Here is a 68,887-nt window from a genome sequence, read left to right on the forward strand (position 1 = left end):
CAACCCCCCATTTTCAATTAACCCTATCATAACTTTTCGTTTAATCTTGTCAGGTTTTCCTGACCACAAGAAACTAAAAACAATTATTTTGGATTTCTTTTATTTTATCATCCGGCGGGTTTGGCAAAACTGTCAATGATTGAAATAGAATAGGAAGCGCAAGTGATTTAATGACAGTGATCTTTTCCATATATGTTAAATCCCTATTAACCCAGGAATTTAGCAGGCTTTGTATTTTTTTTTAATTTTTCTTCAAAATTTTCAAGCGTTTTATTTTCACTGAACAGATCAAATTTTATTCCTAAAAGTTTAAATTTTCCTGAATGATTCAAGTTTAAATTTCTTGTGGTTGTTAGTTTATCCCTTGAGTGAATCTTTGACCCAATCCATATGGCTTCAGTTTTATCAAAATTAGTCCTTAGTCCCGCACACTCAGAATTTTTTTCTAAAGTATATAAACATTTTTCTAAAGATTGCTCATCCTCGTCTAATAAGAGACATGAGTCATCTGCATACTGGCTTAGTAGATACTCAGAATCATTTATTTTCATATCATTTATATCTGGGTTATTTTTAAGTGCAGCACTCATAAGTTCTAAAGATAATATAAAGAGATATGGAGATAGAGTATCACCTTGTCAAACACCCCGCCCAATATTGAAAAAAATGAGAGCAATGTCCATTATTTATAATACAGCTCTGAGATTCTGAATATAAGGTCTTGACCCACCTACAAAAAATAGGACCAAACCCTAGAAAAGACAAAGCAAAGTTTATAAATGACCACTCAAGAGTATCAAAAGCTTTCTTAAAGTCTAATAAAAGTAAAAGACCTGGTAGATTATCATCTTCTGCCTTTTCCATAATGTCAAAAATAAGCCTTGTACATTCTTCAATATACCTACCCTTTATGAAACCTTGCTGTGTTTCACTAATTATATCCCCAAGAAAAGGTTTTATTCTATTTGCTAATGCAGCTGATGCAATTTTTGTATCAACATTTAATAAAGGTCTCATGGAGGTCTATTCATTTTTTTTTATAAAATTCTGTTGTAAATCCATCCATTCCTGGAGATTTACCATTTTTTCATATTTTTCAATGTTTTTGAGCATCCATTAGTATTCAAATTACCCTCTGCCTGTAACCTCTGTTCACCAGAACGTTTGCGGATGAACGGATTATTTTCATAAAAAAATAGATTTTTATGTTCTTGATTAAGAATAGGATTTGTAGAGGAGTACAGTTTTTCATAAAATGATTTTTGTTCTTCTAAAATTTCACTTTGATTGAAAATTTCCTCCCCATTATTCTTAATTAATTTTGGAATCATCTTTTCATTATAATTTCTTTTTTCAAGATAACAAAAATAGTTAGTACATTTTTCACCTTCTGCTACCCATCTTGCCTTTGGTCTTGCCATAATACCTGTTACTATTTTCTCTCTGTGTTGAACAAGTTCATTTTCTAAAATTTTAATTTCTGAATTTAATAATTCTGAGGGGTCTATTTCATATTTTCAAGTAATTTATTCAACTTGAGTTCCAAATCATTTTAAATTTTTGTGTTTTTCTTTTTTTATATAACTGGCATATGATATTGTTTTTCCTCTTATCATACATTGTAAGAGTTCCCAAAACATGTGTGGGTTTACTGATAGTTCTGTTTCCGGTCATTCCCAGGCAGAGAGTATTGATTTATAGTTTCCCTAATGCAATTTTTTATTTCAGTTACATATACTCTATCATGTAGTAAACTATTATTAAACTTCCATGTGCCTTTACCTTTAATTTGATTGTAAAACTGTAAGGTCATGTACACTGTAGAATGATCAGACCTGTAACTTACATCCATGTCTACATTTTTCACAAATGGTTCAAAATCAGATGAAATCAAAAAGTAGTCCAAACGGCTTTGCTTAAGCCCAGGACCACGCCATGTAAATCTTTTTGTATCTGGATTTAATGCTCGCCATATATCAACAAGGCCCAGGGACTCTATCATATCTAAAATTTTATCATGTGCTCTTACATTGTTTTTAGCACTATAATTTGAGGTGTCCTTATCAAAGTCTTGAACCACATTCCAGTCTCCAGCCATAATTATTGAGCTATTTTTGTTATACCAGATACTAGACCAATTGGGACCATAAATTGCAACAAAAGAAAGTCGATAATCTTGAATGGTCATATCTAGGATGATAAAATTGCATTCCTGATCCTTTTTTTTCTTGGTGAATAGTAAATGTAAAACTATTTTTTATTAGAATTTCTACCCCTCTTGAGCGGCTGGAACCAGAGCTAAAGAATGCCTTATACCCCCACGCATGTGCCCACTGCTTTTCTTTTTCGTTAGTACAATGTGTATCTGTTAATATAATTATATAAAATCTTTTCCTATATCTTAAAAAAAAATCTCTTCTCTTCACCTCCTCTGACAGACCCCTACAGTTAAGACATCCTATTTTCAAACTAGTCATTTATCAACCAGTTCAATAGGTGTAATATGTTACTCTTTCCAACAGTCAAATGTTTTAAGTATACTATGATGGTATCACATTCCTGATTTTCTTACATACTGACAAATACACCAAAAGCAGTCATCATGCTCAACTTTGGTCTAAGCTGCCATTCAATGTAGGAGTTGATTTTGAGAAAGTTCTAAATGTTACTAGTAACTATATATTATGGTTTTGCAGCTCACTCCAAAATTGGAAGCATAATTCGTAAATTAACGGAGACCGTACCTTGTTACCTAGATTAAGTTTTATCCGTAATCTGAGTGTATCTAAAAAAAAATCTGTTTATTATAGTATTGATCAAATCATATAAATATAATTTACACTTATTGCATGAATTCGGGATCTGAAATTTGAAAAAAAAAATAAAATCAAAAGATACAGGTGTAGGACTTATGTGGAGGGGTAAACCCTGTTCTTATTGTTTTACAAGTAAACAGCACTTATGTCACGAGACTTATGATTAAATAATAACATGTTTTATCCACGGAGGCTTCCATTGTGTTGTGTGTTTGTAGCAGAACAAGACTATAGAGAGATTCCGAGTATCCAAATGTTAACATTATGAATACACAATCCTCCGCCTACAGGAATGTAAAATGTACAACTAAGCCACACCCACTATTTACGTTAAGAAAAGATAACACTGAGAGGAGAACTCACGATTAACTACATAAAATTTTGTCTGGCGCAATACAAAACTAAATAAAGAGAAAAGGTACATTTAAAATGAAAATATAAACAAAACTAACAAAAAAATAACTAAAGGTAAAAAAAAAAAGAAAAAGTAGCATCATTTTTATTACAATGTTCCAACAAATAAGCGATAATTATTCGATTTTCAAAACGATCTCTATACTAGAAACGCTATACGCGTAATGTTTATGATCTTTCCTTTACGAGTTGGACGAAAGGTGGATCTTTCAAGTATACAAGTCTGAATTTTCTTTTTTCCTCATTGGGCATCTTGCTTCTCTCTGCCAAGAGTTCACCGCGACGAACTGCAAATGAGGGTGGGAGGTCCGGTATCACACTGTATCCGCACCCCCTAGGCAGTTTTGTGGCAGCACTAAGGATATCATCCCTATCTATTAAGTTTGATAATCTAAGTATTATATTGCGATTCTTTTCGGGACCATTCGGCAATCTATGTACTGCTGTAACTATCATACTTTTCACCTGCGGAGCAGTAAACCCAAGCCCCTTTTTATCATTGTGCAACCAAATTCGGACGATGTTTTCACTGACCTTAGGGGATTCACCGACTTTCCCCTCAATCCCACGGATAACCAAATTTCATTTTCTTCCCCACACCTCCCATTTCAGACGCTCATTAGCCTCCTCGGCAATTTGTGACTCCAAATTGGGGATATTAGAGTTTTGAATATCATTGAGCTCACCATTGGCAAACTCGGCCTGGTTTTCTTTAACCCTCTCGTCGATCTGTTCTTGTTTTTCTTTTAGTTTCTACACCTCAGTATTGATATAGACATGTAGTTTCTGGAAACATTTCCCAATGTCGGCAAAATCTTTGCACTCATAATCAGCCATTGTTATTATTCAAACAGGTAGAGGCGGGAATCGCCGATTAAAGTCTGGTTAGTTAAGAAGATAATTGAATGAAAGTCACCTCGTTCAGTGTAAAAAGGAAATCCTATATGAATATTACGCTCTGTGTATTACTCTGTTTTATTGACAACAGATGATAAAAATGCAAAACACTGGTATTTAACGTCATTTTTTCCACTATCGACTATATCGTAGATGTCAATGTTGTTGATGGCTGAAGCGTGATAACCTTGTTAAAATCACCGCCAATCGCAAGAAAAACTGACAATCATAGTCAATTAAAATAGGAATCGCCTGGGTTGAACTAGGGGTTTACACTCAACCCAAGTATTGACATGCTAGAGATATATGAAGTACGTAGCCCTTAGTGTTACGGATACACCTATTTTAAGGAAAGACAAAAGGGATGTTAGAAAAAGTCAGCCCTCTGAATATTTATTTTCTTTACACTATATCAATTTGAATATCAAAACTGTTTTCCCCATAACAACTTTTCCCTTCCTCATTCGTTTGCACCTTTTAAACGTTTTGTAAATGAGGGAGGCTTACAAAACCTAACGAAACAAGTAACATTTAAAAACTAGAGGCTCCAAAGAGCCTGTGTCGCTCACCTTGGTCTATGTGAATATTAAACAAAGGAAGCAGATGGATTCATGACAAAATTGTGTTTTGGTGATGGTGATGTGTTTGTAAATCTTACTTTACTAGTCTTGCTGCTTACATTTATCTCTATCTATAATGAACTTGGCCCAGTAGTTTCAGTGGAAAATGTTAATAAAAATTTACAAATTTTATGAAAATTGTTAAAAATTGACTATAAAGGACAATAACTCCTTAGGGGGTCAATTGACAATTTCGGTCATGTTGACTTATTTGTAAATCTTACTTTGCTGAACATAATTGCTGTTTACAGTTTATCTCTATCTATAATAAATTTAAGATAATAACCAAAAACAGCAAAATTTCCTTAAAATTACCGATTCAGGGGCAGCAACCCAACAATGGGTTGTCAGATTCATCTGAAAATTATAGGGCAGATAGATATTGATCTGATTAATAATTTTACCCCGTGTTAGATTTGCTCTAAATGCTTTGGTTTTTGAGTTATAAGCCAAAAACTGCATTTTACCCCTATGTTCTATTTTTAGCTGTGGCGGCCATCTTGATTTGAGTCGGGTCACCGGACACATTTTTAAAACTAGATACCCCAAAGATGATGATTGCGAAGTCTGGATTAATTTGGCCCAGTAGTTTCAGAGGAGAAGATTTTTGTAAAAGATAACTAAGATTTACGAAAAATGGTTAAAAAATGACTATAAAGGGCAATAACTCCTAAACGGGTCAACTGACCATTTCGGTCATGTTGACTTATTTGTAAATCCTACTTTACTAAACATTATTGCTGTTTACAGTTTATCTCTATCTATAATAATATTCAAGATAATAACCAAAAACTGCAAAATTTCCACAAAATTACCAATTCAGGGGCAGCAACCCAACAACGGGTTGACCGATTCATCTGAAAATTTCAGGGCAGATAGATCTTGACCTGATAAACATTTTTACCCCATGTCAGATTTCCTCTAAATGCTTTGGTTTTTGAGTTATAAGCAAAAAACTGCATTTTACCCCTATGTTCTATTTTTAGCCGTGGCGGCCATCTTGGTTGAATGACCGGGTCACGCCACACATTATTTAAACTAGATATCCCAATGATGATTGTGGCCAAGTTTGATTCAATTTGGCCCAGTAGTTTCAGAGGAGAAGATTTTTGTAAAAGATAACTAAGATTTACGAAAAATGGTTAAAAATTGACTATAAAGGGCAATAACTCCTAAACGGGTCAACTGACCATTTCGGTCATGTTGACCTTTTTGTAAATCCTACTTTACTAAACATTATTGCTGTTTACAGTTTATCTCTATCTATAATAATATTCAAGATAATAACCAAAAACTGCAAAATTTCCACAAAATTACCAATTCAGGGGCAGCAACCCAACAACGGGTTGACCGATTCATCTGAAAATTTCAGGGCAGATAGATCTTGACCTGATAAACATTTTTACCCCATGTCAGATTTGCTCTAAATGCTTTGGTTTTTGAGTTATAAGCCAAAAACTGCATTTTACCCCTATGTTCTATTTTTAGCCGTGGCGGCCATCTTGGTTGGTTGACCTGGTCACACCACACATTTTTTAAACTAGATACCCCAATGATGATTGTGGCCAAGTTTGGTTCAATTTGGCCCAGTAGTTTCAGAGGAGAAGATTTTTGTAAAAGTTAACAACGACGACGGACGACGGACGACGGACGACGGACGACGGACGCCGGACGCAAAGTGATGGGAAAAGCTCACTTGGCCCTTCGGGCCAGGTGAGCTAAAAATATGTCGATGGAACTATAAATGTTCAGAAAACTGAGAATAACATTAGAATGCAATGAAATGATTTTTTTTTCAATTACTAGAGGAATGCCCAAGAAATTTATATAATATGCATATACAACGGTTAAATTTCAAGCGAAATAAGAATGAACTTTGAAATATAACCAATAATTGAAAAAAACATTATTTTGCTTCAAGATCTTTAGAAATCACTTGTCATGATATGTTTTGTAACCTTCTAGTTTTTAAAATTCCACTATTTCATTTGAAGTTATTTGTGAACATCATACAATCAACACAAAAGGTCAGATACATCAGAATGCTACCATAATAATTACTTATTTTACCAAACAAATTGCCAACAGTTAACGAAGCACTACATGAACATTGTTTTCATAAAAAAATGCAATGTTCTCAAACCTTTGGAAAAAAATACAAAACAATTGTAAAAAAAGAAATACAAATGTATATTCAAAGAAATTTTTAAGATAAAACCAAACTAGGAAACATGATTTGACAAACAAAAAATACAATATCTGAATTACATTTACAATAGACACACTTTTTATTAAAGGAAAATGTGTAGCATCTACAAATCTATTGTGATAATTCAGATATTGGATAACAGCAAGAACGCAAATAATTGTTTATTATAAAAGTCGTCCGCCCTATACACATTAAAGATCAATAAAAATGAAAAATGCGCAAAAAAAATAATAATCTAAGTTATATAAATACCTACGTCTTACGATTTGGCAAAATAGTCAATTAAAGTGATGAGTTTATAAAAACTTATAACCCAAACAGTATTTAAAAAAGGATTAAAGAGGACCTTTATCTTAAATGTCCCCTATTTAAACAAATTTAAAACTAATATTTATCAAAAGTACCAGGCTTATAATTTAATACAATAGACGCGCGTTTTGTCCACATAAGACTCATCAGTGACGCTCAAATCGAAATATTAATAAAGTTGAAGAGCATTGAGGAAGATTCCTTAAAGTTGTGCCAATTACGGCTAAGGTAGTCTTAGTTTTTAGAAAAATTTAAAGTTTTGTTAACAAGAAATTTATAAAAATGACCACATGATTGATATTCATGTCAACACCAAAATGTTGACTACTGGACTGGTGATACTCCCGGGGACGAAACGTCAATCAGCAGTGGCATCGACCCAGTGGTTTAAACAGTTATCAAAAGTACCTGGATTATAATTTAGTACGCCAGACGCGCGTTTCGTCTGCATAAGACTAATCAGTGACGCTTTAATCGAAATATTTATAAAGCAAAAACTAATTAGTAACCCCATGTACAAATGTTTTACGAGAAGATGTGTATAATGCATTGAACAAAGAAATATCATGTTTTGTGATGGAAAATCTAGTGATCATTCAGATGAAAAAATCATGATTAAATTGTAAGTGTTTGCTCATCTACAAATTTGTACTGAACTCTATTAAAGTATTTAATTTACCATTATTACATGAAGGTTAAACGATCACACAGGATAATTCAAACTCATCAATCGAAAACAAACTCAAATGCCATGGCTAGAACGACAAACAGACACATTATAGTACAAAAGACACAACAAAGAACATTAAAGACTAATCAACACGAATCCGTCTAAAAACTGAATTTGATACCAAATGTATTGCACCAGATGTGTATTCCGACATAGATATCCCTTCATTGATGCTCGAGGCCAAACTATTTGAAAAAACAAACTTATTAAAACAAATAAGATGTTTAATTATAATTATAATTACCCGGCCACGTCTACTTATATTTTTGTCCATCTGATTAGTTAAGCCTTTTTCAACTGATTTTTATAGTTCGTTCTTACGTTGAACTGTTATACCACTGTCCCAGGTTAGGGGAGGGTTGGGATCCCGCTTACATGTTTAACCCCGCCACATTATTCATATATGTGCCTGTCCCAAGTCAGGAGCATGTTTATTCAGTGGTTGTCGTTTGTTTATGTGTTACATATTTGTTTTTCGTTCATTTTTTACATAAATAAGGCCGTTAGTTTTCTCGATTGAATTGTTTTACATTGTCTTATCGGGGCCTTTTATAGCTGACTATGCGGTGTGAACTTTGCTCATTGTTGAAGGCCGTACGGTGACATATTGTTGTTAATGTCTGTGTCATTTTGATCTTTTGTGGATAGTTGTCTCATTGGCAATCATGCCACATCTTCTTTTTTATAAGAGCTTATAAAAGACTAAAACGATATTCAAATACAGCTGATTACAATTCAGGAGAAAAACGTCATCTTTTAGTAGGAGAAGGCAGGTACTGTTCAAATACCACTTCGGAAAAAAAAGTCTTAAACATACGGCCTTTGTGTGTCGTTTTATATTTGTTGTTCGGTTGTTCTACCTTTGACGAATAACTCACATCTCATATTTCATAGATTAAAAGATGGATACTTAAATCATTTTACTTCAAATATTTATACATGAAAGAAGAGGGTAATGCTTCAACTAAAAACTGTTATAATTACTTTATTTTTCTGATCCATGATTGTGTAGTTAGAACGAAACACAAACTTCATTCATATCAGAACTATTCAAATCAGAGAAAATGAACATCAGATGGAAAAAAAACAGCTGGCTTTTATAAAGCTATGAAACATAAAAAAGAACGTGCTTGGCAAACTTACAAAAATATTTGAGAAGAAATATAAGATAAAGTAGATATTATCAATGATAACAATTCAGTTATATTTGCCGCATGCAACTTTACCAAGTAGAAATAATAATGTTTACAATTTGGATATATGGATTCTCATTTTTTGTGCTGGTATCAATGACTACATCAAACTCTACTAATGATGTAGAGGTTCGGTTACTTGACAATCAAAATGCTCCATTAGTTGCCACCCTTGATATGTCGAAAGCAGACCAACGTATTAAGCAATTTGTGAGTGATGCAATTTCAACAAAAATGAAAACTATAGAGGAAACCGTGAATTCGAAGCAGTTTGTTAATGATGCAATTGAAGCAAAAATGAAAAACATAGAAGAATCTAGACAGTTTTTAAGTGATGCACTGACAGCAATAAAGAGAGACCAGGAAGTAAATTTGAAATCACAAATTGCTAATATGGAAAGGAACTTGACTGACCAGTTAACTGGTTACATTGATGACAAAGTCGGCAAGAAAGACGATGAACACGGTAAGTTTTATACATTCAATGACCAGTTTAAAAATTTATCCCCCGGTATAAAGTCATATGAAATTTCAAATAAAAAAGAAATAATACATAGTTTTTTTATAACCTGTGACCATTTTGTGTTATAAAACTTTTTAACGTATACTTTTTTCTGATTAAATTTCCATGAATAACACCAAATTTAAAAGAAATTTATTTTTTTGTTTTTAAATTATTGGCTTCTCAGACAACACTGCTCTAAAATGTTTTCCGTGTTTAGTAACCTCAACATGACTTTTTTGTAAAAATTCTGTGATTGTAATACGCAAATACGAAGGGGAAACTAAAACTGGTAGAGAGTAGAGAGGGTTACAAACAAAACATAGTTCAATAATGAAAATGGACTATATTTGGTGTACGTGCTCACCTGAATATCCACTAACTGTTTACAAAGGTGACAATCGGTAAAGGTCAGCTTCAAAACACGACCATATTTTCACAACAAAACTGAACGAGAAAATTTTGTTTTGACGGTAATACGAATTTGATGCGTAAATAATGAGAAATTTGTGCATATCAGACTAAGTTTCCTATATACGCATACATTGGTTCAAGAATTGGATTAACATAATTTTTCACCAGTTACTCGTTTCATATGACTTTAAACATTCTACATTGTTTTGCGTCTATTTAAGTGCAAAATTCCTAACCCATTTCTTTGACGTCAGTCAATTGTTCTAACAGTAAATTATTTATTAAGAATCTACTGACCACCATGTTAAATTAAGATAACTTACAATGTATGTCATAACTTTAAGATTTTAACTTACGAAATGTGATCCTCTCAAAAACGAGTGACAGATGAAAGCTCGAATCCGCGCGTATTTTCGTCAGTAAAGTTTGTAGTCTATTCATGACACCACTAGACCACGAGCTCTTATATAAAAAAACCTTTTTTATATCACTCTTAAATAGTTATCAAAAGTACCAGGATTATAATTTTATACGCCAGACGCGCGTTTCGTCTACATAAGACTCATCAGTGACGCTCAGATCAAAATAGTTAAGTACAGCTATTTGTAAGAACCAGGCAGATCTTAAAAAAAGTGATTCATCCAATTTTCCAAATCTCAGTTTTTTGTGTATAAATATCTTCACTACAGTATTTAAGATAAGAATATACAAAAAAAATTCACAAAAAAATAGTGATACAAATAAAAATAATGATATTAAATCACTAGTTGTTCCTATCATTCCTTTGTAAATTGCACACTATTCAATGATGCTTATTTGAATGAACAACTAAGAACCCAGTATAATTATACACCAAATTGAAGTTTTATAACTCCTCTATGTTTATCATGTAAAAAAAGTTTGGGTTTTTTAAATATAAGTGTAAAAAAATAGATTTAAAAATTTGTCAGTTTGCCTGAAATTATCTCCCTTTTCCCGTAAAATTATGGAGCTCTCTTACTTGAAAACCATAAAAAGTCTATTGTTTACATTCCATATCAACAACTATGGCAGCAGACGTTGAGATGAGATGCAGTTTCTCATGCTTCAGTAATATAAAATGTGATACATCAATCTTCTATCCCACTGAAAACACTGTAATATTGATTAAGGAATGTATTAAGGACATAAGAAATCACCTGATTTGTAACAAACTGGGAAAATTTACAAATTTGAATGAGGGACATTTAATTTGCTTTCGGGCTGGGATATTTTCTGTGATGGAAGAATATTCGGTGTGTCCGAATCACAGGTATTCTCTCGGTATGAAGTGGAGGAGGAGCAGCATATTTTGTGGTCATCCTGACCACAAGGGTAAATCCAAGCCTGAATCTGACCGGGCAGTCACGCCTCAGATAAGCCATCACCTTTTGAGAACCAGAGGAGTTGTGCTTCCAATAGGATCAGGTAATCATCTCAAGTTTAAAGATAATTAAGCAGGCAGTTTGATAATTTAAAACACATCAGAACCCAAGCCCTTAATTTGCAGTGTATAAAAGGCATTTTTTTAAGAGTAATGTGGGACAATTTGGGTGGGGGGGGGGGGTAGAGTGAATAATTTTCATTTTGTTACATGTCTGTTTGCCCTCATAACATGTTTGCCCTGAGTCTGTTTACTAAAAATATTAATACTCAGGGCATTGAAGTTAAATAAACTTATTCAGATATTCAAGGGGGAAGCTACAGTACATGTATGTTTAACATGTATTTAAAAAAAATCTGATTAAGTTTGCTTTTTGTCTTGATAGTACTTTGCAATTTGTTTAAGTCTGAACATGGAAGTGTATTATATTGTCAATATAATACTTCCATGGTCTGAAGAACTATCTTTTTTGTCTGTATAATATATCATTTAAACCAACCAATTTTTGGAAAAAATATTTTTGGCCATTGCCTTTCAAACCATGTGTGTACAACATGTACATGTACACATTTTCTCCAAAAATGGTTGTTTTATAATGATATAATACAATGTAATACAGACAAACATATGGTACAGGGCTACTAAAATGTCTGCTTTTCTTGTATAGAACTAAATATACAGTTCGGACAAAATTTAAGATGTGGGCTCCTGTGACATGTCATACATGTACATGTATGAATGTGCCAAAATTTAAACTTCAATCCCTGCATACAAGTGTTACTGTAAAAATTTAAAAAAAACAATCAGGACTTGTTATGAATGCAACAATGATTTCCCTATATACATGTACATGTTCATCATTTATATCTTTCTTGACAAGCTGTGACATTGCATGATTTTGATTTTTATAGAAAAAGAACAATTGTAGTAATAAAATTATATTATCCCTAGGCCCATAGACATGATAGACTTATTAAATTTATTATTAATAACATAAAATGTACAAAATTTTTTAATTTATCCAACACATTTGTATTTTTTTTTTAAATTTAAGTTACAAAATTTACTTGAATGTGCAGGTATCATAATTATTTCTTTTGTTTTATCTAGGTTTGTGCAGAAATTGTCGACAGATTGTTACCAGAGAAATGGAAGAATCTATATGGCCAATTTTTGAGGTACTAACAATATGAATGTTTACATGTATTATACAATCAAATCAATACACCTTATCACTATTTGTCCACCATTACTACAAAAATTCCAGTAAAATTTTAACGTCTGACATGACAGATAATATCTGACACTACAATGGAAAAGTTCTTGTTGTATTATGCATGTCATAAGTTCAAGCAAAAGAGATTTTTGGTCAAGGGGAACAGATTTCAAAATACTGATATGGTGTATATATATATATACAATGTATACATGTAAATGCATACCAAAAAAAAACAAAAAACAATAAAAAAAATAATTTCATTTGTATTGACACAAAACATTTTTATAATATAAAACCACAGGCATGAAGGTTAAAAATTGTAGATATTCTGCAGAGAACTAAATGCAACCTTCAAAAATGAGCAAATCCCATACAGCAAAAACCCATATGAAAAGCTGTGAAATCACAAATGTAAAACCATTCATACTAGAAAAATAAGGGTCTATAATTAGGGTACAATTTCTTTTTAAAAAAAAAACCAATATGTTACACAGCAACATACATATGTATATATTATAAACCACTTAATTACAGGCTCCTGACTTGGGACAGGCACTAAAAACTTCAGAATGAGGCAGAATTAAAAATGTTAGCAGGATCCCAACCTTACTTCTAACCTGGGACCAGTTTTACATTACATGTTTATAAAATCATGCTTTTTCCATGACAATAAATATAATGTCAGGACTAGTATACATGTTAGTTACATGCACATATATTTAACTGAGTGCGCGAAAACTGTCAGTCCTCAGGATTTTACCACCAAAATTTTGCATAGGCCCACCAGGGGAATTTTTTTTTTGCGAACTAGTACATTTTATCAATGAACAAAAGTTATTCTGAGACCTGTCAAACATTATCAAAAGGAGTTGCACACTAGACGGATATATTGATTTTAGAGATCAGCTCTGATATTGATTTAATGTATACATTTCTTAAAATATTTTATATGATTGTAGGTTTTTCAAAGGGCATTATGTTTTTTATGTCAATCCATTCGTCTGTCTGTTCATCGGTCTGTTTGTTTGTCTTCAGGTTACAGTTTTAGGTCAAAGAAGTTTTTGATGAAGTACATCTAATCAACTTAAAACTTAATACACATCTTGCCTCTGATATGAAATTTCAATCTCAATGCTAAATTGTCAACTGAACATAGTAAAATTTGATAGTGCAAGTGGGGCTCATGTGGTCTATGGACCGATTCTTGTTTTTCTAGTTATTTTGAATGTTTGTAGGCCTTGAGGAATATTTTTTTCTATTTTATTTTTCAGATATTTGATGCACCAAATAGGGCAGATCCTGTAGAAGAAAACACAGACTTCAAGCCAGATAGCTTAGTAAAGGTATAAACCTTCATTATTGTACACACTATACTTTGTTGCCAAAATATGTAAAACTTTTCTGTTCTACAAACAAATATATTTCAACCTTTTTGTAGATGATACACTTAAAACTCTTTTTTATTATCATGATTACATGTATCTACATGTATCTTCATGTAGATATGAGAAGATGACTGATGTGGTATGAGTCCCAATGAGACAACTTTTCCTCCAAGTTATGATTCATTATGTGAAAAGGAAACAGTTAATATTTACATGATTTACAGGTCAAAGTCTTCGAAAATATTAAGCAATGATGTTATTTATCCTCCTTCCCATGCCTAAAGCCGTCTGCTCAGTTGCTCCAGAATTCTATTAATATCAATGTGTTGACATCATCAAGTGCAAACAAACATTCCTTATCACTTGCTATAAATACATTTCTTCAATAAATACTCATCAAATACTTTTTAAGGAAGATAAAGTAATACTTTAAAATGTCTGGTTACATGTATATACATATGAGTAAAAAATCATTAATATCTATGTAAATGCATGGGGAAGAGTATCTTAAGAACTATGTATCTTTGAAATCAAGGAACTATAACTCTGCATGGATGATTAATATTTTTTGCAGGAAAATACACATACCTACCCAAATCCATTCTATTAGAAAAATCGAAATTATATATAAACATTTGTTCACACAAATGGCTGTTCCCAAAGATGCCAGCATAAAGGGGCTTTTATTATCCACAAAGGTTTCCCAGAAAAATATTATATCTGTACATTAACCTCAATCTCAGGAATAGAGATGTGATTTTTTTCTGAGACAAGTGCTTGTCGGACAATCCACAAGAACTTGCAATCATCCAATGTTTAGTACTTCAGTACTTTGATTATTTATTTGTTGCTGCACTCAATCACTAAAAAGGTTCACATTGTGGCTAACGGCTGATATTTTACAATATCAATGTGTAAACCCAATAAACTGTACGTAATAGTACAGCAGCGTACATACATACCGTATATATATACAGCTTAGTAACTATCACAATATTTTGTATGATTAAACCAAAAGCAGTTTTGCAAACTGTTCTATTTTTTTAACAAAAAACAGACAGATTGCGTACAAAATTATAATGGCATTTAATTTTTTATACACTTCATCAGCTTGCTCCAGCAAGCTTGCTTAATATTCTAGCTGATTCAATCAATTTAAAAAAAATGCCTCTATTCAACATGTAATGATGTATGTCAAATGTTAAGAGTTTTTCTTAATTTCATGAAAGCAAACATTTAATTTTATCAGAATGAAGAGCCTGAATTGAAAAGACCACGCAGGGAAATTGTCAGTTGTTTTGATACACCAGGACTGTATGAAGTATCATCACAGGTAAATATACTGTTCCCATACCTAAGTTTGATGAAAATGTTATTTACATTTCAATATTGTAATGGGGAAAGTATGTCCACGAGACAAAAAACAAATAAAAACATTGAATATATAGAAAATATCATATGGCTTTTTCAATATTGCATCCGTATCGACCCGAAACACCAATATAATCCCACGAGCTCTGCTCGAGGGATTATATTGGTTGAGAGTTGATATGGTGTATGATATTGGAAAAGCCATATCATATACCTTTTATTATATACATTAACCTCAATTATAGGACAACAAAACAAAACACATCAAATATAGGGGGAATTCCTGGGGGTCATCCTCACCCCCTTCAAATTGAGAATATGCTTTTATCTTGTAAACGGTCCAGATTCCCAGCCCTAAACCATATATATTCTTGAACTGGACGATAAAACAAATCAAATAAAATTCAAGGAAGGTCCCGGGGTTATCCCCACCCCGTTTAATTTGAGAATGTGCTATTATCTTGTAAATGGTCCAGATCCCCATCCCTAAACCATATATATTCTTAAACGGGACGATAAAACAAATCAAAATAAATTAAAGGGAGGTCCTTGGGGGTTCATCCCCACCCCCTCTTGTTTGAAAACTTGTGAACAGTCAACATCCCCACCCATAAACCAGATATATTCTTGTATGGGACATTAAAACAAATCACATAAAATTAAATGAAAGTTCCTGGGGGTCACCCCCACCCTTTTCAATTTCAGAATGTACTATTATCTTGTAAACGGTCCAGATCCCCACCCCTAAACCATATATATTCTTGTAGGGGACAATAAAACAAATGAAATGAAATAAAAGGGAAGACCCTAGGAGGTCACCCCACCCCCTCTTGTTTAAAAACTTGTAAAGGGTCAACATCCCCCACCTATAAACCAGATATATTTTTGTATGGGACAATAAAACAAATCACATGAAATTAAATGGAACTTCCTGAGGGTCACCCCCACCCCGCTCAATTTCTGAATGTACTTATATCTTGTAAATGGTCCAGATCCCCACCCATAAACCATATATATTCTTGTAGGGGACAATAAAACTAATCAAATGAAAAAAATAAATTTAAGTCTGATAATGCTCTTAAAAATTTGATGAAATCCGATGAGAGATTCAGGGTTTTAGGGTTAACCCAAAATTACTCATCATACCAGCTTAAAAAAAAGTTTTCAAAATTAATTAAAAAATGAGGAACACTTAAAAAAATTAAAAATGTTTCTGGCCTACATGTACAGCAGGCACATAAATATTTCATGGAGTTTGAACTAAATTTGAATATTTTAAAACCTTTCCCCTCATATGTACCAACAACTATTATGTCCATTAAAATGTTCATTTCTTAGTATTTGAAATGGTTGAAGGTTGTCAACAGTTGATAGAAAGCAAAATTGTAAACATTTGTTTTTCAGTCTGAACCATCATTGTCACAAGAATCCAGTTGGAGCCTAACTTCAGATGGTCAAAATCATCTCAACAGCGGAATACATGTTTTGAATAAGCCACTGAAAAATCTAAGTAGTGGAAACATGAGTCCTATCAAATACATGCTTCAACAGCCATTGGAATGTGTACAAGATAGTACTAAGAGGTATTTTTTTAAGAGTTCTTAAACAATAGACAGGTCATAAAGAAACAATTTGTGGCATATAAATTATATAACCATTGACTGCATATATTATATTTAAATTTTCAAACAGAGCAATAGCCAGGGAATAAACAAATATAACAAGTCTTTTTAATGGAAAAAAAACTATACACACAGTCCTAAAATTATTTTTACTTGAACAGGACAAAGAAGATTTTTAATTTTCTCATCTATCCAAGGACGGTTCTTTTTATTTGTATATGCCTGTTAACTTGAATTATTATAGGGTTATTGCATGAATATTGGGGAACATTGTCCTGAGTAGAATTTTTATATTGCATGAGCTTGCGAGGGACAATATTCACCAATATTCATGCAATAACCCTTTTATTGTATAGCACTTAAATTTGCCTCAACCAAATGTTATGAATACACAATGCTAAGTACCACAAAATATAGATCACAATTGGATTTTGATGGTAATACTTTAACTGTTCCTGAGTTATGTATATGATATGCAAGCAGGGGGCATCTTCTGTGTCCCATAGACCCATTCCCATTTATTTTGTAATACTATCTCCTTTTCAATTTCAATTGCAGGTATGTAAAACGAAAAGCCTCAGAAGCAGTTTGTACAGTGCTTGACCATATTGCACCTGGACAGTCATCAAAACTTCTTGATTTACTTGTGGACGACATCTGTAATAACAATGCTGTTGACAAGCAAAATGAGAGCAAAGATGAATTGATGAATTTGATATTGAGATTGTATGATGAAGCTGACAGTAATGCATTAAAAATGCAATTACTTTCAATAATATCAACCACATCATTAAACAGCAAATCTCAGCTGCTAGAATTGATACCTGGAATATCAAAATGGAAAGTTGACCAGAGTAGAGCACATGCAACACGCTTTGGTGTTGGGACAATACAAACTGAAAAGACCCCAAACTACAGAAATAAGATGGATCAGGAAAAACTGGAGCATGCAATGGCATTTTTTCTGGATCCTAATTTTATACAAATTTGTTCCTTTGGAAGTAAGGACTTACATTTTGATAATGGAGATGTCATAAATATACCCCAAGTAGTACGAACAACTTGTCATTCTGCACTGATACATATGTATAAGACAGTATGTACAGAAGCTGATTTTACTCCTCTGTCAGACAGTACTCTATTCAAAATTTTAACAACTTGTTCAGCAGCAAAACGGTCTAATTTATGTGGACTAGATAATATTACTACTGATGGAACTTTTGCAATTGAAAATCTTATCAGAATGACAGAAACTCTAAGAGAGTTGGGATCCAATAACACAGTACTTTCATCCCTCAAAACAGCCTTGGCAAATTTCAAGTTGTATTTAAAAACAGAGTACAAGTTCCATGTAACTATGTCAAATTCATGTCAAACCCATTGCATCAAGTATGCATTGAGCAATCCAGGAAATGTTCTGCTTCAGGAAAAATGTGACCATCAACATCAGAATGACTGCTCCAAATGTTTACTGTTAACAAATGCAAGATCTCAGCTTGAAGATGAAATTCAGAAAATACAATGTAAGTATTTTTTTAAATGTAGAAGATTATAATTTATATATCTTTTGACTGGTCATTTCTTCCTGCAAATACAGACATTTTCAGAATCCAAATAAAATTTTACTGACAAAACAAAAATACAATGATCATATATTCTTGATTGTTTTCTTAATATTTAGTATTAAAGCTAATAAAGGATAAAAGATATTTTTCTAGACCTCACTGTATTACCTATGAATAGATCACAGTGAAGATACGAACATAGTTTCATTAACATTCAATTGCTTATGGAAGTAAAAATTTAACAAAAAATACTAATAGACTAATTTAATTTAAGTACTTGTAGATCTTTATGCAAATCATATAGAAATTATTAAAAAAAAATGCAAAATCTACTAAATATTTGTCTGTAAATGTCCATAGATATAGGAAGATGTGGTGTGAGTGCCAATGAGACAACTCTCCATCCAAATAACAATTTAAAAATTAAACCATTATAGGTTAAAGTACGGCCTTCAACACGGAGCCTTGGCTCACACCGAACAACAAGCTATAAAGGGCCCCAAAATTACTAGTGTAAAACCATTCAAACGGGAAAACCAACAGTCTAATCTATATAAACAAAACAAGAAACGAGAAGTACATTTCCAGAAAACTGGAATATATAGCAATACAAAAAATGTAATGTTTAATGATGAAATTGCTATATTTATTATGAATTTGGCAATTTCAAGAATTTGTCATGCTATTGGCAGTATTGCTATCAAAAATATCAGCATCAAATTTTAATTTAAAATATTATTAGAATATGATGATAACTATGCATTGAACACAAGATGTAGGGGTATTTTTTCTCAATAAAATGTTGGTTTTTTTTTAAAGACTGACTAAATATCTCTTTTTGATGTTTCAGGCAATGAAACCAGAGTTGAATTTCAAGATTCAGTTATTAAAGATTTTGAAAAAATCTTTGAATGGAAAGCACATGTTTTAAGGACTAACAACCAGGAAGAATGTCGTCTTCATCTTCTTGAGGATCTGGCATCTAACCAGACATTGATTGTTATGGACTGGGCCATGAAGTTTTTGCCTGCCTTGTTTAGGGAAAAGCAATCAGATTTTTTCGGCCAGAAGGGCATGAGCTGGCATGTTACAGCTGCCATTTTCAAAGCTGAAGATGGATCATTAAAGGTAAGCTGAAAGCATAAAACATGTAATACGTGTTATAATACGATAAATATCAGCAAATTATTTCCCTGACCCAAGTTAAAGGGTTTTGAATATTTCCACAGTTTAAATACTGTCTTTTGATTTTAATGAAAGTTGTTCTCGACCACTACAGCTTCTTTCTTATATAAAAAAGATGTGGTTTGATTGCTAATGAGACAACACTCCACAAGAAACCAAATGACACAGAAATTAACAACTATATGTCACCATGAGGCTTTTAACATTGGGTAAAGCCCATTCCGCATAATCAGCTGTAAAAGCCTTGAAATGACAATGTAAAACAATTTATATAACACATAAACAAACAACAACCACTGAATTACAAGCTCCTGACTTGGGACAGGCACGTGTGTTTATTTGTAACTCAGATCATGTTTTTGCATATATATATATGCATCTATAGCTAGTTTATATTGTTTTTATATTTGTTAAGCAAACTAAAATCTGAAACTAACGTGACTTTTCACATTTATTTGAAGCAATTTTATTATTTTACAGCATAGAACTTTCACTCATCTGTTTGGTACAGTAAAGCAAGACTGGTTTGCGGTGGCCTCTGCTTTAGAGCATACTTTGAACACAATTAAAGAACAGATGCCACAGATCCAGGAGGTTTTTCTACGTTCAGATAATGCTGGTTGTTACCATTGCGGATGTTTGTGGTTGAGTTTAAGTGGTATCAGTGAACGAACAGGTAAGATAATAAGTTTGGTGATTAATTAAAAGTAAACAATCTATCATCTGCTTCATTATAAGGTTACAATGTAAACTGCAACAATGGACAAAAAACCCCAACTCTTTAACACTAAGGACTTTGAACATGCAAACATTTGCATTCCCCATAAATAAAAAAATCATAAATCTGTACCATTCATGTTGCTTTTGTCTTTGTTGCACATCATGATCAAAAACTTGATTTCTTACGTGCGTATTATAAGTTTTATAACTCTTTGATGTTTAGAGCCTATAACTCTTTGATGTTTAGAGCCATGACATTTCTCATCTTAGGCCAGACATTTGAAAAATTGTCTTCTTGGATATTTTCATATGGATAAAGAAATGACATGGAATTTTTAGTAAGGAGTAAATTTTTTTCTCAAGCATGTGTTGATTGTCATAACCAAACTAATTTGTCTATTTATGTTCCTTGTTTACACAAATCATATACTGTTCAATTATTTAGTAACAATGACATTCTATGTATTATTTCTCAGTAAGCCTTAACCCTTTCCTCCATTGAATTTTTTTTTTTGCATACTTGATTCGCATAGGATTTTTTTGATAAAATGCTGAACTTATGATTTGAAGTACTAAAGCATTGTGAAAAACAACTATTTCATCAAATAAATTTAAGTCAGATATTCCTATGATATTCCTTTTCATATTGGATACAAACTTTATTAAGTCAACTGCAGACACTTTGTAGTCGAAGTGTTTCAACTGAGGTACTACACAGTCGTCAAAAGGCGTCATTATGGAGTAAAGGGGGTGGCGTCAAAAGGCGTCATTATGGAGGAAAGGGTTAATTAATAATTTGCAGATAGTCATATTAGGTATTGCAAATCTTCATAAGTGTTCATTGATTAAGTTGAATGTTTTAATTTTTCAGGTATTACAGTGGTTCGTTATGACTACAGTGAAGCCCAAGCAGGAAAAAGTATTTGTGATGCTAAGATAGCACACATGCGCTCTAAAATGAGAATGTATGTATCCTCAGGGAAAAATATCACTACTCCATTTGATATGCAGGATGCTATTATGGGAGGAACTGGAGTGGCAGGATGTCAGTGTGCTGTTGTGGAAGTAGACACAACAAAACAAACCATGATTGGTCACCGCATTAAAGGAATTTCGAACATCAGCAATATATCTTTTGATGGAGATGAGATCATTACATGGCAAGCATACAATATTGGTATAGGCAACAAATTTAAGAGAGGTTCTGTCCTAAAATCTGAACAGAATGAAACAGGATTGAAAATTGTTTCCAATTTCCAGGAGCCACATCAAATGACTGGAAATATCACAAGGAAGGAAAGGAGAATTTCAACTAATGATGATGCACTAAATGAAGATCAGTCAGATGAATTGTTCTATTGTACAGTACTTGGTTGCACTGGTCAGTTCTCATCCTACCAATCTCTGCAGGATCATATAAACCTATCACGTCATTCAAATGAAAAGATGTCAACATATGATAAGATTAGGCATCGCTGGGTTGCGAACTGTCAAGCCAATCTATTAACATCTAAGGAAATGCTGAGACCAACTAACTGTTCAGGTGACCTACAAACTAATTCAGAAGAAACTGAAACACCTACTGAGTATGGTTGGGCTTTGAAAAAAGAGCGAAAATTTGTGCGCTTCAGTAAAAAGGTAAAAGAGTATTTACAAAATAGATTCCAAGAAGGTGAAAAATCTGGCAGAAAGGCAAATGCATCAGATATTTCTAAAGATATGAAATCATTACGTAAAGAGAATGGGGAAAAGTTTTTCAACAGTGATGATTGGTTGCAACCATCCCAGATTGCCTCTTATTTTGCACGCCTGTCTATCTTTGGAAGAAAGGATATTGAGAACAATACAGAGATTGATGAAGATCTGAATTCTGTCATTCATGCTATAGAAGAACAGGATGTTAGGAACCTTATTGCAGCAACAATTACAGAATAGGACAAGTGACTACAAACAATATTGCCTAAAGTTTGCTTTTTTAAAATTCAAATTACCCAAGAAGTATAAATTTAAACAAAGATTATTTTTGTAGTCTATGCTGTTGGTTATAAATATTAAGGAAATGTTAAGAAATTGAAAAAACATTCTAATGCGAAATTCTTTGTATTCAATTTGTTAAATTTTTCAAATATATATTAGTCAACATGGTCAACGTCAAGGTAAACATTCCATTATTTATACCTATGATTTTTTAAGAATGCTCAGACACTATTTTGATAGCCATTTTCAAAGATATATTCATGAAAATAGACGTTTCATTAGGATAGAGATATAAACTTAGTTGTAAATGAGAATTTGTTGTCAATATGTAGCCAAAAAAATTTCAGATACATGAAGTCCACAATAATCCTCAAATTTTTGTTTAACCATAAGTTTAATATATATACATATATATAAACAAGTCTGTACTGAAAACAATGTTTAAACCTATATATGCATGATGATTCAAAATTAGTCCCAATTTCTAAAATTTAAATTTTATTGACCTACATATATTATTGATTTGGGTAAATTCTACACAAAATTATCAAACTCTTAAATATATCATATTAAGATCTATTTTTCACAACCCTATTTACTAATTTAGGGATTTTTTTCAATATCTAGTAATTATGAACATTTGTGTATTTCTATTCCTGTTCATTGAAGCAATGTGTTATTGCAAAAGAAGTATTTGTTATCTGATTTGAATGTACATATTATTTGAAAGCAGTTTTTAATAAATTTATATCTTATCAAATGACATATATTTTTGGAAAGTTCAGCAATATTTTTTTTACTCTGAAAAAAAACTTTATGTGTCTTTTTAATCGTTTGGTTAAAAAACCATTATGCAAGCAAAATGTAATTTGCAGAACAGGATGCAACCCTCTGGCGCACTGTGAAAAGTCGTAAGGTTGTAAGTCACTGGCGAAGATGGAATAAGCTCGTAAACTTGGCCTGCTGCAAATTAAATCTGGCTTTTAATAATTTATCATTTTAAATTGTAATTCATATGCCATTTGATAAGGTACATCATATATATATATAAATATGCTATGCTTATTTTATGCCTAAAAAAATTTGCCTACACATTCAGTCATGGATGGTTTATTGACATGGATACAATTTATACAGTTAGACGCTTAGTGTAAGGATGGGTATGTGGTTGATTTTAAAGCCCTTACATATTCAGTAAGTCATTGACTTAAAAAAATTTCATAGTTATAATTAGGCAACATCAGGCGCTTCAGAAAGTAAGCATACATTACTTCTAGTCAAACACCCCTGTGTTTCACACAATGGTAATTTTCTGCTGAAAATAATATATGACAAGTAAAATTGAGAATGGAAATGGGGAAGGTGTCAAGGAGACAAAAACCAGACCATAGAAAAAATAAGTGCACTGTTGTAATTCAGTATACACACATTATTACAAGTGTTATTATGTGGAAGAATCCTAAAATTTACAATTGGTCATAATTTTACCTTGAATGATTGAAATCAAAATTGAAAGATGACTAGGAAGAACATTATGATTTTTAGATTTATTGGTCAACAGTAAAATCACAATATAGATCTAAAAATGGATCTTTCACTGAAAAAGTTGTTTCTGGATGATACTGTAAATTGAACAATTAACCATGAAAATGAGTTCAAGCTTTCGAGGTCAGATGATCCATGCCTGACAAAAATTTACACCTAGCAACCAACCTATGCATTTAATATAGACATATTTCTCTTTGTATCTTAGAATCAAATTTAACCATGAAAATTACATTGACCAATTGCAATGCGCCATGAAATTGAAGTCAAGGTCGATGATATTTGCCAGACAGACATTTTTTCATAAAATACTTCCATACACCAAATAAAGACATATATATAGTATGCAAGAAAAAACCAAACTAAAACTTTACAAACCACTGAACTACGAAAAAGTCAAAGTCTGTTTACACCTTCCAATTGGACAAAAAAAAAACAATTATTTCTTAATTTTCAGTAAGTATGCTTTTCTTGTTGTAATTTGATGATGTTCCCATGGTTACCAAAAGCAGATCTAGTGATTACTATCTAGCTGTTGAGGATAGAATACAAACTTCATTATTTATATGTATCCAATACCTAGAAATCCATGTATTTGATGCTGATTCTTGATTAATTCTGCAATTTCAGATCGGTTGCTAAGGCTTTTTTTTATGTTGCTATGGTCTTTCAGCCATTTAAATTAAAGCTTATGCATTTTCAAAACATATTATAAGTTTTATTGTCTGTTAATTTACATTCCTAAAAAAAATAGCAAAATTCTTGATAATGAACCAGTATTGTGTTTTGTCATTTTTATGAATTTTACCAATTTTTGTTGCCATGGTAACAAAATTTAACCAAATAACCCAGATGTTTTTTTCTTGCTTTTAATAATTAAATATCTGAACTTCAAGATGCAATCATAGTTTATAATGAACTTTTCTGCTCAATGTCAATTTTTCTTGATTTAAAGTATGATATTTAAGCTATTTTCAGAAAATGTCAAAATACAGATTTTTGCACCTTTTTAAATACCATTTTTGCCTAATATCAAAAAAAAATTTCACAACCTCAACATCAAAATATAAACTTCAAATAATGCCTAATTATATGGTGATATTATTAATTTTCTTGAAATTGTCATTATCATGAAATTACTGCAACCAAAAAGTAGACATTTTCCAATTTTCATGCCTGATTTCATCAAAATTCCTCAAAAAAATGGCTGCATGTTTCCATAGCAACCGTTCAACAAAATTAAAAAAAAAAGCTGGCAAACTTTATTTCTATCTTAGCTGCCTATTATATAAAAAAATTAAGCAGTTCTGAGACATACATGAATCACCCCCTGCCTGGATCTTACAAATAGCTGTACTTAAAAAGCCAAATAAATACAAAGTTGAAGAGCATTGAGGATCCAAAATTCCAAAAAGTTATAAGCGTATATTTGTCAACACATGCCAATAAACTGTATTTCTGTATTTTTAATATATAATAAAATAAATAACACCATATAATTAAGGAATTGTAAATATTACTTATAAGTAAAGTTCCTTTATAAAATAAACATCCATGTACACATTACAAGTATCACTTTTAACGTACAAGGCCTTCCCCTTTTCATCATAACAAATTCTTACTTTTGGAATTAGTATCATAATGATACCATACCATCACTTTTTGTTTGTTTGATTATAAATGGTTCAAATATACATCAACATTTTACTATCGTCTCTAATGTGAATACATTGTGATAAGCTACAACTGTAAAACTTCTTCTTAGACTCTAAAACCATAAAAAAAATTATAAAAATACCTCTCAGTTTCCAAAATAATATTTTGGTAGACAAAAACAGTAAAATGAAAAAAAAATAGTCCCGGTCCTAGGCTTGATCTAGATACTGTTGGTATCAAAGTTGATTCTCTCTGTGTCAACGACTAGACGATCACGAATATACACAGATAACATAACACACGTTAAAATTGACATACTCATATATTGTACATTTGTAGCATCAGCAATTCTGCTTGGGTTTCAGAATGTGTGCCACATATAGGCGAGTGACTCTAACCATAAAATTAAATTTTTAATGCACCTACCTAACACATGGCTAAATTATATATCATTTTAAAGCTACACATCTGTACTATCTGTTTTGGCCGGTCGTAAAAAAATCGTACGGTGCAATTTCCGTCAAATCGAGGACATTAACAACTATAGGTCACCGTACGGCCTTCAACAATGAGCAAAGCCCATACCGCATAGTCAGCTATAAAAGGCCCCGATAAGACAATGTAAAACAATTCAAACGAGAAAACTAACGGCCTTATTTATGTCAAAAATGAACGAACACCAAATATGTAACACATAAACAAACGACAACCACTGAATTACAGGCACCTGACTTGGAACAGCCACATACATAAATAATGTGGCGAGGTTAAACATGTTAGCGGGATCCCAACCCTCCCCTAACCTGGGAAAGTGGTATAACAGTACAACATAAGAACGAACTATAACACTATTAACTTCCTCATTTGGTTGCTAAATACTATATATGTGAATATTCAAGGTTTTTAAATGTTGGTAACTATTTTATTTTAACTTTCCAAACAAGATTTCAAAAAATCCGTATAATAATTATATGTTTTCTTTAAATAAATTATGAATACTAAAATCTAATCATTATAAAAAAATGTAATGATTAAACATTGAATGCAATGATCATGATGATTATTTACAAACAAACAATCTGGAATTAATAAGGGTAGATAACAACCGATTTAAGTTAAATTAGACTCATATTAAGTTAAATATAAATGTGAACCGTGTGGATCTAACCATTTCCAGCTATTAGAGAATAAAAAAAGACAAAGTACGAAATTGTTTTCAAGCTATTTCGTTGGTTCATTGTCAGATCATGAAACAGTTGTTTTACTAGAAATGGGTTAAGCTAGAGAATGGATAAGAACTAGTGGATTCGAAAACGATAATCAACTCGCGACTAAAGTCGCTCGTTGATTATACTTTACGAATACACTTCTTCTTATTAATTCTGTAATACCTTCTCAATATGCACTCATGTACAAAAGTCCTAATCATAGGTTACATGTAATAAAGACTTCTAGGCTAAAATATCGTTAGTACGCATATGTCTTCTAACAATTTTTTAGAACATATGAAAAACAAGTCTAAATTGTTGTACATTATCAACTTACCGAATTTGAATAAAAGTATCCTTTTAATTTTAGTTAATCAAGTTTATGCCAGACACCTTAATAGATAAATACTCCTTTTTAAGGAGACGGATTTATAAAAGTTTTTCCAAACTTGTTTCCGAATCCCATATTTGTACTCTATGTAACATTGTTATATTTGTCCTGAAATTGTTTACTAATAAATATTGTTTAAACTATAAGGTACCAGAATTATAATTAAGTACGCCAGACGCGCGTTTCGTCTACATAAGACTCATTAGTGACGTGCATATCAAAATATTGAAAAAGACAAACAAGTACAAATTTGAAGAGCAAAGAGGATCCAAAATTCCAAAAAATTGTGCAATAAGCAGCTTAAGTTATTTATACCTGGGATGAGAAAATCCTTAGTTTTTTCGTAAAACTCAAAGATTTGTTAACAGGGAAATTAATAAAAATGAGCACATTATTGAAATTCATGTCAACAGCGAAAAGCTGACTACTGGGCCGGTGATACCCTCTGGGACGAAACAACTACCAGCAGTGGCATGGACCCAGTGGTGTAAATAGTTATCAAAGGTACTATAATTATAATTTAGTACGCAAGACGCATGTTTCGTCTACATAAAACTCAATGACATCAGTAATAACCTTGTCTAAGATATATATTCGTATTGTACTACTACCCAAACTTGCATACAATGAATTCCTGAAAGAGGAGAAAAATATTTGTCTTTCATTTTTACTATGTTCTATGTGTATTTGCTTTTTTGTGTTTTTTTTGTAACAAATGAATTGGCTCTATACATTTACATCTCGTAATTGTTTTAATGTTCTATGGTTAAACGTTTGTATTATTGTCTTTCTTTGTTGCGAATATGATTTGTCAAAACGTCTTTTTGTGTTTCTTTGTCTGTTTTTATAGTGTTTAAGATAATAACACAATGTTGCATATTAATCTTTTAATTACTACCATTTGATTACGAAATTTTTGTATTGATTTTCCATAGGATTACAATTCGTTAGTAAGACTCTAGAAAGAAATATAAACAGCACTTATATAATAAGTATATGTCTTCAGAAAGTAAACATTCTATTGAAAAGACGTCTGGCTTAAATTTAGCTACGAAACACAAAAAAACAAAGCACTTGCCATATTTACAAACGGATTTGAGAAGAAATGTAAGATAAAGAAATAAGAAATTGGAAATGCTAGGAATGCAGTCACAAATGTCTCATGCAACCTTACCAGGAAGAAACATAAATTATATTTGTTATTATCGTGGGATTTTGTCTGATGCTCGGTCCGTTTCTGTGTTTGTTACATTTTAGTGTTATGTCGTTGTTCTCCTCTTATATTTAATACGTTTCCCTTGGTCCTGGTTTGTTACCCCGATTTTGTTTTTTGTCCATGGATTTATGAGTTTTGAACAGCGGTATACTACTGTTGCCTATATAAATAATATTTGCAAAGGCTGGGAATATATATACATATCTATGTACTGTAGCTTCTAGATATCACAAGAACCATGCCATCTCAAAGTACATATATAATCTCAAATAGTGTTTGGAACTGTGTAAATGTTCATGCATCATTTATAATTTCAAGATACTGATGGATGCAGTTGAGGACTATGCAAGAAAATGGGTAAAGCGCGAACCAAACGAACCCGAACTGGACACTTTGTCTGAATGGATCAAAGCTTTTCGATCATGCATTCAGAGGCGCATACAAAAACTACGATGTAATATGAGTACTAGAATTTCTAACCCTTTCAAGGTTGTGGATGCTTTATCCTCTTTGCATGACAAATATGTCATTGTTCCGGCAGATAAAGCCTCCAAAAATATTGTCTTCATATGTAAAAAAAAACATTATTTGCAATGTCTCACTACAGAGCTTGGAATTGATAAAACTACTGGTGATCCTACATGTTCTTTAACATCATTTACCAATGATGAAATTTTACAAAATCATAAATCTGTCCTTCTTTCTTTTGGTATCAACATCAAAGAAAACGAAGAAAACTTGCCCTCATTATACTGGATACCTTAATTACACAACACTCCATATAAAGAACGATACATAGCTGGGTCTTCAAACTATTCGACTAAACATCTTTCTAAAGTACTGACTACAATTCTTTCTACAGTTAAAGATGGGCTTCAAAAATATTGTGAGGAGATATATTCTACCAGTGGTGTTAACCAGATGTGGATTCTAAAAAATTCGAAAGATCTACTGCTTAACCTTCGATCATAATCTTTGCAATTTTTGCAGCAACATAAAACCTTTTGATTTTTCTACGCTATATACTACTATTCCCCATGCTCAGTTGAAAGATCGACTTCACCATCTCATAAAACAGAGCTTTTTCTATAAAAATGGGAATCGTTGATACAAATTTCTTGTTTTGAGATACAATAATTCATATTTTGTGAAGAATCACACTGAATCTTCCAGAAAATATACTGAAGATGATATTATTAAAATGCTGGACTTTTTGATTGACAATATATTTGTTGAGTTTGGAGGATTTATATTTCAACAGACAGTCGGTATTCCAATGGGTACTAATTGTGCACCCCGCTGGCTGATTTGTTTTTGTACTCGTATGAAGCAGAATTTATTCAGAACCTTCTAAAAGACAAAAAGAAAAAGCACCTTGCGAAATTCTTTCATTTTACTTTCCGATATATTGATGATGTTTTATCATTGAACAACCCATACTTCAGCCAATACTTACATCTCATATATCCCAGTGAACTTGAAATTAAGGATACTACTGATACTAGAAGGACTGCTTCATATCTTGATCTTTTCCTCAACATTGACGTAGATGGACGACTTCACACGAAAATCTCTGATAAACGGGACGATTTCAACTTCCCAATTATCAATTTCCAATTTCTCAGCAGTAACATACCCTCTGCCTCTTCGTATGGTATTTACATATCACAATTGATACGTTATTCACGTGCTTGTTCACACTATACGGACTTCATATACAGGAGTGTGCTCCTTACGTAGAAACTGCTCCAAAAAAGTTATGACGAGGACAGATTAAAATTGACACTCCGTAAATTTTATGGACACCATCACGAATTGGTGGATTCATACGATGTGTCTTTAACCAAACTAGCTAAGGACATTTTTACCACATGGTAGAATGTGGTTTGTCATTATGTCGTCTAATCTTTTAATTACCAAACGTGACTTATTCCCGATTGTGACTGTTTTGCTGAAAGTGAATTCGCATTACTATAAGACGTGTTTCTGTACTTGTTTATCCTAAAATCATGTATTTAGTTTAAATGTTTAATGTTATATTTGTAATTCTCATCGGATTTCGACAAATGTGTTGACGTCTTTTTATTATAATTAGGTGTTATGGATAGAAAAATTAATCACCGCCTTTACTTATTATATTTAATTTTGTACGATTATTTACGTTTGAAGTTGGATCCATAACAAACTGGAAATATATATATATATATCAGTTAATTGCTATTAATAGGTATTGCAATATGCATTTTGTTTAAATGTAATATCAGTATTTAGTTCTAATATAATCTTAAATCAATCCTAATTCTATCTTACTTTTGAATTATAGTTTTTCATATGTGACGTCATGCTGTTTCTAAATTTCATAAATTCTAATGTGGCGTAACATTTGTGCCTTTTCGCCACCGTATGTGACGTAATTTTTATGATTTATTGCCTTTACGCCTGGTCTGATTTGGGTGTGTCCATTCTGTGTTGGTCTTAGCCTTATGTATTCGGGTTTAGTTTTCTGTAATTAGTTAATACTTCAGTTTCATTATGTATATCTCTTTCATATTTAGTGTATAAAATTTACTGTTTGCAATAGCATGAATTGTTCTATATAATAAGGATGTTCTTATCCCGGTCATAAAAACAATGCCGTATTTGGCACAACCTTTTTCAAATTTTGATCTTCAGTGCTGTTCAACTTTGTACTTTTTTCACTTTCGATCTTTTATATTTGGGCGTCACTGGTAAGTCTTGTATGGACGAGGCGCGTTTTTGGCGTATTGAATTTTAAACCTGGTGCTTTTTGTTATATATAAATCATGTGTTTCTTTGTCTAATATGTTCTCCTATTTATTTGTATTGTAGTCCTGTAATATTATGTTGTCATTTCAATGTTATATTTAACTTTGCCATTAAAGTGCGAGGTTTGGCATGCCACAAAACCAGGTTCAACCCACCATTTTTATTCCCCTTTAAAAATGTCCTGTATTAAGTCAGGAAGATGGCCATTGTTATATTATTGTTCGTTTCTGTGTGTGTTGCATTTTAACGTTGTGTCGTTTGTTTTCTCTTATTTTTGAGATATTAAGATAAGACGTGGCACGGTACTTGTTTATCCCAAATTCGTGTATTTGGTTTTGATGTTATATTTGTTATTCTCGTGGTATTTTGTCTGATGCTTGGTCCGTTTTTGGGTGTGTTGCGTTTCGGTGTTGTGTCGTTGTTCTCCTCTTATATTTAATGCGTTTCCCTCGGTTTTAGTTTATTACCCCGATTTAGTTTTTTGTCCATGGATTTATGAGTTTTGAACAGCGGTATACTACTGTTGCCTTTAGTTATCATGATAATTGTGTTATGCAGTCTCGTAGTAACAGATAATATACATGAGGTACAGACCGCCAAATTCAAATAAAGTTTATAATGTTCTGCCTTCATCAAAATAAAGAGGAGGTGAAAAACAAATCAACTGATATGATTATTACACAGTCAAATTTTTTTAAAATCTTTGATTTTTTTTTGAACGCCTCAGATTTAAGCATTTAAACATGTTAATTCAACTTCACACTCAGCATTCGGTTAAATATATCTTTTTTAATGTTTTCGAGTGAAAAAAATTCACGCATATTGAGAATAAAAATGACAAATTTAATGCATTGAATACATAAGAAAATAGAAAATAAGGAAACGCAATTCGGACAGCAACTGGACAAATAAAAGCGTATTGGAAACGCAAAAAGAAAACTGTTGGTAAATACACATTTTTCAACATTTTCTTATAAAGGGAAATAGTTAGTTATCAAAAGTACCAGGATTATAATTTAGTACGCCAAACGAGCGTTTTGTCTACATAAGGCTCATATCAAAATAGTTTTAAACTAAGTAAATACAAAGTTGATGAGCATTGAGGATCAAAAATTCCAAAAAGTTGTGCTAAATACGGGTAAGGAATCTATGCCTGGGATAGTAAAATCAGATAAGGTAACTTATATAGAAGATGTTGTGAATTGAGATTTTGTTAAATTACGTAGCAAGAAAACGAGTCAATTGATCAATGTTTTTTCTTTTTCTTAACTGAAAACATATTGTTAGAGTTGTCTTTTTATGTTCTATCTTAAAATTGATAGTGTGTATTTTTCTTTTTATCGCACATTTTCATTATGCAAATTCCATACAAAATCGGACAACTTTGCACCAGGCATGGGATAATTATAATTTTTACTTGTAATTACAAAACATTTTTCTGGGTAATTTCATGTAATGTGTAATGCAGCAAGTTTTGAATTATATGTTTATAAATGCAAAACCTGAAAAAAATTTGTGTTATTTCATGAATTATATTACATTATATGACATGGCTTTGTTTCACATACCATATATAGATGTTTAACAGAATGTTTCAGATTCAACTAAAGCTAAGTTAATTAAAAACATAAACGTTATCGTTTGGATTGAATCTTTTTGTATTTGAAGAGCATCACTGTAAAAGTATTTTGTCTTTACCAAAACATCAATGAATACCTTGTCACGATTAAATAACACATATTTTTACCATTGTCATAAAACACTGATTAGTTTGTTTGACAATCAATCTTTCACCATTTTGGTCCTAAAAATTTCTTTGTTTTTAAATGTGTGATTAGACTAGAGGCTATAAGGGCCATTTTTGGCCCCACCCCCAAATTTCATTTAATTTGTCATGTTGTAAGTCTATACCATAGACCTTCTGAAAATAATCCAATTTTGGGTCTAGCTCGTTTATTCTGTTGCCTAGCAACCACTAAATTGGCGGGGTTAAATTCATCAAATATGATTATTATACAGCTTTAATATATCTTTATTTGAAATTGAACCTGTTTAGCATGTAGTGAACTTTACACTTGTACACTATTTAAATATAACATAATTAATTGCACATTTTTGCCAAATTCACTGTTGTTTCTCCCTAGCAACATATCTGTGCCCATGGCAACCGCGATTTGTTTTCTATTTACAAGATTTAATTTTAAATATATTGAAACAGAAAGGCAATTCAAGATGTAAATTGTAAAAAGAAACGAACTCCAAGGTAAATATTAAGGGGGAAAGCAATATTGAAACAGGAACAAACAAAACAAAACACCGGGTATTGCTGATATATACAGATTGTGCATCTGATTCTGGGTTGGGTCTCACTTATCAGCGACAAGAAGAATGATATAAAGGCAAGACACATTTAGCGCTAAGAAATCTTAATATTGATTATCTTAAATAAATAGATACAGACACATTCCAAAGTCAGTGTATTTCCATGGCAGTAGTTATGTTTCTGGAAGGGATTGGGGTTGAAGGGGGGCACTTCTATTTACACCTTTTTAAGCTTGAATAAGTGAAAAGTTAAGAAAACTATCAGATATATATGATATAACTTTTTTTCCTACGCAATTTATGAAAAGGTATATATTTTTAAAATGTAAAACTGGGTAAGGTGACAAAACAGCTGCACCCCCTATCAATTAAGTATTGAAGTACATCCCCTCCCCTTCTAGACTTATGTAAAGGATCGTTAGGGTTGACTTTTCGAAATTCATCTTATTTCTATTATCTATTTCAGTCGGCCAGACTTATAACCGTATCATTCTATAGAATTACAAAACTGGAACATGCTACTATATATATCAAATAAATCTGTATTCTGAGATTTTTTCTATATTCATTATATATATATATATATCATTTGTTTTTTTGTAGTTTTTGTCAATGTGACTAGTTCACTTTTCGCCTTTACTAATCTTAGTGTCGTATGACTTGGTCTTTGATCATCATGACAATATTCATTATATATTCGTCAAAATTATTGAAAACAAGAATGTTTCTTTAGTACATGGATGCCCAAATTGCAAGACTAACAATGTCCAGGAAATCTTAGGTTAGGACAGGCCCAAAAAATCGGCAGATTTAAACATGTTATTTTTGCTATCTCAAACCCCCTCTCCCTTAACCTCTAGGCAAAGTAGAAAAAAATCAAACACACAATACACACAGTAAAATTTACTTCAAAAAAAGTCTGAGTCTGATGTCAGATTCAACTACCTTGACCAAACAAATAAACCTGAAGCGAGACACAAGGACAATCGGATGAACAGACTGACATACGCACGGACGAACAGACTGACATACGCACAGACGAACAGACGCATAGACCAGAAAACATAATGCCCACAAATGGGGCTTAACAACAAAGCCGGGTCACATTTTAAAATGTACACTTCATTTTTACGCATGATTATAAAACTATTCAAAACATAACCTTTAAAAAGGCAACAGACATGCAGTATGCTTACAGACTTCAGGCTCTTGTTTCTATGCATGGAAAGGTCAATTATCCATATATATAATCCCCAAGGGTGACTGGGGTATATAAATATGGTCACTTGGTCTTCTCCCGACCGGCAGTAACACACTTGCCGAAGTGGGGCGTCCGTTTGGCTGTGCGGGATGTATCAAGTTCACAGTCACGTCCGGTCAGAAGGGGGACGTTAAATCCGATGCCTCGTGTAAAGAGAGGGCCACGCTCTTTGCGCGTTTAGAACCCTTGCAACAACTCTCTGAGGGGTCCGTAGGTGGCCTGTTGTAAGGCAAAATTTCTGTCCCTATCCAATATGCCCTCTTTTTCCGGTGGCAGTCCACATTTATCCGACCTTCGATTCATCCCAGATGACCTCTATTGTACCAACCTACCTATTGTATTTATTGTGAACTTGTTCTCGTACTGAATATGCATGAAATATTTGCCACTGGACGTTAAGCAACCAACAATCAAGCAATCAATCCATATATATATATACATTTGCAAATTTACAGATCTTACATTGTTGGGTTGAGGTTTAGACGAGTTGTATATACATAATGTACATAGCCATGTATCACCATCACTGCTGGTGATAAAATGGATAAATCTGTTGTAGAGTTGTCACAGGCTCAGGCGTACTTATATAATTATATATTTCTACATGTTTATACAGATATATGGATAGTCTACCTTATGCTGTTTCCATTTTTAACCATCGAAGTTTTAAGAACTTGTTCTCTATGCACATTCCCCACAAAGACACATCCAATTGGAATATAGGTAGGATCAATTTCGAAATAAATCTCGTGTTTCTCGCCAATTATGGAAATTTAAGTAAAATACCCCCCCCCCCCCCCCCCCCCTTTTTCGTTACATAAATCATGGATCTGACCCTAATACCAGAGAGAGAAGATTGCCCCATTCAAACAACAAATTTTGAATTTATAATTAGCAAAAACATCAGAAATGTACAGATTTTGTTATATTGAAGGTCTATCTAAAATTTCATAATAAAAAAAAATGTCCTCAAAGTTGTTATTGACTGCCTTACACATGAAGGTCATTGCTGTCGGATTTTTTTAAAGAAACTTAACTTGATATACTTCAGAAAATATATAATTAGGAATACACTTTACATTCATAAACAAAAAAAATAAGTTTCTATAGGCATAAGAATGTATAGACTAAACTTTGTCAGATGAAAAGGTCCAATTTGGACGACAAATTTCAGCTTTTTATTGCTCCGCTTGGCTATAAAAAATATAAAATAAACTATCGTACCAACCTTGCACCAAAAAGATTTTTTATCCGAAGTTTGATATGTATGAACTTGTCAAAATGTTAAAATTTCTAATTGGTGCAAGCATGGTGCGGTGGTCAAAATTTAGAAAAACCATCAAATTTTCGGTATTTTTGCTTATTTTCCCAATAATGACGTCATTAACACATACCATTGTGACGTCATTGAACCTTTTTTAGTTAAGTAAAAACATTTTTTTTAAATCATTTACTCATATTCTAATAATTTATGGAGAAAAATCTGCTCTGTTAGAATTTTTATTATCTTGTAAATCTGGGGCCATTTTAGGCCATTAAAGCCCCTACTCCTTTAGGACAGAAATTATCAGTAAACATTTCTGGTTGGAATTAACAAATCAAATGTATAGTCATTAAGCTATCATAAGTTAACTTACATATTAAACTTCATCTTTGTTGTAGGAAAACAAAACCCGTATGATGCTAAAATGAAATAGTTGAATTAATAAGACATTTTACTTGATACATATACTTTAATTTTATATGTATTAGGAACCGTTATTGAACATGCTAAAAATTTTCGTTGTTTTTTAAAATGTTTGATTCTGTTCTCTTAATATTAATATTGAAAAACTTTGCTAAAGTCATTGTAATGTCATGCATAACTTTGATAAATGCATTTTATTGTAATTTTAATTAAATGCATTACCGTATTTGGCACAACTTTTTGGAATTTTGGATCCTCAATGCTCTTTAACTTTGTACTGGAGCGTCACTGATGAGTCTTATGTAGACGAAACGCGCGTCTGGCGTATTAAATTATTATCCTGGTACTTTTGATAACTATTTGTTAAAGTAATTGGAATGTATTGCATTACGTTTCAATTCAATTCGCCACATGCCTGCTTTGCACAGCCTATTACATAAAAAAGCACGTTGACCCATACTCTTTTTTTTATATTTTTGTAAAAAAGCACGATATAAATTATATTTTGACAAATTATTAAAAAGGATATAGATTTTGACTTAGAAAACACCATCTACCTTAAAACCGTTCATGTTCCTATGATTGGCATATAAAATAATATCCTGATACCATGCATCCTAAAGTGATGACATTAAAAACGTTAGAGAACAAACACTAAGTTTATTTTTCTAAACAAAAAAAAACCCTTCCCCGAAGCAAAATTAGATAAAACGTACAATACTTTATCAACAAGATTTTTTGAAATTACAATTATAATATTCAATCTGTACTATAAAAAAAAATTCCCCATATATGTCTAGACATAAACGCATAAACATGAAAAGCTATATATTCATTTTTGACGGAAACATTTCCGATTTATAAAAAGTATGAAGCATATTATATAGCAAATATAATTTAAGATCCTATTTTAACTCTGATTTGTACAACTGTATGTTGTTGTACTTGCATTGTAATGAAAACCGAAGTTTTATTTTTTAACCGAACCTTCAGTTATTTACAAAAATTGTGAATGGTAACTGTGTTAGTACATGGTTGTCTACTATAGATACAAATATTGACTTGGTTAATGTTCATTCAATAAATTCAGTCAGATCAATTACCAAAATTAATGCAACTGATGTTTAAATGTATACCCTATGTTAACCTTGATTAAATGGTACATGATACGATTGTTATTCATCCTTACCGACGATAATTCAAATATTATTATTTTCATTTCCAGAAAAGCCGGAAGAACCAAACCAACGACCGATTGATTGCGGAGCTATCAAAACAAAAAAGGGAAACGGAGTTTACAAGATATATCCCAAACATTCAGAATTTGGATTTGACGTCTTCTGTGATTTTGAGACCGACAATGGCGGATGGACGGTATTTAATCTTATTTAGCTTTGATCATGGATCATTAAAATACATTCAGAGGCAAATATTACATCCACATCAGGATTAAAATATATGTTATACAAATGTGAAATAAATATAAAAGCTGAGCCCCAACTCAACTCACCTGGAAAAAAGTATGGGAGATAATTGAATCGCCATTTTAGACCTATTTATAGTTTAGCTAAGATTGCTGGGTCATAACCATCAGACAAAGGCCTCAAATCAATATTAGGAGTCTGGAAAGTTAAGTTTGCAAAATAGCAAACTACAAAAATGGAGAAAAAATGAATCTTCAAACTTTAGCTACCACTAAGTCGTTTTGGCAATTTTGTAAATGACCTAGTTATTAGCACTATTTGACTCAAAAAAGTTATAAAGCCAAACAAGTTCAAAGTTGAAGAGCATTGATGACCCACAATTCCAAAACGTTGTGCCAAATACGGCTAAGGTAGTCTAATCCTTTGATATTAAAATCCTTAGTTTTTTTAGTTTTTCGAAAAATTCTTGCAATTGTTTCATGTGTTTAGTTTGTTTATAGATATAGGAAGATGTGGTGTGAGTGCCAATGAGACAACTCTCCATCCAAATAACAATTTAAAAAGTAAACCATTATAGGTTAAAGTACGGCCTTCAACACGGAGCCTTGGCTCACACCGAACAACAAGCTATAAAGGGCCCCAAAATTACTAGTGTAAAATCATTCAAACGGGAACACCAACGGTCTAATCTATATAAACAAAACGAGAAACTTAGTTTGCCAAGTTTTAATTTTTTTTTATGATTTTGTAAATTTCTAGAAACTTGATTTTTAATTTTTAATATTTTTCATGAAGTTCGTTTCTTCATTTGTTGTTTACTATTTTTCTTTAAATTTTGAATAAAAATGCCTAAACAAAGTATATTTTGTTCGACTGGTTGTACTATGTATGGGCAGCAGACGAATTAAATAATTAAATAAAAGTTGGCAATAAAACATAAAATCTTTGATGACAAAAAAGAAAAAATAACTTAACTGATATGAACCATAACTGTTACATGTGTTTGAATCATTTGATGAATCTTTACATAAACTACGTGTTTCCCAATTTCTGCCATTGCAATAAAATGTCTGCAATTTCAATCTACCAATACACTTCTCAATGCACCAACTCAAGATGTTACAATACCATAAACTACAACTAAATGTTTACCTTCTTATTTTTGTGCATCTGTTGTAATCGCATATTAAACTTTTAGATATAACTCATGCATGAAGCTTTATCCGAGTTCTTTTTACGTCATACAAACCAAATATATTTCTCAGGTCGGAAATAGTATGCATTTACATTCTGCAAATGACATCCGGACGAAACGCTACGACTTAAGAGCACGCAGTAACTCTGGATAATTTAATACTATTTTCAATATTTTAGTGTACATAACCTTTTTAAATCTTTATCTGTCTTTTCGATTATGATTGGTTAGTGTTTTGTATTTTATGTTTTACGCATTTTTATGCTTTTGATATGAGGCGCAAAGAGTAAATATTGCTATTATATAATGCACTGTATAACTATTGTATTTATATTATGTATTTATTTTTACCCTTCAAGAGCATGATCGCCCAAGGTTTTTCATAAAGTTTTCCATTTTGTGTTTTGTTTTTTGTTTGTTTGTCTTTTTTTTTTTAACATGACGTTGTATGGTTATTTTTTACTAATGACTTTGTGAATGTTCATGCTTTATCTTTCGCCATTTTTCTTTAATCATTATTTGTATACTTCTATTAACATCAATCTTTTCCCCACATACATCAAAGTATTTTTCTCAAGTTTTTATTATGTCAAAACAAGTAGAGTCTTTCAGTGGATAAAAAATTCGATACCCACATGTTCCCTACTAGTCGTTTTCATTAAATAAAAAATCCACGATTGTAATCTTTTGATAATGATATAATTACCAGGTGTTTCAGAGAAGGCTTAACGGAAAGACAGATTTTTACAGAGGTTGGGAATCGTATGAAAATGGATTTGGAAATTTAGAAGCGGAATTTTGGTTAGGTAAATATATAATTTATTTTCAATTTTTTTTAGTTAAATTTATATTTAGTATGACTAAACTTATTTGAATTTCGAAATTATGTTAGCAGTCTTATGGTGGTACTTAACATTTTTGTTTGGTTTAGACGTAGTAAAAACATCATCAAAAGGGGATGCCAAAAAAGTGTTCAACATCCATATCATTGAAAATCCATCAAATCGGACAGGAACGGTGTGTTTGACGGAATCAAGTACTGTAGACTTATAATTATTTTTTGAATACCATGTGTCGTGCAAAGTATTGCTTTATTTTAAATTCTCTAGTTTTAAGAAAATACTTGACGATTCGACAAATCTATAAGGCAGCAACCATTTGATTTTCGGGGGGGGGCTATGTTTTTTTTTCTCTGTGCAAACTCTTTTTTTCGCCTTCGGCAAAGAACAATCTATTTTTTTAGCTACAAACCGAAAACATTTTTTTTTCTTTCAATTTTAGCATTTCATATAGTTGCAGCTGAGGGTGAAACAGACAAATTTTTTTTCTCAGGGTCCCAAACAATTTTTTTTTCTCTCACCAAAACAAAACCTGGAAACAAATTTTACCATTGACACGTATCTAAATATAAACGAAACAGTAGGTTGATTAGGAAGGAACATAAAACCGGGATGAATGCTGAACTAGATTCTGTGTACCATTCGATGACAACAGATACACAAAGGGTGATGTCTTAAAATATTTTATCAATGACAGGACGTGATAAAGGGAAAAAAAATTGGTTCAAGATATCCATCAAGTATGTTGCGACGAATTCTATCAATCTCATTTGGTAGTCTTATTATAGGTAACCAACGAATACATACATTGACTGCAGCTGGAAAAAGCGAATTAAGAGTAGATATGTCTGACTTTGATGGTAACAAGGCTTACGCAAAATATTCCACATTTGCTGTTGGCGATGCCTCTACCAACTATAGACTAACTGTTGGTGGCTGGAGTGGGGATGCTGGTATGTTGTAGTTAATATAAATAGTAAAGTTAATATAAATAGTAAAGCAATAACAAATTAATTCTGAAATGAAAAAATAAAAAAGGTGAAACCGAAACCGTCCAGGTAACATTGTAAATAGTTATCAAAAGTACCAGGATTACAATTTTAAAATATACTATTTATGTGTAAAATACATTTGTGAAAGCGTTTTATACCATCATGATTACTACTGGAGTGTCGTTAATTGCTAAACGCTTTTTTATTTAGATCATACCGATGGTTTTCTCGTTTGAATGGTTTAACACTAGTAATTTCGGGGCCCTCTATATCTTGTTGTTTGGTGTGAGACAAAGCTCCGTGTTGAAGACCGTACCATGACCATTAATAATCTAATTTTATAAATTGTTATTTGGCACTCATACATCATCTTCCCATATCTATGTTTAAATAAATTTGTTTAAACTATATTGTTTTCCTCTGGTCTGTTGAACGTATTACTTGTCACTTGTGTACATCGCTACTACGACTCAGGAACTTGCGTGTCTTGTGAATTTGATAATTTGAATGTTATTGATTTCGATTATTTTCTATTAACAATTCAAACGGTAAATTTTAATCTGAGGGATAGAATACATGATTTCCTATAATAAATAGTATTATCTAAATGCACGTGGTTAATCATCAGTCCGATGACATGTTAAAGGAGTAGGTCCGGTAAAGGCTGATTTTGGCCTCAAATTTCAGGTTCATCTTACGAAAGATTTTAGACACTTTTTAAACACTTAGGTGTCTATTTCAATGGATTCAATTAGTTTATGTGAAAGATTTTGACTGATTCAGTCATTAAAAACGCTCCGATTCAAGCTCAAATATGAAAAATCTATCAAATATGCCAAAAACCGTCACTTTTCATATGGTTTTTGTCAAAAATGAAAGTGGCCGAATCCGGGTTCATCCTCATTCTTTATATATGTTATGTATTATCATCAAATACAACTTACATTTCAATATTATGAATGAATACGAATGCGGCCACTTTCATTTAAGACGGAATCCGTCTAAAATTTAACTAAAATGCTAAAATTGTGAAGATTTCAGTAGTTTAGCATGACTTAATGATGCTAGTACCCGATATATGTGCATTGTATTCTCAAAACAGCCCATATTTATGTAGCAGAAGCATCCTAATTTCCAGTGAATAGCTAAAAGATTACATTTTCACAATTTTGTAAAAACTGCTATTTTATTGGGCTAAAAATGAGTCTTACTGAACCTACTTCTTTCGTTTTTAGCCTGATGAGAGTGTTCGTATTGGCAATGAAATATCTTATGCATGTTTTCACCAATCAAATTAACACAAAAGGCAACCTTTACAACCGTTTTACCCTTTTTGTTAATAATAAACCACGAAAGCTTTTAAAACGAATGGGATGGGCTTGCCCTGGTAAATATTTTCCAATTTTAACAAGAGTTTAAAATTCCTTTTAAATCTGTAATTTGTTGAAATTGTCTCCGATGCAATAAACATCATTTTAAAGTAAAACCTTTAAAAAGCTCAATTTTAACGGAAGAGTATCGTCAATTCTAAAAATATAAAAGTATACCCTAAATCGCTGTGTATAATTGAATATATCTTGAACACAAGTAGTTGTTAATGTCTGTGTCATTTTGGGTTTTTTGTGGATAGTTGTTTCATTGGCAATCATACCATATCTTCTTTTTTTATATGAATAAAACAATAAGTGTATGGAATAGCAAGAAAATCAGTTTAATGTTTGTAATCAGAATTTAATCACGAAAAAGGCGAGTCTTTTACTACGTATATGTTGCACTTTGTAAATGCAGACGTTTCACAAACAACAACTATTTTGGGGAGAAATGCATTATTAATAGATAAAATGTTTTGTTTACGTACTGGTTCTAAGATATATAAATCTATGTTTCATCGCATGAAGACATAACTTGGCAATGTAACCAGTGTAAAAGAACATGGTAGGCGGTCAAATTGCATTCTAAGAAAGACATGAATTGAAGTTACATGTAGGGGTATTGAATAATTTTAGTTCAAGTTTAAACTTGTAGACGTTTGGGGCGTATACACGTTAAAAATATGCCGCACAGCTCCATTATCAAACCTTTGAAACAAAAAGTAGTGCATATCATCTTTTCATTCCAATATATATATTTTTTTTACCAAACGTCATAGTAAAAGTAAAAACGCAGTTCCTTTTTGAAATGTATATAATGACAGAAGTTCAACCTTAAGTCATAAAAAGACTTTTTTAAATTAGTTATCTAAGAAACAAGTATTAATGGACTTACAACAATAGTGACGTTTTCAGTTCCGTCTACCGTGCAAGTACACCTATTTCAAAGCCGGAAAGTAAAAGGTGTTCTCGACTTGCTTCTTCTTTTAATCTTTTTTAAAAATATTTTTGCCAAAGGTAAAATACAGATAAATGATGAATCTTGATAAATGATAGTACTTTGAGACAGTCCTTTAAATTTTATCAGTTCAAATTGATGCGGACGTATTTTGAAGATGCTTTATATCTTGCTGTTCGGTGTGAGCCACGGCTACGTGTTGAAGATTGTACTTTGACCTTGAATGATTTACTTCTACAAATTGTGACTTGCATCGAGAGTTATTTCATTGGCATTCATTCAACATCTTCTGATATCTATTTGGCTTATTTTATTTTATAATTTTTTCAAATATTACTAATTGATTTCTTCCCAAATAGGCGAACGTTTGTACAGAAAGCACTTTACTTTTACAAATTGTGTCGTGAATTGGGTGACGAGATGTCTCATTGGCACTCATACCACATCTTCTCATATCTACATAAAATGGGCTCAAAGCGTTCTCAAATTTATCTCAAAGTAACCTAATCAATATATTTTCCTCGTAAGAACTAATTTGTGTTGATACATAGATTTCTGTCATAATGATGTAAAATTATAAAAAGTACAAAATAGAATTTCACTTAACTAATACAAATTTAGTCTCTGATGCATGATTTTTTATAATCAGGGTTTTTGTTAGCTTTTAACCAGCTTTCAATAACTACGAGTACTCTCGAATCGTACTTTCTTCTTAATTTTAATATACACCAGCTTTGAAAAGTAATCGACAATTATTTCACTTCTGTGTTCGTACTACATTGTACAATGAACAACACAAAAAGTTATTTTGTAAAAGATATCCGTTGTCTATAACTTTATACTTTGTGTCCTATTATCTATGATGAGTTTATTTTCAACAGTCACAAGATACTAATACCATATAATATATAAATCTTTTCATCTCATAGCTCTCATATTGAAAAGTCTACCATGTTTTGCGATTCCAAAAGAATGATCTTAAGAAAACTTTATTTGAATTTGTTTGCATAATGTTTGTAACTACGAGTACTCTCGAATCGTCCTTTCTTCTTAATTTCACCTGTTGATATAAGATTGAATACGTATTTTTAATGTTCTGTTACCTAGTGATATTTCTCGTCTCTCTATTTTTAATACTCCCCAGCTTCGAAAAGTAATCGGCATTACAATATTTTTTCACTTCTGCGTTCGTACTATGAACAACAAAAATATTTTTTTGTAAAAAGATTCCGTTCTCCATAACTTTGTACCTAACAACGAAATTATTTTCATTTACCTGAGTACATTATTTTATTTTGCGGTATCTTTTACAAGGTTATCGTTGTCTTTGTATCATTGTGAAACTTTTTCTGCAGAGTTTTCAGATCATATTATTTATTTTTACCCCTCCCTTTACCCGTTTTTACAAGACGGGTTAAAATCAAATAGTCGCCTCTATTTACAAGATCAGGAAACTGATGTTCAGTGGTTGGTTTTTCGTTGGTGTGGTTTCCCGTTTTTATATAGATAAGACCGCTAGTTTTACAATTTTAAAGGTTTTACACTAGTTATCTTTGCGGGCCCTTGATAGCTTGCTGTTCGGCGTAAGCCACGCCTCCGACTTGGAGACTGTACTTTGATCTAAAAAGGTTAACTTTAAATTTGACAAATTGTGACTTAGATCGAAGTTGTTTCATAGGCATTCATTAAACATGTTCTATTTGACGTTTTGTTTATTATTCATTCAAATACTACTGATTAATTTCTTTCAAAATAGGCGAACATTTGTATAGATAGCCCATCATATTGTCATTCATACCACATCTTCTTGTATCTACTCAAAATGGTCCCAAAACTTTCTTAAAATTATCTCAAAGTAATCAAATCCAATAGATTTTCCTTGTAGAAACTAAATCGTATTGATACATAGATTTCCGTTATAATGATGTAAAAGTATAAGAAGGACATCGAATTGGTTTATACGGTTAACCTTATTCAAAGTGGTGTTGAAAATATAAAAACAAAATAGCTCAAACGTCAAAACACGGACAATGTTTTCGCGTTGTAAGTGAAAAACTTCGTTTTAGTACTTTTTAAGCATTTTTAAAACAGAATAGCTAATATATAATGTATAACAATATATCAACAATGATCGAATGTACCAGAATTATGATTTAGTACGCCAAAAGCAACGTCGGCGACAATTTGATATCAATATTACCACAGCAAAAATGCATGTCGACGGATTTGAGATTTAAGATTTGATTATTTAAATTGAAGAACGATTTGCGCAGATTTGTGTGCTTTCTATGCAAATGTTGAACCTATTTTGAAATAATTTAATCAGTAACAAGAATTGTTAACAAACAACTTCGATCAGTATCTTCAGTTGCCTTGTTTTATTATTGACTTTCTCGAGTTTTTAATAAGAATAGTGCAGTTTCTATTCACTAGATATGCAAAAGAGGGGCAATCAAACATTTTTTGTCAAACTCATAGATCCAAGGAGTGTGGGTTTCAACAGGTAAATGTACATTTCATTGTGATATTTCTCCGCGAGCATGATATGAGACCTTTTTAAAGGAGATTTACTTCAATATTTAAATTAAATAAATAACCTTAACGCATTTAAAGGGAAATCACACTATTGTTTATACGCATCGATCTCGGCGCCGCCATAGTGTCGTAACTGTATTATGACGTCGCGGTTTTCGATTCCGCCGTAAACCGTAAAGGTTGCTAATTTATGAAAAAACGAACGCTCGAAGGGATGTTCCACTAAAGCAGGAGAAATGATAATGGACGTATCATATTTTTTACAACTGATATGTTATACTAGCGAGTTTCGAGATTGTATTGGGGTTTACCTGCGGAATCGTGACACAATAATGGGCAAATACTGCAGAATAAAAAGCAGAAAAAAGATAGAACGATGAGATGCTAAAATATAAAGAAAAAAAAATATAAAAAATATTGGAAACACTAAATAAACATTAATAAATGAATAAACCACTATCCAGACCAATATGTAAAAAATGATCTACCAATACAAAACACAAAATCATCATGCATAATCAGCACTAAGAATGTTGGAATTTCATAGCATATTAAATGTAACTTAGTACCCTCTCCGACCATTTTCTCGATAACGAAGTCGGGTTCAGCGTATATTTTCGGGGGGGGGGGGGGGGGGGGGGATGGAGGTTCATACAGACCAAGAGTAACAGCATGTTAGCGTATAGCAATCGGAATCTGTAGTTTTTTGTTCAAAAGAGGGTTGTAAATAAGAACATCGGAATCTGTAGTTTTCTGTTCAAAAGAGGGTTTAAATAAGAACATCGGAATCTGTAGTGTTCTGTTCAAAAGAGGGTTGTAAATAAGAACAATGAATTTCAACCTAGAGTGTTCTCATATCACATGCATGCAACGTCATAACTGTTATAGTCTTCTATACTACATGAATAAGAATAGATAATTCACCAATCATCTCATTGCATATAAGTATTTATCCGGCTCAGCCTGTCGGGTTTTTATAAAGCAGAGTCAAGTTCTAATTCTGAATATGCATTAACCTTGCCACTGGACGTAAATGTGTGAAGTCCTATTTGAAATCGTTATTTATTTCACAGAAATGATCTAAGTGTCGTCCATCTTTCCCAAATGTTCCTTTGATATCTAACGCCTCTGAACCCTGAACAGTTGGGACAAGTTTGGATACAATACTAAAGCTTGATACGGTCTAAATTTGGATTGTGATACAATTTTTGACATAATATAGATTTCTAACCGAAAAGAAATGTGGTCAAAGGTATTAAAAATCTATTGTGCAATTGGAGATTTCCCTTTGAGAAATTTCGAAAAATTTGCGGAAAAAAAATTAAACGCCACCCCCTCCCCTCTTGGAGAAATTACCCCCAAACTCAATCCCAGCCTTCCCGGTTTGGTATGGAACCATGTAGTACAATTTTAGATAGATCCATAACACAAGTTGTTGTAAATTGTAATTTTAGTAAAACATAAAAAAGAAGATTTGGTATGATTGCCAATGACACAACTACCCACAAAAAGACCAAAATGACACAAAAATTAACAACTATAGGTCACCGTACGGCCTTAAACAATAAGCAAAGCCCATACCGCATAGTCAGCTATAAAAGGCCCCGATAAGACAATGTAAAACAATTCAGACGAGAAAACTAACGGCCTTATTTATGTAAAAAATGAAAGAAAAAAAAATATGTAACACATAAACAAACGATCGCGACAACCACTGAATTACAGGCTCCTGACTTGGGACAGGCACATACATAAATAATGTGGCGGGGTTCAACATGTTAGCGGGATCCCAACCTTACCCTAACCTGGGACAGTGGTATAACAGTACAACATGAGAATGCTTGTTTGTGGCCCCTAATTCCTGAACGTTTTGAGCAACTACATGTACCCCTTAAATCAATTTCAGCCTTTCATTTGTGATATGGAACCTTGTGGTACAATTTCAGAAAGATTCATTACTTCTTAATGTCATATTAGAAATTTATGGAAATTAAAAGGGTATTTACATCAACAGTTATAAACAATTTATCAAAGTTGTATGAAAATTGACGAAAGCGATATTGAGTTATAATTGTCCGAAAACTGGAAAAAAAAACTTTTAATGGAAAACGTAAACGTAAAATCAAAATTTATAAAAAAAAAAAAGAAAGAGAGCTCACGTCAATAGATATAAACAATTTCTTTAAAGTTTTATGCCAATCGGTTAAAGCGTTTTTGAGTTAATGTCCGACATGTTGACGACGGACGGACGGACAGATGTTTACCATAATACGTCCCGTAACCGAGCGTATAATAATTCAACACGTACTATACATTTGGCTTTACCAGTCTCGAACAAGAGAACTATTTAACACACACACACACCAACACACACACACATGTCTTTATGTAGAGATATACAAATGTCTCACAGAGTACTGCTAAACTGTCCACTCATATAGACAAATGTTTTGTGCTGATGTTCACGTAATATTTGCCACTGAAAGTTTTTGCAAAAATCAAGAAACCAATGGTAAAAAAATAATGAATAGTAATAAAAGTTCAGATGAAGGTTCGAGTTTTGATCACTCAATGTGATCACTGTCGACAGTGATAAAGGTATGTTGTCGGAGACCGCGACAGAAAAGGACATCAAGTTTTTTTACTCTTTATTCATTGGTTCTTTAAACAAAAATAGCCAACATGATATATCAGAGATTGCTTAAATATTGGCATACAAATTCATTTAATTATTTTCAAATTAACTATCATTAATGAGGGGTGGGGAGAGGGGTCCTGATTCCGAAATCCCGGGTTTAAAATCATGAAATCCCGAGGTTCAGAATTAAAAAGAAACGCCTGACATCCCGAATATCGCATAAAGAAATCCCGGATCCCAAAAGGGTTAATTCTGAAATCCCGAGCTTAAAAACACTTGATCCCGACGTCCCGAAAAAAGTCCTGTCCCCCTCATTAATCAGTATTGGCAAACATCGGTGCATTTACCACTGTGACAATGAAAGATAAATGTGATTAAAGAATATACATTCAAACAAAAAGAGGTGCACCAACATAAAATAGAAACCACATACTTACTCTTAATTTCATCGGATCTCAAAATTTAAACTCTCAACATAATTTTTACTCTATCTAACAGTATAACTCGAGAAGTTTCTTAGTGTAACTCGAGCTTAAACTAGAAATCTTACTAGAAAATATTCGAACTTAATTTGTGTCGATTATAAAGCGTTGTGTAATAACAGAAATGTTAGCCAATTTTAAATTTCTTCCAAAAAACGGTGTCATTGAGGGTTTTTTTTTTTTTTTTTAAAGTGCCGAGTTTGTGGCTTTTTAAACACGGCATTTCGGGTTTTATCTTCCCGGTGCAATGGACAAGTTAGTGAATTTATTCTGTTTGTAGTCTAAATGGAACGTGTTACTTTTCAACCCAGATACCGAAGTAGAAGATTCTAAATCTACAAGCCGTAAATTAATTCTTTAATAAGGCATGAGGCACACATTAGTTTTTCCTATACAACAAATGCAATTAAAAAATCTAGATGATTCAAACTTTGCCAATTACTTTTTAATAAACTGTTACTGTATGTTTAATAATGAATAATCAAAATACCGTAAAAAATATTATAATATAAAAAAAAATATATATATAATTTTAAACCAATAGTTCCAAGCATTTCAAGAAATGCTGCTATGCTCACTGTGCTTAAACGGCCGTGGGTAACTTAAGTTACCCACAGCCCAAGATGGTGGACTCTAACCTCATTGAGATGATTGTTGATACGAAATCTACTTTTTGCAACGTTTTTCATGATCTATGTAAATATTGATAGCATTTTTGAATAAAGAAATCACTTACCATCACTACAAATTTGTTAATTTTGACTTCACTTTAGCGCAAGGCCAATTTTTAAAAAATGCATAAGATGTCCGTAACTTATAAGTCAAAAATAACAGACTGTCCGTAACTTTATTTTCGGATGTGGGTAACTTTTTTTTCAAAATTGTAAGATTAACAATTTCAACACTTAAAGGACAATAAACACTATGAAACCCCTTAATTATTACATATATTTATACAGTAACGATATGCTTCAAGCTAAACAATTGAAAAAGCAAACCAGAGTGTCACGGATTTTCCGTTAATTTTTTAAAAAATATTCCCGGGATAAAACGGGATCTGACGGTACGGCACAATTTATCTAACATTCTTCTAGCTTTATAGATTGTTCACTGATGAGTCCTTGTCCTGTGTAGCCGCGGGGAAAAAATATATCCTTTCCTTTAAAATTAATAATTTCTGAATTGTTCGCCAAAAAAGTATGGTCTCGATCTTCACTGTATCTAGTGTGATGTGTTGTTGATTGTGAGAAAAAAATGCCAATGTCTAGATCTAGGAGTAGATGGATGGCTATATTGTTAAACAGGTGTCAGTTTATTATAGCAATAAAGGTAGATTTAAAATCTACTAAAAGTTTCCTTGACCTCAGGGATTCAATAAGATCGGGTATCATATCATACATATCTTCTTTAGAGGTTTGGACTGATTCATCTATTTATTTCTGCTAAGGATTGACCTCCGAACTTGTTCTCCTTAGATGATTTTCCTATGTTCACTATTAATGTAATTTCTACAGTTGGAAATGGTGAGATTTATAACCTGCATGTCATGATTTATCATCTAAAACTGAAGCAGCTTGCAATCTATAAAGCGAAGAATGTAAGATACATTAATTTTGCTGTACACTGAATTTTCTACATAAGAAAATGCTTGTACCAAGTCAGGAAAATGGCAGTTGTTATCCATTCGGTTGAGCTTTGAATTTTCTCATTTGATAAGGGAATTTCCTGTTTGAATTTTCTTCAGAGTTCATTTTTTTGTAATTTTACTTTTTAATGCCGCCTTTACCAAGGCAGGATTATGACCGTTGTTTTCCATTCGTTTGGTGTGTTAAATTGAGCTTTTGTCTTTGCCATTCCATAAAGGACTTTCTGTTTGAATATTCCTAGGAGTTCGGTATTTTTGTTATTTATCATTTTTTTTTTTAGATAATTACACTCACGAATAAAAATTCTTTGAAAGTTACGGACATCCCTATTGGTATAAGGAAAAAAGTTACGGACAAGTTGTTTTGAAGTTACGGACATCATAAGTGTTTTGGAAAATCGTGCTGTAATCGTTTATTTTGTAGTAGCAAAGCACGTTTTACATTGCAGAGTTTCCCTAAAAGATTTATAAAACCTTTTAATTACTGAACATTTCTTTTGTATTCATGGTATTATAATTATGTAGGAGCAAAATTCCTAACCGAAGCCATGCGGGTCCATCTTGGGCTGTGGGTAACTTAAGTTACCCACGGCCGTTTAAGCACAGTGATGCTAGCAACGTCGTTCAATAACGTTAGGAGAAAAAGTTATAATTCCCGCCAAAATTGATAATAAGATTATTTCCACTGTAGCGGATTTAAATTATCGGTGACCCCCATTTTTTATTAATGCTTTTAAAATCTCCCCTGAAGCTGCACCTAATGCAGAAGTTTGAAGGAAAAAACATAAGTAGATTTTTTTTTGTTTCAAGAAAAATCTATAATAAACGACAATTAAAAATGGCGGGAAATGTAAAAAGGCCTTAAAAAATAAGGACAGTGAGAAAAATAAATGTGTATAAGATAAAATTTACAATTGACTGTTTTAGTTAAACCAGTTAAACATCATTTTTCAATAATTTTGCCTTCTTATAGAATTTTTGATGGCTACTTCTAAATTACGGTTTAACGCAATTCTTTACTTTTTGATGACGTCATACCTCGAAAGCAACATCGGTGACCCCAATTTTTTTTTCGCCTAAAATATTGAAATAAGTATGATCTGTCTAAATACGAAATTTCAATGAATTATTATTAGTAGTTTAAATAGTGTGATTTCCCTTTAACAACAATTGAAAATGTTTTTTAGATTGCAGTATAAAGACAATAATAGTGCATTGACTTGACATATCAACGATATAAGGATTCCGGCACAGCCTCGCATTTCCCCGTTTCTAAACCTCATCCTTATATCGGTGATATGTCAAGTCAATGCACTATTATTGTCTATATATCAATCTTAAAAATAGATGTATGTATATATAGCATAATTACACCTTTTGTAGTGTTTTCTGTCTTTTGATTGGTTGAGAACCAGTGTATATTTTGCACATTCTAACTTGTTTTATCGTTTTGACGGTGAATTTGCCTCAAATACCAAATTCCTTTTTTACACTCGCGAGCCTGTTCCCGCCAAAATAAGGCGGCACCTTTCTCAATTAGCCCGATTGTTAAGACAACTTGGTTAGACACTATTGATTGAAATAAACCGAAAACTGTATGAGATATATACATATAAAGAGGAAAAAAGGCGTCTGTAAAAATGAACGATTTAATGATGGAATAACAATGCTATTTACGCATAAAGATACCATGACGTTACAAAAAAAACCCGCATTTACATACATGAATAAGTCCCGCGAAACTTAGATTACCATTCAAATGTACAAAAAAGCGAAAAAGACCAGTCTTTGAACCAGTTTTGCCTCGACTAGCGGCTTGGGAAATTTTACAGTCCCTTGAATGGTATGTTTCGCAAATACCCCTCCATAACATGATATATCTGTTCAATATTTTGTCTCATTATATTTCATGCAGGATATAATTAAGGTACCTGTATTAAAGGAACAACCGAAAGGTTTTATTAAATTAATTTGTGTGGTGCAATTAAAAGATATGTAGATTATTATTATGACTTCCATTATCACTAAATTAATATATATATTTGTTCAGGGGCCAGCTGAAGGACGCCTCTGGGTAAGGGAGATTCACGCTACGTTGAAGACCCATTGGTGACCTTCGGCTTTTGTCTGTTCTATGGTCGGGTTGTTGTCGCTTTGACACAATTCATATTTCCATTCTCAATTTTATGTTTACCTCCTTTATTGTGAATTGATTTGAAATGAAAAATGGTATCTGAATTCAACAAATACTGTTAGAAAAGGGGATATAGCTATTGATTAGCAACATAATTTATCCTACAGTTACACCAAAACCATTGCACCAAAAATAGTTCACCATAAACAAGCATTGCAGGACCTTGACTTAGAACAATACCTAAAACCTAAAAAACCCTCAGACATCCGACTGTTCCCACTCGCCTTATAATTTCAGTCCTTCTGGTCATGTTATAACTGGGGATCTAAACATAATTCAACATGAAAATCTCCGAAAGTTGATTTTTCATGGTCCTATGTTTAGAGAACCCCAACACATCAATTGGAACCATAACTTTAAAAAAATTATGGATTCCATTGAGGACTATGCCAGAGCATGGGCTAAGCTAGAAGAAGTTGAACTGAGCACTTTGTCAGAATAGGTTAAAACTATCAGGTTTCAGATAAAACGTCGCATTCACAAGTTGAAAAACTGTCGACCAAAGTCCGTTTTCAGAGACAAAAAGGCCATGAAATGTCTATCAACTCTTCATCATAAGTATGTTGTTGTTCCTGCGGACAAAGCTTCAATTAATATTGTCTTTGTGTGTAAATCGTATTACTACGAATGTCTTGTAAAAGTATTGGGTATAAAGGATCACTCAGGTAATCCCACATACAAAGACATATCATTTGACAAGGATGAGATTTGAGCAAATCATAAGTCCTTCATGGCTTCAATAAACATTACATTGAACACCAAATCGGAGGATTTATCTTGTTTGTATTGGATACCAAAGCTTCATAAAATTCCGTAAAAAACAACGGTATATTGCTGCCTATTTTTTCGATTCTAATAGGACAAATACGATCATTAAAAAACTGAAGCGAGGGTTGGTAAAGCTGTGAGTTTGGTTGATCTTTTTTACTCCCTGTTAGATAAAGCTCAAACTTTCTAATAAATCCGTAGCTTGCATGGATTATTTCTTGAACAACCGCTAAATTAAAAATATGTTTCATTCTCAAAACCAACAATTGTCACTTTTACTTGTTTTCCTTGTAATCTACCGTCAAATCCAAAGTTGTTATTTCGTAACTAAGGAGCCGCCATGTTGACTTGCTGAAATCAGTAAATATGCGAATAATGCAATAGAATAGAAAATCAAACAAAACCTACCTTGATAATTAATTTTATTACAATAGTAAACAACATTTAAATGGTTCACGTAACAGAAAACTTTCAACTCTAGCGTTTTCATTTGTATGACGTCATGTTTTGAAACGACTAAAATGCGCCAAAAACATTAATAGACTTTCGCGGAATTTTATTTTATTTTTATTTTGTTGGTTTCTCCGAGGTCTTTTGTATTAGTTCTTTTTATTACGCATCCGAATAAGAATAAAAGTGATTTTGTCTTTTTTCAATTACAATTTTTAAAACAATACAATCGGCAAAGAGTTTGCAAATAGGTTTCAATACATGTGGATTTACGTGGGAAGTATATTGTAACAGCCTTTATTATGAACACCACGGAGTCTGCGCTAAGTATAGTTATATCGAGAATTTTATCACAGTGTTGTTTACAAAGCGATAGAAGCAGTCATATTAGAATGGTTAATATTTCGTCAAATGTGCAGATAATTTGTTTGAATATTATTATTAAAGGCTGGATCTTATAGTATTCTATGACTTTTGTAATTGTAATGCTTATACGTATATTGTATCAGGCCGTACTTCAGATAAAATCAAATCTATACATCTATATTCATATGGGATTGTAACAACAATTTATGGAATTAACAAGCACATTTTGTATTTAGTATTAAAACAAAAAGTCCATTCATTGATTTTTTTTAACAAAATGTTAGATGGGCAAGCAATTTTTTGCATAATTGAAAAGGATGGGCATTAACCTTTTAAATGAAACAATATAAAGAATGTACTGGCCTATCCCCAGGAATAATATTGAACGGTCCCTAGTAGACTTTTTGTATTCTTTTTATTTTAATAAAAATCGCTCATAAAGTTACTGGGCATTTTGTTAAACATAAAGTTTAGTTGAAATGGCAAAATATATATATATTTTTTGAGTGGGAACTCACTTTTTTCCCATGCCAGGAAATACAGCAACTGACGTTAAAGTCATTTGCTTTATGATTTATTGCCAGGTATGCGATGCGGATTAAACTATGCGATAATGGGTAATCGATACAGTGTTAGCTATGCGATACAGGGTACAAATGTACGCGACACAGGGTACAAATGTATGCGACACAGGGTACAAATGTATGCGACACAGGGTAGATGTAGTTGATACAGACTAGATACAGAACCCTTATTAGATATACAAAATTGCTGTATTTTGTAATTAAAAATATAGTAAATGTAGATTATAAAATGGTATTTTCATATCATACCACTTAAAAGCCATAGGTCATGATATCAGCCGAGAGCCGACCATGGGCTGATAAGGGGTCTGATATAAATGATGTTATGTTCTTTTATCATATGTTTCAGCAGAAGACATGCACTGAAAAAATGTATTTGTTTTGTTTTTTATAATAATAATTTCTTGATTCCTATTAATTGTTATCCAACCTTGATATATTTTACACAAAAAAAAACTGTATTATTGAGATGTATTTTCTGGCATTTGCCGAATGACGTCAAAATGTCATTCTTCAATAACCGGAAGCAGTTAATATAAAATGGAATATATGTACATATTCGTTTTATCATGGGGTACCATTATACAATTATTTTATATAAGTATATTTTAAATGAATTTATATAACAGTTTCAAATTACATATCACACAATAAATCTGTAAATATACGTGGTATAATGAAAAACATGAGCTATCAAAGAGAGATTGATACGTCAAAACTAACGGTAATAATACATGTATCCATGCTCAGGTCTTTTAATATATAACCGGTGGTTTTTATTGAAATATTGTTCCCATATTTGCATTTTTCCATTTTGAATTTTCCTCGGAGTTTAGTATTTTTGTGATATTACTTTTTGCTATACCAAAACTTAATTCTTAAGTAAAGTCAATTTTACAGGATTGTGGAAACATGTTTAAAAGTAATGATCTTTTCTGATGTCTTGATTTTATAATCTTATCAGGAGATAGCCTGACATACCATAATGGACAAGCGTTTACTACCAAAGACAGGGACAATGATCCATGGACAAACAAACCAAACAACAATAATTGTGGTATATACACCCAGGGTGCATGGTGGTATAAAACCTGTGCAATTTCTAACCTGAATGGGATATACACGGATGGAGGACAGATTAATTCTAAAGGAATAACTTGGTACCATTGGAAGAATAAAAACTATTCATTCAAGTCTTCTTCAATGATGATTAGGAGATTATAATTGAAAAACATGTCAAATTATATTACTGTAAAGATAAGAAAAGATTTGTCTAAAACATATCATATTGCATTGTATGATCTTTTTGTTATTGAGCAGGAAATAATTGCACATGCTTTGCATTTAATGTATGCTTCTGCTCATTTTGAAGATCTAAATGTTTATATGAAACTTTCTGCGTAAAAAACTAATAGTCTCGTTAATGTTATAAACATAATAATGTCTTTAGATATTAGCACCATATTCACAGATAACAGTCTGTGTTACAAATTGTATCCGACAAATACTTCAGCATGGTGTGTGTAAATACATTTCTTGGTGAAAGTTGCTGCCCATATATTTTTCGACCAAAAAAATATGTAAATTCCGCTTCAGATAGAATATGTGATGTTTGGCATTTATGACGTCAAAATGACAGTCCAAGTGTTCTTTTGAGATTGATGAGTCCACACCTGTTCGGATATCAATACAATTGATATAATTTTTAAGGCATAAGTTTAGTTTGTTGCAATACTATACACCAAAAAGGCTATTATTGAACCTCCTTTTCGTTCTAGAATACGTAAGGCAAATTTTCTCGTCAAAAAGGGTTTTCGTGTCACAGCTGATGACCAAAATAAGAGATATCAATACCGTGGGTATATTTGATAGTTGAAAATTGCGCTCACGAGAAGTTAAATTAGTTAATTAGTATTATAAAGGGTGTTATTTACATATTTCTTCGCTGGTACAGAACCCTGTATATGTATATTACTACCCTAAGACCAGAGTATCCTCTGGTATATATCTAATACTTTAATTTTGTAAGTAAACATTATTTATCGTTAATATATAATTTCTCTTTTATCTCAGTGTCCTAGTAATATCTAAAATGATGAATTGATATTTTCAGAAAAGCATGTTCAAATTCATATCAACGGATGACTTTCAAACATTTAGCATAGTTGTGGTTGTATTTGAACTGACGTGGTCGTCGATGTTGAATATGAAAATTATTTCTCCGCCACTGTATTTCAGTTCTAAATTTAGCTTATAAAATTTGAAAGTAATTGAAAAGAGTATGTATTTCACAAATGTTAAGGAATCATTTCTTCTAACAGACAAAGCATGTTCAAATGAGTATACACATAGCATTCAACTGGTGAAGTACAAGGAGAAAAAGTTTAGTGCTGCTTAAATGAAGAACGTGTATAAAATGGCCTCAATTTCGTATAAATAAAGTACGTACGTAATTATTTATTGCATAATAAGCTGTTGACATGTGAATAGCCTTGGCTTATTTTTGCTTTACAATCACACTAATTATAGAAAGTGGTGCTTACAAAAAAACTGCATCTTTCCCCGTACCTAATTTAACAGGGGCAGGTTTGTGATCTTTAACAATGTAATTTGGTTGCTTTTTACTCTGGTCAAGTATAAATTAGTCATTCAAATAGTCTCTAGAACTATTTGCTTTCAATTCTTTCGTTGTTTTGTAAAGGTATTTAAAGATTTTTGCTGTGAGTTTTCTATATATTTCTATCTATTTCAGCCAAAATTGTTTAATCGGCTGCTGTTCGACATTTTAAAAATTCTCTAAAATACGCGATAAATTTGTCTCGCAATTTTACATTCTCGGTTAAGGGAGTTCAGTTCTCATTTAAAAACAAAAATAAAGTTTAAACACTATTCTATATTGATAGGAGATGAATAAAGGAATCAAAAGAGCAAAAGAAATTCATATATCAATGGAGTTGTTTTCGACATGCTAGCCATTGAAATTATTAGCAGGAATGTATTCTCTGTGGACTATTCTTAGCTTTATCATTGACAAGTTTTAAGTTCTCAGAAACAATACAAAAAATACTTAAAAATTTATAAAACTTTCACAGATGGCTTATCATTATATAAAATGGACAAAAATCCCAAAACATGACAATCGAACTTCCTTAATTTATGGTTTATTTATATACAATCTATGACGTTGTTTCTCATTTTTAATAGTACGACTGCCAGTTTTGACAATTTTTATCAAAAATTCACAGAATTTAATTTCACGTATGTTTGGTTCTGTCAAATTATGCAAATGATCTTTTGTTTTTACCGTTGTTTATATTTTGATGAAATTCTGCCAATGTCTCACTTTATGTATGATTGCCATATTTTCTTGTAAATGTTAAAGTATTTCATATTCATCTATATAGGGTGCATACAGTCTTATAATTTGGAAATTAGTATGGCGTTCATAATCATTGAACTAGTATATATTTGTTTAGGGGCCAGCTGAAGGACGCCTCCGGTTGCGGGAATTTCTTGTTACATTGAAAACCTGTTGGTGACCTTCTGTTGTTTTTTTTTTTATGATCGGATTGTTGTCTCTTTGATACATTCCCATTTCCATTTTCAATTCAATTATATATAATTATAGGTTTCATCAGAAAATAATTAAAAACAACTTTAATTTGTATAGTACAAAATCACAAATACCTTTATTTTTTCTTTCGTCTATTTAAAAAATTCCAAAAAGGCATTGTATTTCCTATAGATTCTGATCAAGTGTTTAAAGGATCCACAGAGTCAAGTTTAAAAAAAAAACACGTTTGCTATTTCTGAAATATCTACATTCGATGTCAAGTCACGATTCGTTTCCAATCTTACAAAATATGAGATGTATATTGAGTTTGAATATAAACAGTTCAAAATACTGCATCAATATCAAAAAGTAAAATTACAAAAAAATACCGAACGCCGAGAAAAAATTCAAAACGAAAAGTCCATTTTCAAATGATAAAATCAAAAGCTAAATAGATATGATTAGATGTAGTATGAGTGCCAATGAGACTCAATCCAAGTTTCAATGGTTGTAAAAGTGAAACATAATAGGTCAAAGTACAGTGTCCAACACGGAGCCTTTCCACACATTGAACAATACATGGGAAAACAAACTGTTGAATCTTTATAAAAAAACGAGAAAAACTTATGAAGCACATTTACGAACGACAACTACTGAACATTAGATTGCTGACCTAGAACAGATGTGAACAAATGCAGCGGGTTTAAATTGTAACCAACCTTGTCAGTTTTCTGAAAATTGTAATATCACAATATAGAAAGATACACTATAACATATCAATTAAGATGGTTTTAATCATCAAACAACAGATCAACCAGAATGAATACACACTGAACAATTGAGTTTGATCTATGACACATTAATGTAAATACAAACTCAATAAAAGAAAAAGCAGTTAGATGTTAAATAATATCAGTCAAACAACGATAACATGAACAAATACCGCAAAATAGTATATTGTATACAGGTAAATATTTGTTTTGTAAGAAAGACATTATAAATGGAGAAAGGAAATATTTCTTACATAATAAATCATTTTGTTGTTCATAGTACGAGAACAGAAATGTAAATTCATAGTCAAAACAAACACTTATCAAAGCTGGAACACTTTCAAAATTGAATGAATAGGTATTACTTTTGATAAGTTACCACTGAATAACACAAAAAAATAAACAAATATAATCGACAGGTTAAAAAAAAAAAAAAAAACACGATTTAGGAGTACTCGCAGCAATTAATAATGAAAAATCATTCATCAGAGACTAAAATCAAATGAAACACTTCGAAGGGATTTAGTATTTTTGATTTATTGACAGACAAAGAAGACATGACATGTGCAATAACATGTGGCTGTGTATTTATACATTATGTTTGAAAATTGTACACATTCAGTGGTTGCTGATAAGAATATAGATAGTTGAGCCAATGTTAACTATATCCAAGGATCTAATTACAACATTGGTAAGATAAACTTAATAACAAGTGAGTTTACACGGATCACCAAGTACAGCCAAATATTCTAATGAAATCTTTGTATCTATGTGAGAATTTAGTTAGATTTTCAAGTAATGTATGGTCACGAAATCCCTGACATAATAATTTATCAGTGTTGCATTGATTATACGATCTTTAATGACATCCCTACACACACGGGCATAACAAACGAGTATGGATATATAAACACACCATAATGGATCAAATGGAGTATAGCTGTGTAAAAAAAGAAAATTATCAAAGGCAATGAAGAGTCAACTCTTGTGTCGTAAATTTTAGTATGGAGTTTTCATTTAGAAATTTAAATGTTTAAATCTAGAAAACTACTTCTTTTTATGTTAGATTTAGTTAAAGAAACTTCTTTTGGGTAATGTTGGTAGTATATTAAGAGAACTTTGGATTGTTTAACGAAAAAATATCATCAAGATAATGGTAGGTATTGTTGAATGTGTCAACCAAATGTAACAATGACGCGTTTTTACTGTGTTTGGTCATACACAAAGGCAACAGTAGTATACAGCTTTTCAAAAGTCATAAATCGATTTAAAGAATAAAAATTCGGGTAGCAAGCTAAACATTAGGGAAATGCATCAAATAAAAGAGGAAAACAACGAAACAACAGAATACTAAAGTACTAGAAAAAAATCAAACGACAATGCAACATGCATAGAACAAAACTATTAAATAACAATTTTGATATTCATGACTTGGTTCAGGACAGTTAAAAAAAATAAACTAATTTTTATAGCTATGCATGAATACATCTGTTACTAATTGGGCGCAGTAAGTGCTTGTAGGAATACCTGCTACTTGTCGGTACATTTTATAGACGAAAATAAATATTTTGTCCAGGAGGAAATTTTAAGATTTAATCATGTCTTCACATTTCACGTAAGTGTATCTTTACTTTTTCGTTGCAGAAATAGGCTTTAAACGAGATTAAGAACATAAATTTGCAACTAGATTTGTTTAGAAGAATGTGACAATATGATAGGCTAAAAAAATATATATAAATATATATAAAATATATTTATATTTATATTGATGATTATATATTCTTAAAATGTTTATTAAATTGAATAAAATAAATACAGGGAATATCTATTAAGAAAATCATGACCTTGTAAAAGGTTGTTCAATTGACCGCTACTGCATATGAAATATTTACATGCAGATCATGAGGTGACATGTAACAATTAGTTAAACACTGGACATACGTGTATTGCATACCATGTGGAGACATGTAGCAATATCAATTAGTTAAAACACTGGACATGCGTGTATTCTTTGACCATTAATCTCCAGATTGTTTAAAACATGTCAAACAGAGACAACTTAATAGATATTCATCCCTGTATCTTTCAATTAATAGAAACCTTGACACTGCTTATATTCTGTATATATACTTGTGTATTTTACTGTATAAGGGAGACCGTCCGTTATGGACACTGGTCCAGATGGGCTTAAATAAACTACTATTCCAAATAACCATGTGTTGTGTTACAGACCATTTAATTGAATAGGAAAAAGATAGAAAAATAAAAACTGTCAACAAATTTTAAGGACCATCAAAAGCATGTATTTTTTAAACCTCTAAAGAATGTTTAACACTCCAAAATTTAATAATACAATTATTTGCATTTGCTTTATTACAAAAGTTAACAACAAGTTCTTTAATAGAAGAAAGGGATGAAGTCAGATGCACTGATATATCAGTAGTAACACTAACTAAATACTAAAGATATAATGAAATTTGAATGGTTGTTTGTGCAATTTAGGTAAAAACTACATAGTTTTGAAGAGGCTTTTAGCTGAATAGTTGCACTTATATGTCTATTTACAATTTGTTTCTCTGTGGAGTGTACGGACCTGATTGTAGAAGAATTGATGTTTTCTTTTTTGAGAACTTACGTTTAAGATATGCGTCATACTACTACTACATTATTGGCTACTTTGTCTGTCGGTATGAAAACCAATCGCTTTGTTAGTACTTGGAATGTATTTTGCATCCTACAAATCGATATAATATGGCCCTTTACTGGTATTAATTTCAGAATTGTTTTACAAAATGAGATATACGAATATCAACAGTAATTATAGATCGAAGTACTACAATCAGTAAATTTCCGATTTAAAGTCTCAAGATTAAAATAAAAACTAAATTGTACATGTCGAAGAAAAAAAATTCTTCGTTTTAATGAAAAAGGGTAATATGGGGTCATCAACTTCTATTGTACGGTTCCACATTATTCAAGTGGTAGTGAAGGTAAACACAAATACTACAAAAAGTCGAAATAAGCGTAACATCATCATGATCATTATTTTGTAAGCCGTAACACTTCCGATTTTTCTCGTTTTTCATTAACAACTACATGAATTATGCTCCAGATTGGTTTTACGCAAAAAAAACAAAGTCGGTGACCATATGATGACTTAACATCTCTAAAACGGAAATACATGTAGCATCGGTACACCAAATATGACATCATAAAGGTATTAACATCGACTTGCAATAACCTTATTTAGTACATTTGCGTATAGTACTGTAACAAAATGGGGGTTCCTTGAAAAGGAACTTGTTTTCCCTAAAATTGTGTGATGATGTTGTTAAAACCTTACCGTTAATTGACTGTTTTTATTTTATATTTATTGTACAACTTTGTGTAAACATTGTTAAATTTTTACTATTCTTGTTTTGAATTTATATTCGGAACTCTCCTCGATTGTTCATATCAAATGAAGTACATAAACGTTTACCAATCGTTCCGAACATTATTTTGGTAATTACCAATTCCGGTTTTGGTGGTTTAGGTATTTTTCACCACTGGTAAATGGTAAACCATTTAGGTAAATGGTAAGCGGAAATGGTAAGCCGAAATGGTAAATGTTAAACCATTTTGGTAATGGTTTACCAAAGTATAAATACAGTGGTGAGAAAGGATAAGACTTCAGTACGACTTTACCCTGGGCAAGTGACACACGCTAATTCCAAGCGATAAAGTATTAACCAGACTTTTTCCGTAGAATGTTGGCTTGTTAGTTCCATAACAAGTTGTATTTAGAGAATAACTTCTCGAGAGAAACGTTATCTTTTGACATTAAATTTCCGTTACCATTTGCCGATTACCAAACTGTCTTGTTCGTAAACTTTCTAGGTATTTATGTATTATAGTTCCGCTATCCATTTTCTTTACGATATTCTAATAAAGTAAGGTATTTATTTGTTAAGCTAGAATACTGTTACTTAAGTTATTTATTATGTGTACGAATTGCTGATATTTATTGCACGTAAATACAAGTTGATTTTTATTCGACGAGTCTGTTATTCTTACAAAAACCTAAACGGAACCAAACTACGATCTATCAGAATACCACAACGTACCACAAAACCTATACAGAACCAACTGTAGATCTATCCGAATACCACGATACCAGAGAACCACGTTACCAAAGAAGAGTCGCCAGTTATAAATTTAGTTCATATATTCCATTCTTATAGCAACACACTAAGGGTTCCAATATTTAAAGTTAACCCCAAAGCCTGACCGCTCGGTTATCGTTACAGTGGTGGCAGCGGAGGCACGTACCTACATTTTTATATTCTTATAATAAGTTTAATAATATTTAAGATAAGGCATGAATAATATAAGTAAAATGGATAGCGCGGAAAATAGATTTGAAACACCTAGGTTAACTGCCCAGGGTAGACCAGTACTCCCCCGATCTCGGTCCTGTGAAACTTTCCATGATCTGACGCCGACCGGAGAGATAAGCATAAGAGTGAACCAAGATCAATGGCCCTCACAAGAGAATACAGATAGATACGAAAAGGATGGTATACACCATACTGACAAAAGGCCATTGTCAGGAGGTCTATCACCATCAACGAAAGTGGCCATTGACCAAGCGAAAAATAAGGAAGTTTCAAATAGGGCAACGGTTGTGCATTTAGAACCAAATGCGACGTGGCCGGTAAAACAGAATCTTGGTGAAGAGTCAAGCACTCTTTATAACCATGCTGCCAGGTCTAGGTATGGGTTTTGGAGTCAGAAAGCAGAGGGTTCTACTATAGCAGAGGGTACTGCTATAGCAGAGGGTTATGCCGGGGCAGAGGTTACTGCAGAGGTAAAGGGTTCTGCTGAGGAAGACTCCGGGAATACAAGACGAGTCGCGACGTCTTGTGAATCCAGATAGGATTCGGGAGATTTACCTAGGACTTTGGACAGGGGCGTACTCCATAACATGGGGGCAACGTACCAAGCATTACCTTTGACGTCCCGCGGACGATTCAGAGTTGGGGTTAACAGGACCGAACATGAACACTGTACTGATGAAATGACCAGTAATTTAAATTATTCTGGCATTAGCAATAAACCAATTTTTGACCATGATTATGATATAAACTTACAAAATACAAACTATTACAAAAAGAAACCAGTGCTTTATGATGGAGAGACTAATTGGGAAGACTATTTAGTTCAGTTTGAATTAATTGCAGCAATTAATAAATGGTCTGACTTAGAGAAAGCTTTAGAATTAGCTACTAGCTTAAGAGGTTCCGCCCAAAGTATTTTAACCAATTTGAGACCAGAGATGCGGACCAATTTTGTACAACTGACTGCCGCTTTAGCATCACGTTTTCAACCAGAACACAAAGCAAAATTGTACAGGGCGCAAATGAAAAGTAAAATACGCGGTCGCACGGAACAAATACCTGTATTAGGCCAAGACATAAAACGTCTAGTAAGATTAGCGTATCCATCAGCTCCAATGGAGGTTAGGGATTATTAAGCACGTGATTGTTTTATTGATTCTCTAAATGATGTTGACATGGAATGGGCTATTTTCCAGGCCAAAGCAAAAAATATTGATAACGCCATTCAAGTAGCTCTTGAGTATGAAGCCTTCCAAAACAATAGACGTAAATTACGACACTAAGCCAGTCCGTGCTGTAAATAAATATAATAACTTTGATCTAAATAGGGAAATTTATTTGTCTGAACAATTTGATGACATTTCAGGTCGTTTTTCAAAAATTCAATATAACAGAAATAACAGCTTAATTCCAAGAAATAAAAGTGGTAGACCAAATGACTGGTCGGGGAAACTATTAGTAACTGAAACTGAGTACCAAGTTTTAGCTGAGACTAATTATGATTTTGAAGAGTCCAATAATTTTGAGAAATTCAGTCAGATAAATATATTCTGATAGTTTATATGTAATTGTCAATGTTTTTGACATCGAATTAAATTGTTTGATTGATACCAGGTCCATTGTATGTGGGTAGTTTTTTTATTATTTGTTATTCATCCATGAATAATACCATGTCCAAGATTGTGAAGACAGTGTTAACCAATACACGTAGTGGGATACCCCTGCATTACTAATGGAAGCGTAGTTATGCCGATGGGGACTGCTGTATTACCAACACAGTCTAATAAATACTCGGTATCGTGTCTCATTATTGCTGACATAGATATACTTGTATCAATGATTATTGAGTTTGATTTTTATAGATAAAAGTCCATGTGTATATTGGATAAGGGAAAGAGTTTTTTTAATTAAGTGTCAATCTATTTCAGATTTTTATTGATATTGTTAACATTTATTGATTGTTGTGTAATATGTAATTTGTTTTCAGGAAAATTATTTGTAAAATAGCGCTATATGAACATTTGTCCCGCAGAGAATATTTGATGGTGCTCTATAAACATTTGTCAGAATACACAGAATTATTTCTGATGCGAGAACATGCATAACGAGAAGAAGAAGTGTTGCTGCTTAATGAACATTCGTCTAGAACGTCAAGTGAAGAAGATTTGTCAGTGCTCTATTAACATTTATTAAAATAAGCAGAACTCGTATTTTATGAACTTTCGTAATGAGAAGATGTGTTGGTGTTTTATGAACATTTGTCAAGTGAAGAAGATATGTCTGTGCTCTATAAACATTCGTTAAAATAAACAGAACTCGTGTTTCATGAACAATCGTCATGTGAAGAAGAGATGTTGGTGCTATATGAACATTTACAAAATTAAAAGATCATAAAGAACTGTGCGGAAGCCTCAAACTTTGCGGGAAGACGAAAATGAACAATGTACACTCAGAAGATTGTATTTATATTTGATCAAATATTGTTTTATTATTTTGAATATGTATGTTATAGAATATTTTAAATGTAAAATATTGGAGAGCTTGTTTTAAAATTTTAAGGATATGCTATTCATGTTTGAGGACAAACATTATTTTTCAAAAGTGGGGAGAGTGTAACAAAATGGGGGTTCCTTGAAAAGGAACTTGTTTTCCCTAAAATTGTGTGATGATGTTGTTAAAACCTTACCGTTAATTGACTGTTTTTATTTTATATTTATTGTACAACTTTGTGTAAACATTGTTAAATTTTTACTATTCTTGTTTTGAATTTATATTCGGAACTCTCCTCGATTGTTCATATCAAATGAAGTACATAAACGTTTACCAATCGTTCCGAACATTATTTTGGTAATTACCAATTCCGGTTTTTGTAGTTTAGATATTTTTCACCACTGGTAAATGGTAAACCATTTAGGTAAATGGTAAGCGGAAATGGTAAGCCAAAATGGTAAATGTTAAACCATTTTGGTAATGGTTTACCAAAGTATAAATACAGTGGTGAGGAAGGATAAGACTTCAGTACGACATTACCCTGGGCAAGTGACACACGCTAATTCCAAGCGATTAAGTAATAACCAGACTTTTCCGTAGATTGTTGGCTTGTTAGTTCCATAACAAGTTGTATTTAGAGAATAACTTCTCGAGAGAAACGTTATCTTTTGACATTGAATTTCCGTTACCATTTGCCGATTACCAAACTGTCTTGTTCGTAAACTTTCTAGGTATTTATGTATTATAGTTCCGCTATCCATTTTCTTTACGATATTCTAATAAAGTAAGGTATTTATTTGTTAAACTAGAATACTGTTACTTAAGTTATTTATTATGTGTACGAATTGCTGATATTTATTGCACGTAAATACAAGTTGATTTTTATTCGACGAGTCTGTTATTCTTACAAAAACCTAAACGGAACCAAACTACGATCTATCAGAATACCACAACGTACCACAAAACCTATACAGAACCAACTGTAGATCTATCCGAATACCACGATACCAGAGAACCACGTTACCAAAGAAGAGTCGCCAGTTATAAATTTAGTTCATATATTCCATTCTTATAGCAACACACTAAGGGTTCCAATATTTATAGTTAACACCAAAGCCTGACCGCTCGGTTATCGTTACAGTACATTCATTGAAGACAATACTATATTGATAGATAAATACCTAATGTTTGTTTGCGTATAGTACATTCATTGAAGACAATACTATATTGATAGAGAAATACCTTAATTTTGTTTGCGTATAGTACATTCATTGAAGAAAATACTATATCTTGGTAGCATGATTGTAACCCTATGTCTTCTTTTGTTCTGTAATCTTTAATAAGTTGATAATTTCGACGTTTCATCCATTTTACGCTTATTTTGTGGGTAATAAATCATCATGTTTATTTCCTTGTATTTTGCAAATTACTATCGACTAAAACGATACAGATTAAAACTACTATATTGATATTTGAGTTTTTGAAACTGTATATTTACAGAAAAGGTAAAGTTTATACTCATTAGTAGCGACTATCATCACGAAATAAATTGCTAAATTGAACAGTCGACGTGGCAATATTCAGGCAATTGCTTATCCTTTAAAAATTGATAAACAACATGAATTCGTGAGTATTTAAATTATCTTTAACATAATGATATTATATTATTTAACGCAATTTCGACGATTACATTAGTAGCTTTTCCAATAACAGATGAAGAAAGAAATAACCAATTCTTAAAAAGAAGAACGTATGCGTAATAATATGTGAACGCTAAAAACTTGTAAAATAATATTTTGGTTAACTTTAAAAATTAATCGATACTGTTCAAGATAAAAAGTATAGGCAAAGTCCGTTTTGTTAACTTTTTGAATGGGAATGGTGAAGGACTTTCCACAACGAAATAAATTATTGATTCCTTCTTCCCCAATAAGCTTTGATAAGCACTAAATGTATATGCAAAATTGCAGACGTAACTGGTATTTATATTTATTAAAATTTTTAGAAATATACATTCATTTCTCAATAAAAAAAAATCGAGAAAGAGAAAGAGGAAAAAATCGATTGAAAAGATATACTAGTATAAGTTTTAAAAAACACAATGCTTGCTTTAATGGAAAATAATTTCCTTGCATATATAGATATAGGAAGGTGCCTATGAGACAACTCTCCATCAAAATAACAATTTATAAAAGGAAATCATTATAGGTAAATGTACGGCCTTCAACATAGAACCTTGGCTCTCACCGAACAACAAGCTAGAAATATAAAGCAAAAACATTAAGATTTTTATCTGATGATTCACAATTACGTCATAATATGTGCTGTTTTCACAAAAACGATGAAAATATGGAATTTATGCAGTTTTATGACTTTATTTCCGTTGTGGAAACATCCTGCGCAGCAGAGGAACAACAAAGCAATTTGACAAAAGCTCTATTATAACTATTGGCGTTATCTCACCAAATGTAAAGTTGTTTCTTGGATGCGCATATACTTTTTCAATCTAAAATATACTTAAAATATGATGAAAAAAAACAAGAAAAATCACGAAATTTAACATTTAAATTTGATCCTCATACATCTTAACACAAAAATCGTCAGATATTTTCTACTTGCATGTCAGTGTTTA

The 68,887-nt window shown here is 32.0% G+C and overlaps 2 protein-coding genes across 2 annotated transcripts; both read left to right on the plus strand.

The window, feature by feature from the left end:
• The first annotated feature begins 9,230 nt into the window (after nucleotides 1–9,230).
• LOC134728240 (ryncolin-1-like) lies at nucleotides 9,231–58,602 on the plus strand. Its single transcript, XM_063592779.1, has 5 exons — nucleotides 9,231–9,654; nucleotides 37,849–37,997; nucleotides 39,952–40,048; nucleotides 40,870–41,034; nucleotides 56,028–58,602. Exons 1-5 carry the CDS (start codon nucleotides 9,237–9,239, stop codon nucleotides 56,285–56,287), a joined length of 1,089 nt encoding a protein of 362 aa, XP_063448849.1. The 5' UTR covers nucleotides 9,231–9,236; the 3' UTR covers nucleotides 56,288–58,602.
• Nucleotides 17,000–23,574, plus strand: LOC134728239 (uncharacterized). Its single transcript, XM_063592778.1, has 5 exons — nucleotides 17,000–17,064; nucleotides 17,662–18,626; nucleotides 19,519–19,796; nucleotides 20,334–20,529; nucleotides 21,445–23,574. The coding sequence occupies exons 1-5, from the start codon at nucleotides 17,003–17,005 to the stop codon at nucleotides 22,506–22,508; spliced, it is 2,565 nt and encodes an 854-aa protein (XP_063448848.1). The 5' UTR covers nucleotides 17,000–17,002; the 3' UTR covers nucleotides 22,509–23,574.
• Nucleotides 58,603–68,887: the final 10,285 nt, after the last annotated feature.

The sequence above is a fragment of the Mytilus trossulus genome, chromosome 8 (assembly GCF_036588685.1).
Source record: "Mytilus trossulus isolate FHL-02 chromosome 8, PNRI_Mtr1.1.1.hap1, whole genome shotgun sequence".
NCBI classification, from domain to species: domain Eukaryota; kingdom Metazoa; phylum Mollusca; class Bivalvia; order Mytilida; family Mytilidae; genus Mytilus; species Mytilus trossulus.

Coding starts and splice junctions, on each gene's coding strand:
- LOC134728240 (XM_063592779.1), top strand. CDS start 9,237: ATGTTTACAATTTGGATATATGGATTCTCATTTTTTGTGCTGGTATCA. Junction 9,655..37,848: donor CAAGAAAGACGATGAACACG/GTAAGTTTTATA, acceptor TTTCATTTCCAG/AAAAGCCGGAAGAACCAAAC. Junction 41,035..56,027: donor TGGCTGGAGTGGGGATGCTG/GTATGTTGTAGT, acceptor TAATCTTATCAG/GAGATAGCCTGACATACCAT.
- LOC134728239 (XM_063592778.1), top strand. CDS start 17,003: ATGAGTCCTATCAAATACATGCTTCAACAGCCATTGGAATGTGTACAA. Junction 17,065..17,661: donor GTACAAGATAGTACTAAGAG/GTATTTTTTTAA, acceptor TTTCAATTGCAG/GTATGTAAAACGAAAAGCCT. Junction 19,797..20,333: donor CTGAAGATGGATCATTAAAG/GTAAGCTGAAAG, acceptor ATTATTTTACAG/CATAGAACTTTCACTCATCT.